General features: G+C 36.1%; 2 protein-coding genes across 3 annotated transcripts in view; both read left to right on the top strand.

Moving 5' to 3' along the window:
* Nucleotides 1-8,185: 8,185 nt before the first annotated feature.
* On the top strand, nt 8,186-43,080 carry LOC144970611 (GMP synthase [glutamine-hydrolyzing]-like). 2 transcript variants are annotated; one of them, XM_078910416.1, is made up of 18 exons: nt 8,186-8,289; nt 11,738-11,846; nt 12,863-12,954; nt 18,207-18,321; nt 18,960-19,057; nt 20,722-20,825; nt 21,843-22,036; nt 23,113-23,278; nt 24,156-24,307; nt 25,324-25,384; nt 32,467-32,579; nt 34,698-34,803; nt 35,894-36,009; nt 37,223-37,348; nt 38,317-38,432; nt 39,853-40,006; nt 41,348-41,497; nt 42,838-43,080. In XM_078910416.1, the coding sequence occupies exons 2-18, from the start codon at nt 11,748-11,750 to the stop codon at nt 42,937-42,939; spliced, it is 2,064 nt and encodes a 687-aa protein (XP_078766542.1). In that variant the 5' UTR covers nt 8,186-8,289; nt 11,738-11,747; the 3' UTR covers nt 42,940-43,080. The 2 variants fall into 2 exon arrangements, with proteins under 2 accessions (XP_078766542.1, XP_078766541.1); XM_078910415.1 differs by lacking the exon at nt 8,186-8,289 and adding an exon at nt 9,932-10,022.
* Nucleotides 43,081-55,109: 12,029 nt separating this feature from the next.
* The window catches only part of LOC144972015 (uncharacterized), a 5,028-nt gene continuing 2,637 nt past the window's right edge, over nt 55,110-57,500 (top strand). Inside the window, exons 1-2 of the mRNA XM_078913098.1 lie at nt 55,110-55,693; nt 57,457-57,500. The exon at nt 57,457-57,500 is cut by the window's right edge and continues 523 nt beyond it. Coding sequence (XP_078769224.1) covers nt 55,627-55,693; nt 57,457-57,500 — 111 coding nt within the window. The 5' untranslated portion in view covers nt 55,110-55,626. The remainder of the gene's footprint in view (nt 55,694-57,456) is intronic.

Below are 57,500 nucleotides of genomic sequence, written 5' to 3'. Positions count from 1 at the left end.
CTTGATTATGTTTTGAATTTGTAAACAGATAATGAGCAAAGAAATTATGTTTTGAAAGATATGCAGCCTTGCACTTAATGATAATAGTAACTAATAATTTTTTGACCTCGCCAATTAAAAAAATAAAATCAAACTCTTGAAAATGAATTATCAGGAGAAAAATTGTCACTTCTGTAAAAACCAAATGTTGGTTAATGCTGAAGGCAATCTAAGGTGGAATACTGGAATCTATGATTTCAGTTTGTAAAACTCTGTTTGTGGATTCCAAACAATGGATCAGAAAATGGTGAGATCGGAGTCTAAAAAAACAGTCATAAATTAGATTTGTTCATTCTACAATTCCCGTATGCATCAAATTGTCGGCTGGGATTTTTTTCAAAGTTTGATATATTGTGCATTTACACTATTTCTATAATTAAAATGGTGCTGATTGAAGCTCGAAGAAGAAAAAAACGGTAAGTATTGAATTGTAAGACAGTATCTGTCTTTGTCTAATAAATTGAAGCTTACAATTGAATACTTATCGTTATTTCACTATTTCTATAAGCACATGAAAGCTTTCCTTGTATTTTGAGGTGCTTCATTGTAAAAATCACCTGCAAAGAATCTCAGTTCTTAAAATACAAAGGGGCATAACTCAGTTAATTATTTTGACCTCCAATATTGACTCATATTACACCACACAGTTTAAAATATTTGACTTATGAGGCTGTTAAAAGCTATTGAATTCAATGCTTTCAAATTCAATTTACTTTTGATAAAACCGTTAACAGTCTAATTAATGTGGATTATACTCATTCAGATGAATTCAGTTCAGATTGGTATGAATGTCGATTTTTATGTCTAGTCTAGTGCAAGATTTTTTTATTATCTAAAAAAAAATTCAATACACCGTGAAAAAGAGCGCTATGTAAACACACGAAAAGGCTTTATGTGACGGCGTTATAGTATAGTTATGTGACACACTGTAGTGAAGCGTATGGATAATGGAATTGTGTATGGGCATGTACAGATAATTTGGGGTGACCAATTTGGTTCAATATTACGGACCCTGAAATTGAAATCCATCCATTTTATTTTATTTGGATTCGGAATGAATTTACTACAACGAATAAAGCTTTGACTGTAAGCGAAGACATCTATTATCTGTGGTGGAAGAAATTAGACTTAGAATTCTATATATCTAGGCACTTGCAAGAAGTAGCCCTCGCGAGTTGAAAAGAGGCGAGGATTTCTGTTTCCGTTTTTGAGGGGAAAATTTTTAGGAGTGTTTTAAAAATATTCATTTTTCTTTCTCAGTGAAAGGAAATGGCAAGTATTATATATCATTGGAAAGGGCATAAAATTCTACATACAGCCATGCTAATATTATTATCTTCCTATATCGTGATTTTGAGAAATCTTTGTGTAAAGAGATTGTGTGTTTAAACGTTTATAACTTTTTAACCAGAGATGGTCCTTTTTTCTAAAAAATGTCCTTCTGAGATATATATTTAAGTAGCTTCTCTAAAAATTTCAGAGCAAAATATGGTTGCACTCAAAAGTTATAGCTCCCCCAAAAAATAGAACTTGTCCTCGATTGTTTGCAGAAGATTTTCTTATAATATTGATTCACTTCCTGTCGTCTGCTGCGCTTTTTTTTTTACTTGAGAGATAACTTCGTCAATCCACATCAAAACTTTACAACTGTTTTTCTTACAATATATGCAGGGACGGCTGGTAATAATGGGCAGGGTGGGCAAATACCAGCCTGTTTTTTCAAGTTATATGCTGTATTACCAGGTCCGAAATAATCAAATCTAAATTAGATAATTTCAAAAGTTACTACTTAAAATTGATACTTTGTACTGAAATCAATTTGTGTGTATTTTTGATAGATTGCGAATCACCATGCATCCCGTAATACATAAACCAGGATACGCTCCTGTTCTTTTTATCACCCCCCCCCCCCCCCAACCACTCCACTCCACTCCGCCCACATCGTCATCTCATCGTCACGTCGCCTGACGGTGATTTTGCTGTCTGGCCTCTCTAGTACTAGGTCGGGCTAATTCAAATGAGCCCACCTTATTAACCAGTGTACACTAAATAGAGATTTTGGCAAACGAACTTTTTCTTATTTATTGCCTTACTTGTGCTGGGAAGGTTCCAGTATTGAATTAAATTTATTAATTTACTAATATTATATCAATTTAGTATTAGTTTGTGTTGTTTTAATATATTTGTTTATCCATTTAAATTATTTCTTTTTTTTCCCCTCGTTTTCTTTAGTGTTTCTCAAAACTCATTTATTTAAATTGTTTTCTTATTTGTTTGTTGTTGTTGTTGTTGTTTTTTGTTTTGTTTTTTAACAAATTTTAACAAAGTAATTACCGCTGTATTTTTATTGCCAGACTAAATATTTTTGCAAAACAATGTAATTTTCTATTGTATTCCGTCTAATAAAACAAAACACTTTTATTCAAAAGTCACGACTAAATAAATATATAAAATACAACCACCATTTTGGTTTTCTCAACAATTGAATTAGTATACGAGAAATACTCTTCTGAGTAAGGAGATAGTTGAATTCTAAGTTATAGAGGAAATACGGAAGGGTGGGCAGATTCCGTACTTGCCCGTCCTGAAGCTAATACATACATAAGATGGTTCGCGATGAAGAGGCGGGAAGCAAGGGATTGGTTGGGTAAGGAGCAAAGATAACACGGTAATTATTGTGACGATAGTCAAACGAATACATGAGGAGAGATTGGTAACATTATTTTGTCTTAATTATATTGTATGAAGTATTGGCGAAAGCCTAATATTAAATAAACGTTGTTTTTGTTTGTCTTATTTTGACTATGGAACTGATACTGATACTTGTCATAGCAGACCTGCCTACTTTAGATAGGAAAATAAAAATCGTAGTTTTCAGGGCTAATAAAATCGTAGATATTTTAACTACCCTTTAAAAAAATCACCGGAATTTTCGTCTGTTTTGATAGATATCAAATTTTAAAAAACGAGAAAAAATAATTGGAAACGTAATAATGATGGTGGTATAGTGGTAGCGGTGGTGGTAGTAGTAATGATGATGGTAATATTATTATTATTATTATTATTATTATTATTATTATTATTATTATTATTATTATTATTATTATTATTATTATTATTATTATTATCATTGTTATTATTATTGTACGTATTGGTGGTATTACTATTGTTGTATTTTTTTTTGGTGGTTATTAATGGTATCAGTTTATTGTTTGGTCCCATTTGCCATTATTTTCCACTTTCATGTATGTGGTCATCAAATTGTATGATTAATTGGCGAAAGCCTAAGATTGAATAAATTTTGTAATATCGTATGGTAACCATCATTGTCGACGACATCGTCGTTGTCATCATAATCATCATCATCATCATCATCATCATCATCATTAACAACAACAACAACAACAACAATATTAACAACAAGTACAACAATAGCAATAAAAACAATATCAACATCATCATACAATTTCCGTCATCGTCTCCACAACTATCATTCTAACCAACAGCACCACCAAAACCACTACCATAATTACCCCTCACCGCCTCGTCTTCCTCCTCCTCCTCCACCACCACCACCACCGCTACCACTATTCCAACCACTACCACCACCGGCACAATCATTCTGACCACCAAGACAGCAGTAAAAATTATGCAATTTGAGCTCTGAATGAAACTCGAGTCATATCGCTGTTGTTGCTTCTCCATGAAAACTTTAAGGTTACTACGTACTACTGAAAACCAGAAATATGTAAAAGCAATATTAATATCGCCGTTGAGGGATTAAAGCATCTCTTTAATTTTTTGAGTGAAGGAAATGGACTTGTATTGTCAAGGTGTTGTCGCATTATGTCTCGTCGCTTTATTTTTTAGTTGTATTCTCTTTCGTGATTCATTTTTGATTACGTTTGGAAGAATTAAAATCTACTGGTATTGTCATTTCATTGTGAATGTGATTATTGGTGGTTGAAATATTTTTTGTTTAAAGGCGAAAAAAAAAATCAAAAAAAAATTTTATTAAAAAAAAAACAAAAAAAAAAAAATATATATCATATATATATATATATATATATATATATATATATATATATATATATATATATATATATATATATATATATATATATATATATATGACCGAATCCTCTTTGCCCCACCACTGTAAATAGGCTAGAACCGCCACTGGATCAGATGTAGATTCCAAGAGCATACCACCAATGTACTTAGTTTGAGATCACCTATAAGTCTCATCTGGACACAAGCACAAAATCCAACAAAGAGGAATACACTCAAATGCTTACATTATACATTGAAAATACCAATTATAATAATACATAACAGAGAGATGATTTACAAGGAAAAAAAACATCATCTCCCAAAACATTAACTATGCATTTGACTGTTTCCCTCCGAGCTAGGACTCCGGCCAGGGCCAGGATAAAACCAAGTAATCTCATTCCAAGACAAAGACAGAAAGCATGTTGGAAAACAGTTATAAGGGGATAGAAGACACAGTATGTACCCCCCTGCCCACTATGGGAGGTCAGGAACCCCACCCAGTATTTGATAACGTATGTATATAAATATCAGGGGTGAGAATGACTGGTCACAAAAAAGGAGGAAATTTTTCATCGTGAAGAAAATGACCCATCCATGCGACCATAACCTATACATTTGAATTTCACTAAAATTCACTGAGATGCGATCCAAAATTTGTCTCGCAGCAATTTCTAACACGACTCGGTGGAATTTCAAAAGTTGAAAAGTGTAACATAACATAACATGTGGTATAGGGCAAAATAGGATAAGATCCTTTGAATGCCCTTAATATTAATTAGTAATGCCATAAATCTATTGATTAAATATTACAATAACGATACACGTGGTAAAGATAGTATTTCAACTTAAATGTACTCATGTGGTGTACAAACATATATCTTTAACCTTGACATGCAAAGCGCACACACAACCACACACACACACACACACACACACACACATACACACGCGTATAGAAGATAACCATAATAATATAATAATGCATAATATATACATACAAGATTGAAAGCCATGTCAACAGCAGAGCAAACAAGTATTATTCGTCATATATAAATCTCCCATCATATAATTCCCTGTCTACTAACACCTTGAAATAATCCATAGATTTTGCATTCTTTGTTTCAAATTTCAAACATTTGTAATTACAACATTTGGTGGTTGTAGTAAGGATGATGATGTAGTGGTGGTTGTAGTAGTAGTAGTGATCGTATGGATGAATGTGTGGTGGTGGTTGTAGTAGCTGTGGTAAGAATGATGATGTGGTGGTAGTTGTAGTGGTAGTGGTGGTAGGGATGATGTGGTGTTATTTGTAGCAGTAGTGGTGCTAGGGATGGTGTGGTCGTGGTGGGGGGGGGGGGGGGGGACTTCTCTACCAGAATAATTTATGTATTGACCTTATGAATTCTATATTTTAAAATAGAAGAAAAGATAAATAAAATGAAAGACAAAGGGAGGGAGGGAGGGAGAGAGAGAGGGAGGGAGGGGGGGGGGAGAGAGAGGGAGGGAGGGGAGAGAGAGAGAGAGAGAGAGAGAGAGAGAGAGAGAGAGAGAGAGAGAGAAAGAGAGAGAGAGAGAGAGAGAGAGAGAGAGAGAGAGAGAGAGAGAGAGAGAGAGAGAGAGAGGCAACAGGTACCGACAACAGAGAAAAATAATCCAAACCCATTTGTCTCTCCCCTTCTCCTTCAACCATCAACCAGCTAATAAAAGAACATGACTTGTCGTCTGTGTCAACTGTGACATCTGGTGCCATTCTGTCTGGCCCGACGTCATATAAACGGGACCGTCACCAAATTTCACGAGACTGAACACAGGTGTCAAAATATGACATAAGACATAATGGTGATTTTGTGGTTTTGAGGAAAAGGTTTGGCACGGCATATTTCTTAAAAATTCTCAAAATCACTGTTTATTTATCCAATACAAATTTGAAAAAGGAGGAAATGTGATGGGGATGGGCGGAGGCAAACTACCATTTAGGCGGAAACCCGCCTTTAGGCGGAAGATTCTCAGTCCTGAAATATAATTTAAGAAGTGTCACACTTTTTGACACAGCAGTAACGTGTCTAAAACCGGTCGCACATCTATTCGGTAACTTGTGGGATCAATTATCTCTATCGTTATTTATTTCGGTAATTCTCAATGAAAAATTTAGTCCTTAAGCAAGAACAGTAACACACCACTTGCTTGAATGTCAAGCCTGACCCCCTCTCTATCATGATAAAATATAATTTATTTTTTATTATGACTTTCATATCTGATATTAAGTCAAGGTTTCACCAGACATCCAACGAACATCTTACTCAGTAATCTTAAATGATAGTTTAAAGATAAAGGTCAAGCTAGATAAAGTCAGTATTAATTATTTATTTATCACAACAATGACATGTTTTTCCATAATTCTATTGTCAGTGGCGGATATGCAGCATCGAATTTACATAAATCTATGTTCATTTGCCTTCATTGATGACAATAATATATAACAAAGTGTTATAACCTCCCGCTTTCTCTCAACACACCCCTCCTCCCCCCCCCCTCTCTCTCTCTCTCTCTCTCTCTCCCTCCTCTCTCTCTCTCTCTCTCTCTCTCTCTCTCTCTCTCTCTCTCTCAATCAATGTTTTTAGATAATTCTATTGTCCGTGGCGGATATGCAACATAAAGTTTACACTGACTTTCATTGATTATAATAATATACATATAACAAAGCATTATTACCCCTCTCTCTCTCTCTCTCTCTCTCTCTCTCTCTCTCTCTCTCTCTCTCTCTCTCTCTCTCTTATCTCCGTCCCTTCTATAGATAGAATGCGCTTGGCCAAGGAGTTCACAACATTGCCATCCGGAAGTATAACGGACCAACACACAAACTCTGTGTAACCATGGACTTTTATAGGCTGGTTAATACAGTTTAGTGAGAACAACTCACAAACGCGGATGGCAAAAACAATAACAAATGCCTGAGTGACGTCATCTGCATACTATCTATATATTTCAACCAATGCGATCATTTATTCCCTGAGCACTACTAACGACAACTCACTTTTCACTTTTTAAAGACCATCGTCGCCTTGTATTGTGACTTTTTTTTTATATAGTGAAGTGTAAGTTCAACGAAAGCAATGATATAACTCACCTAAAATACGAGACGCCACTGTATGTATAATTTCGCCCCTAATATATACTGTACGAGGTGAACAGACGAGGAACTTCTTGATACTGTACCATTGTGGCGCCTTCACACAAATACTCACATCGCTACCCACACCCTACATAGAGCCACACACATGCATTGACAAAACTTATAAACAATACGAAACGAAACAAACAAACACAAAAGAAGATACAAACAAACAAACGAAAAACAACAAACAAGCAAGAAAAAAAACCAAACAAAGACAAAAACAAAACCCCCCCCCCCCCCCCAAAAAAAAAAACCCCAAAAAAACAAAAGAAAACAAAAACACTTATCTACATTCATGCACAGCCACAAACACTCATTCTTCAATTGTTTTTAACTCGACGTTTTAACACAACTGACACCATGACTTAATTTATTTCAAATAGGTAATACGATATAAAAATAATATGAATTTTCCTACTTAAAAAAAAATACATCTAGTTATTCCTGCAGCCGAAACTGTTTTCATACCAAGAGAGCAGTAAGAGAGATTGGGCTCGGGTTTGACTAAAACATGTCAGTTTGTGATAAACTCGAAGCCGCCTTAAATCAGAATACTGCCGTACTCTGGAAAAAAAAACAAACTTGTATTTAAAAATTTTGCCAGAAAACTCGTCCTTCAAATATTATCGATCGATTTAAATGACCCTCATCTTGACAAAAGGCTCTCAAACCTGGGACTTAGCGAGTTTTCTAGCCAAAATCTAAAATATTATATATGAGTTTTTTTCCAGAGTACGGCAGTTAACTAGATAGTCAAAGGGTCGCACTCATGGCGTACTAAAAGAGTACTATAGTAGGGCTATGGTCGCATTGCGATTTGAAAAGTACTTATTGATTATATCAGTTGATAAAAGATAACAAAAACACACATTTAAAAATCTCTGATATGAGCATAGGTTAGATAGCTTCCCTTTCATAATATTATTTGGTACTCAAGCAGACGAGCAGACGCACTAGTAAGCACAGTGTCGACCTTAATATTCTTTAGTTTGCTTGGAAAAACGTTGGTAAGATTTCAGGTAGGCCTACATTACTTTTTTTTCTGTTCTAAGTCAAGTTTTATTCCTATCTGAAAACGTATATTTCTTTATTTAATATATTTATCTATATTTTAAATCTATTATATGTAATATGATTTATTTATTTATTCATTCATTTCTTTCTTTCTTTCTTTCTTTCTTTATTTATTTATTTATTGCAATCAAGATCTGACACATATAATATGTAGAAGCTGTGTATTTTGAACGGTTATTTTTATTTTCTCGTTAATGATACAGACCTTGAGCACAATGTTTTAAATTAGGATGATGATAATGATGATGATGATGATGATGATGATGATGATGATGATGATGATGATGATGGTGGTGGTGATGATGATGATGATGATGATGATGATGATGATGATGATGATGATGATGGGAAGTGCTGATACAACTACTTTAATTGCAATTTTATATAGCTAGTCCAAGGAGGACTTTAAAGAATAGCTGTCCTTGAACTAGTCTAATAAACAGTGAAGGCTGCTGGTAACTATGATAATGATTTATAATCATTGGAATAATCACTAAGTTATGTTTGTATATTCAAATCAATTTTATGACAGATGAGTAAATTAGTGAATGACGAGATAAACATATGAATGATTATTTTTTAAAAAACACACGAGATAAAATAGTAAAGGGAATAGATAGGGTAGAGGCAGGATTCCTTAAATCAAACAAGAACATTCAGACACGAGGAAACAGCAAGAAACTGAAAAAAGAACGTTTTAAAACAAATGAAAGAAGGAACTTTTTTTTCATCTAGAATTGTAAATAACTGGAATAAACTGCAAGAAACCACAGTATCAGCACAAAATTTGAATAAATTCAAAGCAGAGTTGGGGATAAGCAACACCCTAGGAAACAAGTTCAATTATAAAAATTGGTCCAATCATTAATAGATGAGGAGGAGCGAAGGAGACTACACCAAGTCTAAAAGCTCTATACAGAGGTATCCAGGTAGGTATAAATGAATGAGAGGATATCGGTGAACAAATAAATGAAAAAGGAGACAGGCAGGAAACAAAATAAATAATGGGCGAATTATTACTTGTGAATCGAAACTATTCATATTGTGTATTGATATGCTTCTCCTTGGATACTTGTTGAAAGTTCCATGTGGTGTGTTTGATTCCAGTTTGTTGTTTTCACTTCAGGGTTGCCAGTTTGGCATTTTAAATGCCAGATTCCAAAAATCTGGCATTTTTGAAAACCGTTTGGCATTAGAAAAATCATTTGGCATTTGGCATTTTCATTTGGCATTTTCTTTTCTTGTATATTATACTTCAAATGACACCTTTTCTTAATTATTTCTAAACGCGTAAAAACAAATCTCTTCACATCGGAAAACTTTGCTATTAAAACTCACACCCTGAACTAGCCCTGCCTCCCTCAGATATTCACTCAAATTCAGCCCTCGACAAGTATCCTCGTAAGTTTTAAAAAAGAAAAGAAAACACGCAAGCCACCAGGATATGATAGTAAATTGTCTATCAAAAGTGAGTAGTTTTCTTAGTGGGGGTGGGAGTCAACAGACTTTGGCATTTTTTGAGTGTTTTGGCATTTTTTGAGTCTTTCCCTGGCATTTTGTTGAAAAATAATCTGGCAACCCTGTTTCACTTCACATGTCCTTCCTTTCCGCGAAAGTTTGTCTTGTGTGAAGTCTCATCCTAGCATTCTCTTTCGTTCGTCTCGTCACACACTGAAAGGTACTCCAAATGTTGGTTATAAGAATTTAAAAAGCTTGAATTCGAGCAATTGGTCGAATGTGTATTATACTGAAGTTACCACCGAGGATTTAGTGAGTGCGCTTCCAGCCAGGGCCAGATTGAAGAATGTTGAAATAGGCACTTCTTAAATGAAGGGCTAAATCTGTGTCACAGTTCTCCCATTCACCTGTGTGAGTGTGACCGCTAGTTATCGTTTGTGAGCTGCAGGCTAAAACCATGGCTTGGTTAAATTGAGATATCTCTGGTATTTATTTACAGAATTGGATAAATTAAATACCAAAATAAAGGGCATTGAACGCCCTATCATTTGGTACAATTACCGTTTCCCTCCTTAAATTCATTTAGAAGATATTGTAATGGAAAGATAGCTTAATTTTAGTGGGCAAGAAAATCAAGCCGTTTATCATCATTCATGAAAAAATTCCCTTAAAACATAAATAATCATAAAATTCAATCATTTTCCTTTCCAATGATACCATTTTCAACTTTCAAAACTGCTTCCAGGATACCCTTTGAGCATTCCATAAAATCACACTCATTTCAAAATCTACCAAAGTAACGCCATTTCAGCTTGGACTGCCGTGGTCAGCGTCGGTCATTGGCTCCTAGCCTTGTGACGTCACAGTGTTTCAGGGGAATCCCCTTTCGTTTTTTTCAGTCAGCTGGTGCCCAATTTTAGGCTGATTCCTATAGTAATTTTTGGGTGTTTTTAAGGCATAAAAAATTGAATAACTCTGCTTCTATATAACCTAGAGACAAAATTCGAACGGTTTTATCATCGGGATGGTATACTGCATCATAGTAAACCAAATTTTATACTGTCATTTGAAAATTGAATTTTCATTTAAGTGCCTAGTTGAAATTGATGATGAAAATGAATCTGAATTGAATTGACAGTGGCACTCATTGACTCTCTCTCTCTCTCTCTCTCTCTCTCTCTCTCTCTCTCTCTCTCTCTCTCTCTCTCTCTCTCTCTCTCTCCCTCTCTCTCTCTCTCCCCCCCCCTCTCTCTCTCTATCTATCTATTTATCTATCTCTCTCCCTCTCACACACACCCACACACTTACATCAAAATCGATCTCTGACTCTGACAACCGCCGCCGCTGTCACCGATTCAGTGATATGAGAGCAACCCACTCGCCTGTCCTCCGAGTCCTCCAACCTGTACTTGTACTCTGTGACTGTGACTGTGAACTCTGTGTGTCTGTTCTGTTAATATATGTAAACGTACCAGTACCAGGAGTAGAGGTAGACCTAGAATTAATAATTAATAAATCCAAATCTCAGTCACGACATTCATCTCGTCATACTTGTGACAGAATGATTCAAATGTCAAATCCAAATCTCAGTCATTACATTCATCTCATCTATCCTATCACTATCATGCATAGTATCTATCTAGATAGTTAATTGTGATAGAGTGATTCATTATCGTAAAATTAAAAGAGAATTTTTGCCTCTATACTCGACTCTACTCTCTCTCATCATGCCTTGAGTTCAAGAAAGTAAAGCAAAAAAAAAGAAAATAAAACCCCCAAAAAACACCAAAAAACACAACCAAAGTATTATTAATTAATGGAGCGTTAATTAATACGATCCTAACTAATAAGAAAATATAAAGCATGAAAATGCATTGAAATGCATTTGCAATTCCTAATGCAAACACAAAATTTGTTTTGTTTTGTAATCGACAGAAGACCAGCCATGAATGGCAACGGTGTGAAAGAGGCGCACATGAATGGAGATGGGGTCGGAAATCATGAGAGAATTGTCATATTGGATGCTGGGGCACAGTATGGCAAGGTATGTACTAGATAGATCTAAAAAATATACAAAACAGAGTTTTAGCCTTTGATTATAGCACGATTTTCATATATTTTGTACTTCTGTTACTATAATGTAGAAGCCATCTTTAATCATTTAATTATATTTTTATCTTAATTGGGTCTTAAGGGAAGTCGTAAATTCAACGTATGCCTCCATGATTTTTATTTATCCCACACCAAGCAGATATATTTGTGTTATAGCGGCCAACCCTCCAGGTAAACTCTGGTCTGTCCTGGTGTAATCGGTACTGTCCCAATTTGGCAATCCAGAGGAGAAGGAAAAAAATAATTTTTAAAGTTAAACATCTGCGTGGGATATTTAAGACTTGAAATACATAACAGGTTTGCCGGCATGTTGTATGGTTTTGTTTTTTGTTTAGCAAAGTTCCAGTTCATGGCAATAACAAAAGACATTATTTTTTTTCTTTATTTCAATAAACTTTTGAGGACTCTTTACAAACTCTTATAGAAATGATAATTAGCACTAAAAGTGTCAATCCCATTGACCAAAATTTTTATCATGATGTAATATTTTTGAATACCTAAGAAATTTCAAACAAAGCAAATGAGAAAAATAAAAGTTTCAAGGGATTGAAATTAAAAATCACAGCTTTCTATTCTATTCATTACAGTTGATAACGCTTGTGGCTATTCCAGTTGGCTATATGTCACCTTTTGAAAAGTAAATGGAGCTGGCTGTTGAAAGTTAAATTTAAAGAGTGACAGAAAGAGAGAGAGAGAGAGAGAGGGGGGTGGGGGTAGGGAAGGAAAGATAGATTTAAATTGCTACGAGTCAGGACCTAGTTTATGCATATGAGAGACCTCATTTTGGTCTGTGCTATCCGCTACCATAAACAGTGGTATCGAAAATTTTAAAAGAGACAACAGCTGCTGCAAGCATTGTTGACTGTATTTTCAAAATTAACCTTTAGATAAGCAGCACATGAGTTAATTCCCATGACTTTTACCTCGAAGGGTTTATTGTCTTTTCAGGTCATTGACAGGAAAGTGAGAGAGTTGAATGTAGACTCTGAGATTCTCCCTTTGGACAGTCCAGCTTTTATGTTGAAGGAGAAAGGATTCAAGTAAGAGTTTTGATTTTAGATTTATTGCTTGTTGGTAAGTTTTTCTTTCTTGTCATCATTTTCGTTCTTTACTTAAACTCCCTCATACTCAAGGATAGTCTTTCTTCAGTACTGCATTGGAGCTTGCTCGTAACTGTGACCTTTTCTCTGAATAGGGTGCTTGTCTACTGCAAAATGCTGTCTGTTAGATATAACATCCAATTCAATCCAATCCATACTTTTGCAGATTCAACATTGAAGATCAATGCACCATTTGTATGGTGTTTGTAATGATGTCAGGTTACGGCAGTGTACAGACTTGACAACCAGTATTGTTTCTCATATTAAAAAAAAATTAAAATTGAGCTTATATATAGTGCAATATCCACTAAATGTGCTCAAAACGCTTTACAAGGGGTCCCTGGTCAACAGCAACACTTAACATGTAGGACGTGACATGATGCCTGTTAGGCGAAATTACAATTTTTTCAGACAGAGACGATGCTGTTAACTCATTTTACACCTGAATACGGTGAGAGAATGTTAGTAAAGAGTCTTTTCCAAGGACTCAACCTTGCGCCAAGGGAAGCCCGAACCCAGGACCCTCTGATCCGAAAGTGAGTGTCATACCACAAGATGACATACGCTTTGAGGTTCAAAATATGATTATATGGGAATGTTGACTAAAATATGCTTATTGCTAAAAGTCATTATTTGTAACATGAAGGGGAAAAGTGATTAAAGTGGAATAGTTGAAGGTCATTAGATATTGTCTTCAACTAGATGAGAATCTGATTAGTCAGACAGATGATTGTCACAGGAATTTCATGATTTTCCTACCCTCTACTAGTTTGATAAGTTTCCATAAATTCAGTAAATGATAAATTTGAAATTTTGAATGGTTGTATGTGATGAAAATATTATATTTTTTGAAAAATATGAGAACATTAGCATAAATATTAGGGAAAATGTGATAATCTTTTCAAATTGTTGAGGTTGGTTGGTAAGTCTGCACTATATCACAGTCATTATTGCCTCCATAATTCTGTGACAGAAATGATTTCTAATTTGCAAATAAATTTTTTCATAACTGTCAGAATTTCTCAAGTTGTTGGGGAGTTAATTCCATAACCTTATTATGCTGTGAAAAATAGTGAAGATGGTGCATTCTTTCTACTCCATATATCTTAAATACTCACCTATTGACTATTGGGACAGAAACAATTCCGATGTAAAGCATATCAAACCAGATCTGTTTGTGTTAAAATTGATTACTTTCCCTATTGAGTTACAGAATCCCCATGAGGTTTCCTTTTTGTTACAACACAGTTAATCCTATTACAATGAGACGGAATTTCTATTATTATTTCTTGATTCTTTGTAGGTCCTTTTCAAGTGTTAATTCAAGACTCCATGTAGTGTTGTTTTTATTTTTTTGAACACTTTATGTAGTCTAAAAGATCTTGTTCTCACTTCAACAACTTGAATATGTATCAACTGAGATGCAGTCATAGTTAGTGATTCAAATACAATGCGTTTGTTTTCTATCCTCGCAGCATGTTAAAATACAATTACAGTCGAAGCCGGTTTATTGGGATGGCTTGGTTCCCAATAAATTGTCCCAATTAAGCAGTCGCCGTGAAATTGAGCAATTTCTCAGATTTACCATAGTCCACTCTGCATTTATCCGCCGTAATCACTTTGCATTTAGTTATTGCAATAACATTTATTAGATGGTGACATTTCACGCCTTAATGAAAAACAAATGACCCCTTAATCGACCTCTAACAAATCTAACTGCACAAAAACAATTAACGAATATGCCAATCATAACGGTAGCATAAGTCAGCAACGGATTAAGAATGCAATGTCTACCCATTCGACTCATTGAACAAACAAATCATTTGGTGGTGACAGCCTTGAACAAACAAAACCATCACTCATTACCCATCTCATCATCAGTCAGTTTTCTTGTGAAGAACCTAGCATCATGGCCATTGACCCATGACCATGAACGTGATGATGGCAGACGATGACACTGACAAGGGATAATAATAATAATAATAATAATGCTGAAAACTTATATAGCGCTATAACTCCGAGACACCAGACTCTAAGCGCTTAAATTACAAATTACTTTGGCTGAAACATACTCATTCACACACACAAGCACACACACACACATACACACACACACAACACAACACACAACACAAACCAAACCTATCTTGCTTCTCATACCATCTACTAAAATCGAAACAAATATGTTTTAAGCGAACGTTTAAAAATAGACAAAGATTCTTTTTCACGAATGCTCTGCGGTAAGGCGTTCCAAATAGAGGGTCCGAAATGAGAAAAGGATCTCATTCCAGCATTTTTCCGAATTCGAGGGACAACTAGTTTTGTGGAATCACTGGCCGAACGTAAGGGGCGGGGTTTTGAATATCTTTCAATTAGTTCTGAAAGGTAGGAAGGGGCAGTACCTTCAAGACAACGATACACTAAAACACAAGCTTTGAATTTAATTCTTTTCTCAACAGGCAGCCAATGCAGGTCATGAAGTAGAGGTCCGGCAGAGTCGCACCTACGCTTCATAAATACTAGTCTGGCAGCGCTGTTTTGGACAATCTGAAGACGTTTCAGATTGTATTGCGAAACGCCAAACAACAGAGCATTACAATAATCCAATTTCGATAGTACGAGGGATACAACCAGGTGCTTGGTCACATCCTCAGATATGAACTGTCTAATGGAAGCAATCTTTTTTAGTTGGAAAAAGAGAGATCTAACCAAATTATTAACCTGATGCTCCATCGACAGTCCAGAGTCTAAGAATGTGCCAAGGTTTTTCACTTTGTCAACAATTTGAATAGAGGCATCCCCCAACTTCAAATCTGTTTCACTTTTCCACTTCCTGTTCCCCACATACAGCACCTCCGTCTTATCATCATTCAGTTTCAGTCTGTTCTCATTCATCCATTTCTTAACACTTTGGATACAATTTTTACTATTGGCTGATACTTCTTGTAAATTTCTCATATTGGAAACGCAGTACAATTGCGTATCATCAGCGTATTGATGGTAAGACAGACCAAAACTTCTGATGATTTTAGACAGAGGGCCAACGTACAAAACAAAAAGAACGGGTCCAAGTACTGAACCCTGGGGAACCCCACAATCAAGAAAGATTTCCTCCGATCTATATTCATCCACCGTAATAATCTGTTTACGATTAAACAAATATGACCTAAACCAATCAAGCGCTGCACCAGACACGCCATAAGTAATTTCAAGACGTTTGAGAAGAAGATTGTGATCAATAGTATCAAAAGCAGACGATAGGTCAAGCAAATTCAGCAAAGAACATGAACCATTGTCTATAACAGAGAGGAGATCATTAACAACCCTAACAAGTGCGGTTTCCGTCGAATGATGTTGCCTATAAGCAGACTGAAATTTTTCTTCAAGACAATTATTTTTAAGATGAGACAGTAATTGTTTCAAAACAAGCTTTTCTAAGATCTTAGAGAGAAAAGGAAGATTAGAGACAGGGCGATAGTTTTTTAAGTTCTCTTTATCGAGATCAGGTTTTTTCAATAGGGGTTTGACATGAGCAACTTTGTAAATGTCTGGTACAGCACCTGACTGCAACGAATTATTAACAATACATGTAAATGGTGTTAAAATTACATCAATGCATTTTTTAAAATGGCAGTATTTAAGGGGTCTAAATCACAACTTTTAGTTGGAGACGACATAATGCAATCACGTAAGTCAGCTTCAGTAATCTTTGAAAAATGTGTTAACGAATCACCATGAAACTTGTCAAATGTTGTAGGGATCGATTCAGACGAGAGTTCCTTCCTGATGGTATCCGTTTTTTCTATAAAATATTGACCAAAGCGAGTTGGTAGATATGCACGATCGATTAAAGATGGGAGAGCTGGTTGCGTCTGTTGTCCCAGCAGTTCCTTGGTCAAGGCAAAGAATTGTCTCGAACGTCCCACGTTTTTGAGGCTTTCTTCATAGAATTTCTTTTTGGCCCTGAAATTGACGGCTTTTGCATCATTTCTAGCCGCGATGTATCGCTTCTTATCGACAGCATCTCTGGACTTGAGCCATTTTCTTTCTGCCCGCCTCCTGGCTAATCCATTCAATTTTATTTCGGTATTATACCAGGGTGCTTGACGTCTCACTTTTACTGCTCTAGTTGTTAAGGGAGCATGCTTGTCCACCGTACCAACAATTGACTCGTGGAGACCATTCGCATCATGTTTATTTTTAACGTTATGGTCAAGGTCTTGTTTAAAAATGTTCATGTTTATATTCTTCAAATTACGAGATGTTATCATCTTTTTTACTTCGTGCTTCATTGGAAATAAAACGCAAAACACAATTAAATGATGGTCAGAGATTAATTTATCAATATTTGAGACAGGTGAAGAGAGAGAATGCTCAATGTCTGTAATGACATGATCTATTGTGTGGCCATGGTTGTTTGTAGGACCGCTTACAAGTTGAATATAGTTGTTTGTGTCAATAATCTCCCGAAATACTTTCGATTCATTTTTGTTTCCGAAATAATCAATGTTAAAATCACCCATAAAAATATTATGCTTTTTGTTAATGGATTGCATAGACATAAATTCTCCGAACTCAGATAAAAAATCAATTGTTGATATTTTGTTTTGTTGGCTTGGTGGTGGGCGGTAGACACAGTGAAACGACTTTTTAAAATTATTTTCATGAATGGCAAATCCAGCGTATTCAAAACTTCTAAGATTATCATGGTGAAATGATATCTTGTCAAAGAGGATACAGGTAAATTCTATTGTTCACATCTCTGTGATGACTATGACAAATGGTTCGAAGACACACCCCATTGGCCGTTGCCAATAGGTAAAATCTATTGTTCACACCAGGGGGGGACAGCCCATGTCAAATTTTGTCCTAATTAAGCGGCTGGGAATTGGAAAGGGTATGACTTTATACAGAAAAAATTCTGTTCCCAATTTAGCGGCTGTCCCAATTAAATGGTGTCCCCAATACTGACTTTACTTTTAAAGGATGTTTACACTAACAGTTACATAGAATGTTCCTACATTTATAACAGATTATAATTCAGACCAAAACAATCAAACGAGCATTCAATGCAGAGCGTTGATATTGGTGAAGTGATAAGACATGAAGTCAAATCAAAGCCAATTATTTTCACTTTTCATCAATATAGCTTTAAGAAGACAACTTGTCAGTGATGTCTTTTTTTATTTCAGAGCCATCATCATATCTGGAGGTCCTAGTTCTGTCAATGCCGAAGATGCTCCACGCTATGACCCTGCAATATTCAAGTGTGGGGTGCCAGTCCTTGGGATTTGTTATGGAATGCAGGTCAGAGGTCACATAAGTGGAATGTTTAAACTCAGATTTATTTTTATTTATTTATTTATTTTTTGGATAAATAAAATTATGTCCATATCCAACACCTCTTTCTCCCTCTCCCACTCTCTTTCTCTATCTGTCTATCTATCTATCTATCTATCTATCTATCTATCTATCTATCTATCTATCTATCGCGGGTGGTTGGATGGGAGCATCACCTTTGAATCATATACCTATGATGTTCGCATGGGTGTACGATCCGATAGTGATGTCGTTTCTTCTTCTCTTTACTAGCCTATCCTGCTTCTTTGGTTTGTGATTGTATTTTTGACAGGGGATATTTTTTTTCTGTAAATCTTCTGCCTGTTTGTTCTTGGTTATTTATAATTTAGCTTATGATATCTTTAGGTTATGATTTTGATTTACATTTGTACTATTTTTGTTAGATTTCTTGTTTTTTTTTTGTTTCAGCGGTCTCTCATATAACCTCAATTGTGTTGGAAGAGACCTAAAGCAACAAACAAACAAATATCTATCTATCTATCTATCTATCAGGACTCTATAATCTTTAAATTTGAATCTTACCTTATTTTCATCATCAACATGATCTTACTTATCTCACATACATAATTTTTTTTTACCACCAGATGTTGAACAAAGAAAATGGAGGGGAAGTAGCGACCACAGACACACGAGAAGACGGCCAATTTGAGATTAATGTTGACACAACATGTCCGTTGTTCAGGTCAGTGACTGATTACCATCGCAGCCATCATTAAAATATGTGTGGTGGTTTGAGAAAAGGTTCTGGGTGTCACACAGACTGTTTTTAATGAAAACTGCAAAAATATATGAAACAGTATACTCCTTAATTTTTAGATTTAATGCTCTTTGCTCTCTTTGATCTTCAGCTGCTTTCCATGAAAAAAAATAGCTTGAAATATTTTTAATTTGATCATTTTCTATTCTACAGTCCACCACCTGTTGTAAACATGAACTTAGATTACTTTAAAAGTGATTTTTTGTTTTTCGAAAATGGTGAACATACCTACTGTTTCAAACTTAATGTCCCTCATCAAATTTTCTATTACTTGGTTATTTACAAACCAATTTGCACCAAATTTGAAAGGAGGTAAATATGACCACTCGGAGGCATACATCATCAAATTTGTTTTGTTATTATAAAAATACTGACACAATAGTCATGTCTTAGACATCATCAGAAAAAGCATTTTGTTTTGAAAGATACCTGCATCTGAAGTCACCAAGTAAAGTTTAACTTAGATTTTGCAGGGAGTACTGAATTGATTCCAGGTTGAAATTGCTTGTACAGTCTGTCAAGACAGCAGAAGGTGGTGTGGAAGTTTTAGTCAAAGTGGTGGTATCTCGGGAAGCCATTCAAAGAAGGGGTTAGTATCTTAAAAAGAACACGCACTGGCGAAATTGTGGCAAAAGTTTGAAATTCTGTCGAGGAGACACCAAGAAATTCTCTCACAGCCCCAGCTTTAACCCTTTGGATTTTTTTCTTTGGGTTATTTAAAAGACCAAATATCAGGCGCAAGATTTCAGTCTTCATGAACTGAAACATCGAGTGGAACAACTAGCAAAGGTTATTGACTCACAGCATTGTGAGAGAGCCACACATCATTTCATCATGAGAGTATGCAAATATGTGTGGAACGCAAAAGAGGTCATTTCGAGCATCTCCTTTAATAGATTCACCATACACTAGTAGATGTGCTCTTTCTGTTAAAACATATGTAACTGTTTTTCCAATGGTTCCAAAATATTATTTGCTAAATAATTGTATTTATGTTCAACGAATTTTGTGATGTTTGATTTCTCCACAAGGACATTAAGTTTGAAACACCCGGTAAGTGTTTGTAACTTAGGCCCAAATTAAGATATTACAATTACAATAATTTTAATTGTATTTTTCTCAGGAATATTGATTTTATCCATCTATATATAAGTAGCTGAAAGCAAAAGAAATTCATTATATGGCACCTTTTCTAAGGCCACCATATGTTCGCATCATATTGTATTGTATTGTTCAAGAGCCTTAAAATGCTTTAAATATCTGAACAAGTGTGTTCTTTTATTTTTCTTTCTTGCTTTGTCTGGCACTTTTCATACACACTTGTTCAGATCTTTATCTTATACCGATGCCTGCTCCTTAATTTCTGAAATGCTCTTTGTAGCTTTCAAACTTAGAACTGAAAATCTCATTGTATTTGAAAAGGACCTGAGGCATTTGTATGGTGAATGCTGTCATCCACTCATGACATTCATTGTTTTATGTAACCCCCTCCCCCCTCCCCCTTTTTTTTTTGTTTAAATTGGATTTTGTACATTTTATCATATACAAAATTAGATAATTGTAATTGTATAAATTTTTATTCCATCCAGGAAAATGAATGAAACACAAAAAGTCTTGCTGACCCATGGGGACAGCATCACCAAAGTGGCAAAGGGGTTAAAGGCAATAGCACATTCTGGAAGCTTTGTAGCTGGTAAGTTTAATATCAGTGTAGGGAGAAAGGGGAGGGCGTGCTTAGAGTAATTTTCTCTGGCAGTGTGCTCATTTTGTCATTTTTGTGTTGAGTAAGTAGCCTGTATCACACTTTGTATGGTACATTCCCCACAAAACTGATGTTTCCCTATAGCACATTCTTGAAGCTTTGTAGCCAGTAAGTTTGATATCATATCACACTTGTTTGGCAAAATTAATCTTTCGCTTAGGGTTGATGGTATGTTGGCCCTGTTACGGATGATTCTTCACTAGCGTTGCACTGCTGTTGATGCCTGGTTTATTCCAGTCTTCCCTTGGAATAGACCCTAAAGACAAATTTCCTCATGGGGATGAATAAAGGGAATTTCTCTTCTTTTTCTATCCCTCTAAATATTTGGTCCTTTCCTAGCAGCTTTATGTCCTTGTTCTGGAAAGGGACCATTTTGTTTTACCTGGACTCTGTCAAGAATCTTATATGCTTGAAAGGAAACGGTCAGTACATATTTTGTCATTGCAAGGTGTTTTAAAAAATTGATCAATTTTATTATTATTTTTTGGGGGGGGGTTATGCAATGTTTAGTATTTTATTTTACTATTTGCGTGTGTCCCTTTTGGCAGTGATGCTACGACAGTGAGACTTTAAGGTGGTTTTAGACTAGCTACAATGAGTCATTGCTTTTGGATCTACATGTGATCTGTATTGGTCTTGTCCTTTTTATTTTGTTTGTTTTTATTTCTTTAGTGCTAGTCAATATTAGCTTGATCTAAATTTTTTAATAGACTTTATATCTTTGTTTTTATTCAAATGATACTTAAATGACTTAATAACATTGCAAGCGCTGCAACACCACTAAAAAGAAAACAGGTAACAAACAACAAATTGATGTGCATGTTTAGCTTATGATTGTGGTTTCAAGATTCTATTTATTTGTGATGAAAACAAAAATAAGTGTGAAGTATATGAAGATAGAGACTAATTTGAAATTCTCTTCCATGTTGTTTGCTTTTTTTATCCTAGGAATCTGCAATGAGAGCAGTAAGTTATATGGAGTGCAATTTCACCCTGAGGTAGATTTATCAGAAAATGGCAAACAAGTGCTGAAGAACTTTCTATTTGAGATTGCGGGCTGTAAGGGTGACTACACAATGTCTAGTAGAGAAGAGGGCTGTATTAATTACATCAAGGAGGCGGTCAAGGATCATAAAGTGCTGGTCAGTGTTTTAGAATGATCTCTCCAGTTTGCCTTCTTATACTTTTTCTTAATAAATAATATAAATAAATAATGAAATTATACAGTGCCTAAACATCCACGTTAATCGTGCTCTGTGGCGCTTTCTTCTCTTTCTTCTTCTTGGCTGCTGCGGCCATAATGCTGACAACAAATTTTGCACAATTGTATAAATCGATAATTGTTTTCTGTCAGTATGTTGTCAATTGCAAATCTGCCTCTCATACATATAACAGTAAAAATCAATATATAAAGATTTTTTGTACGGCTTAAAATGGTCAAGGGGGCCTTGATAGCTCAGTTGGTAGAGCACTCGCTTCACAAGCAAAGGACGAAGCTTGATCCCGGGTGCATCGAGATTTTTTTTCTGACCCCTCCACCCCCTGTCCACCCAGCAGTGATTGGGTAGCTGGGTCTGATAGATCTGGCGGAAAGTACTTTGCGATAGACTAGTGTCCTATCCAAAGAGTTGCAAGTAATTGCGATTGTCCGTTTCACGCTAAGAAACCGGGATAAACTCCGGCTCCATGGGCCTATGGAAGGACTACTATTTTTTTTCTTCTTTAAATGGTCAAAATTCTGATTCTTTAATCAAAGTTTGAGATAGCTAGTGAAAGATTTAGCATTTCACTCATTAATGGATGATAAATATGATAATGATTAACTGTACTAAGCATGGTATGCATTTTGAGCTGGTGAGATATAAATCAAGTTTAGAGGGGGGGGGGGGGGGGGGGAGAGGTATTTGTGGCCAGTCTCACTTATAATCTAATGAAATGAGACTCTTCAGATTCATTTTTTACCAGATACCTATTCGGATGTCTCTATGCAAGAAGTTTATTTTATTTTATGGAATTATTGATTGAATATTTCGATGACTATGTTTCTTTTTCTTTTGGTAAACTTGTTATTTTAATGATATCGTTGAAAAGACCACATCTTAGTCCAATTGGTTCAGACTCAAAACTGTTCTAAAGCTAAAAGTTTCAAATACTGTTTATTTTCAGGTTTGTGTTTTTATTTGTTTTCTATATTCCCTGTCCCATATTTTGTCACTAGATGCTTTTGAGTGGCGGTGTGGATTCCACAGTTTGTGCTGCCCTGTTCCACAAAGCCTTGAAAGACGACCAGGTGATTGCTGTCCACATTGACAACGGATTCATGAGGAAGAAGGAAAGTGATCAAGTGGAAGAATCTCTCAACAAATTGGGTCTTAAAGTCAGAGGTAGGGTGTGGTCTACTGGTACGATACCTGCCTTTGGACCAATAGGTTTGAGTCCCACTGTTGTCAACACTAACTTGAGTACTTCAAAAGGCTCTTTTTTATTCACATTCTATCATTGCATTTGGGTGTAAAATGAGTACCTGGCCAGTTACAACAGTCTATTTCAGAAAAGAATTGTGATAGTGCCTGACATGTGTCATGCCTTATCCTTATGTGATATTTTGAAATTGGCTTGTGACACCTTGTAGCGCTAAGAGTATATTTAGTAGATATTTCAATTTATTAAAGCTCTTAATCTGATTTTTAAAAATAATCCCCCCCCCCCCCCCTTTTTGTCAAAAAAATTAAATGGTCAAAGATCAGTATGAAATACACTCAGATAAGATACAAACCAATCAAGATATCAAACCTTTATTATTTTTATTTTCATTATTAGATAGTCACCTATATTTGCCCTTTTCTAATGCTTTTTTTATGGAATGAGGGTGGGTGAGGTGGCCTGGTGTTTAAGGCATTGTGTGACCCCAAAGATCCTGGGTTCAATACCCATGACGTCAGGCACTTTTGTTTTTATTTCCTTTGGCAAAGTTATTAACCCCCAATTCACTAGCTTTTGACAACATTGGTGATTCCTTGACATCAAATGTTAGTTTGATGGATTATCTCTATTCCATCATAGAATGCCTCGACAACGGCATCTAACAATGCTGTGTGAAATCTCATATATTTTAAAAATATTTTTTATTTAATGTAATATTCTACCTGCAGGTATAACGTTTTTGAAAAATATTAAGGTTGTGAATGATGGTCTACAATTTTCACTGACAGAAAAGCATCAAAATTAATGTCTGTCATTCCTCATCTTTCTTCATTCCAGTGGTCAGGGCTTCCTACACATTCTACAACTCCGTCACATCCGTCCCGACAAATGCCTCCGACCCAAACTCTCACAAACGGAAAACAAACACACTCAACACCACCACCAATCCGGAGGAAAAGAGGAAAATTATTGGGGATACTTTTATGAAGGTGAGTAGCACTGTGTTGTTGTGACACATTTGAAGAAAAAAAAAAAAATTAATATAAAATCTGAAAAGGTGTGTCTGATACAGTGCTAGACACATCAGAAAGATAAACACAAGAAATCTAATTCAACCTCATTGGAGTTTGTCTCAGACATGCTAACTGGATTGATCTTAATTGTGTTGCAGCACAGTTAAACCCAGTCAAAGTCGCTCGAAGTGAAACCAAGATACAGAGGAAAACAGTTGGAAACCCAAAAACTTGGGTTTTTGGTATTTCAGTTGAAATATTATCTAGGATATCTTGTGTATCAATTAAAACTAAGATAATCAAAAAGGACAAATTGTAAATGCTTAAAATAAGTAATTTAATCATACTACCATAGCATCAAATAGTTGAAATGTGAGGCTGAAATATTGAATGTATGTTTATAGTCTTTTCTCCAACTCAAATTCCATTTTTGAGCCCACGACATATACATGTGTGGTATCAATATTTAGGTCTGAACAGCAGCTACTCAATCATACGTAATGCGCATGAATTATATACACATTTCATGCCTGAGAAAATTTGTGCATCGGTTAATGTTGATTTAAAAAATCACAAAAACAGTTCTTTTTCCACCTTTTTACTTACCCAATTTTCTCAGTTTTATGTTTTCTCACCTGGGCATTTATAAACTGCAATATCTATGGTTCTAATTAAGATATCAAGATAGATTAAACTGAAAAATATTCAGCATTGCTTGAGCTTCATGCTGCAATTAATATATTATTTTCAAAGACTGGTAGGTTTAGATGAGCTTTCCTGGGCTGCCACACAATAAATTAGAGTACACGAGTAAACATAGTTCCTTTTTGTTAATCCCAAAGAGGACATTTTTCTATAGTGTGTATTCTAGGGGAGTAATTATTTCTTGTTTTTGAGTGGAATAAGCAGTACACATAAAGGTAAGTCGTGTTCCATTCAAAACATTTCCTTCTCTACCCCAATTTAATGCGTGGTTTGTTCTTTCCTTTCAGGTTGCCAATGAAGTGATAGAAGAGCTTAATCTCAAGCCAGAGGATGTTTATTTGGGACAAGGTAAGGAGGGTCCTTTTATTTTAATATGTTATCTGTATCACTTGTTTTTATCACTTTTCCTTTGGAATTAATAAAATGCTATTTGCAATGTATCCATAAATGACACATCCCCCCCCCCCCCCCCCCCCCAACTCACAGATTTTTTAAAACGATGCAACGTCTAAATATTCAAACATCTGAATTGTTGAAAATTGAATGAAATTATGTCATCATAAGATATCGTTGCCTGGGCATTCCATGAAGGATTACAGATAGTTCATCTTACTTACTTATCCGAACCAGCGACCACCTGAGCTCTAGCCCTTCGGTCTTGTGCCATGACGTAGAAGTTAGATGTCTTTTGTAGTTGTTCCAGGTGACTATAAAGTGGGTTACTGATGCTTGGATTTGGTGGGAGGAATGTGCATCTCAAATCTTCAAGAGGTTGACATTCAAGCAAGTGGTGTGTTACTGTTTCATTGGGGTGTTGACATAGGGGGCAGGAAGGGGATGTGTCTTTTGTAATTTTGCTTAAATGGTTGTTGAGCGGTATGTGTTGTGTTCTTAGTTGAAAGATGATGCTTTGCTGGTGTCTTCTGAGCTTATTTAGGCAATCAGTCTTTACAGGAGTGGTCATATGGGAAAACATACATCTACTCGTGGTGCTCATTGCCCAACTGTTCATCCATTCTTCTCTCTTATTTGTTTTGATTATTTGTTTCGCTGTGTCTAAGGATACTGGAATTGATGGTTGTAAAAGTGTTGATCCGAGTCTGGCTAGTCTGTCTGCATTGTCATTTCCTGGTATATTTGAATGTCCCAGTATCCACTGGAGAGATAAGTCTACTCTGTGTGTTGTAAGGAATTCATCTAGTTGAGATCTTAAGGGGAGGGGCGACACCTGAAACTATTTTCAAGAATAATGATTATATCCAATATCTTTTTATATTGGGACATTGCCTATGACCAATGGATTCGAACCATGTGATTTATTTCGGTGGGCGTGTCCGGTTGCCATGGTGACGGCCGCCATCTTGGATTTTTCTCTTCTCTCGGTGCTATTTTAAAAAGTTACTTTCTCAATAAGTTTCCATTGAATTTTCTTGAAATTTGGCATGGTTGTATATTTGTATATTGTTAAAAAAAATACAGAGCATTTTTTAAATATTTTAAATAGATTTTTATTTACAAATTTTTAAAAATAATATTTTTTCGGTATGATAAAAATCATGTTTTTTGACATAAAAATGTCAATTTTTCAAAAAATAATAAAGATATTTAAAATTCCTTCTGTATGATTTTAGATAATCACTATAGCTCTAGACATGCAAAATTTTAAACAAATTGATTGATAAATGACAAAATAAGATAAAAAAATAGTGTTAAAAAATGTCATTTTGAGAAAAACGAGATCAAAGATAACAATGAATGAAAATAATAAGACAAAACGGTACAACCAGCTCAAAACATATCAGCACCGTATGAGGGTCCCCCGTGTACTTTTTCTGCCTCCCTCTGGGCTTTTTCACGGGTCTGAGCTTTCATTTTGCGTCTTTTTTTTCTCTTTGTGTTGAGCAGCCCTTATGCTCTGGTCAAGTCTTTTTGACTCTGCTTGCTGACTCAACATCTGGGAGTGTTCTCTCAGTCCACCGATGCCAAAAGACACTTTCAGGGATGTTATTTCTGTTGGACCAAAATTATACTCTGCACCAAACTCAACTTTTTTTTAGGGAATGGAAGTATGTTTTATGGCATCTTGACCAAACAGAATTATGAAACCTTTCGTTTGGATTTTGTGTTGTCTTCATCTCACAACACTTCAACAAAGCATATACAGGCTTCAAGTGCTCATGAATTAAATCAAAATTCAAAAGTGTATTTACACGCTGCTTGTGTCAACAGTTTACACATGGGCAGCAATATATTTTTTATAAAAGCATCTGGAGTCCGGTTCAGGAGGACAATACCTATGTTGAGGGAAGTCATTGGTGTAATAACCGTGGTAAAGACCAGCAAGAATAGCCCATTTCATTTCTTTCCGCTGTGGCATTGCTTGGAATCGCTTTATCATAATACTACTTACTATCACACACCAAATTCCAATCAAAGATTTGTGGTCACGGGTCAACCACGAGCCATCATAACTTTCTTGCTTTCTTGGCTTTTGTAGCAAATAACTGTAGCCAACGTTTGGATTTTTTTGTCACTTTAGGTATAGTTATAATAATCCAGTAAAAATTGGAAATATTTAGAGATAATTAACGTGAATACGTGTCAAAATTTGATAAAACAACTGATCAATCGAAATGTAAACAAATCGTAGTAAAATATAATAGTAAGAGAGGCGAACTTTCACACTGACTCAACATCCAATCCCTGGCGCGGAGTCAGAGGTCGAGAACAAGGTCAGCCAATCAGATCGCACCATTCGTGATCACGTTGTATTTACCTGACAACTTGACCTCTTATCAGCTGTTTGACACAAAATCTTCGTTCACGACTCACAGTTTCTAAACCCCTCCCCTGCCCATATTCTGATATTTTTGAGACTGAAACCTTGTCAACTAGACGGGCAAAGAGTAGACTAAACTATCGATATCAAAAATTACAACATCGATATGGATTATAATGCTTTTCAGTCCTATTATTTTCAGTTGAATTCTCACAAAAAATTGAAAAGTTTGGTATTTTCATGTCGACTTCCATGGCTATGAAAGACGATTTACAAACTTTATATTATCCAAATCACCATATCAGTGCTGAAAATATGTGAAAAAAGGATTGTTCTTTGATAATAAATAAAAAACTGAAATTTTATATTTTGACCCAAAAATCGATATTTCAGGTGTCGCCCCTCCCCTTAAACTATTGAACGTTGAGGAGAGTTTATCTAAATCGAGAGCTTGGAGAACCGATTTGGAGTCTGTGAAGATGACAGTGTTTTGAAGTTTTGAAGGGTTTAGCTGGAAAACAGAAGAGAGGTGTCGCAGTGAGGCTTCTATTGCAACTGCCTCTGCCTCGTAGTTTGAGCAGGAGCTTCCGCAAGAATTGTGGATTTTATCACAGGTTTTATCTGGGTATTCTACTACAAACCCATACCCAGCATTTTTAGTTCCTTTGTGGGCAGCTCCATCTGTGTAAATATGTATCCAGTTGTCTGGGTATTCGTGTATTGTCTTCATTGCTAATGTTTGTATATCTGATTTGTTTTTATTTCTTGTTGTTTCTTCTATGAGGTTAGTCTTTATTTTTGGAAGTTTTAGTTCGGCGTATGGAGGTTTTTGACTGATTAAAATAGATTTTTCTCTGTTTTCTGGGAGTCTGTGTCTTTCATTCAAGTTGTTAGCAATGTGTAGCAGGGATTTTTGTTTTAATCTTGTTCTTGGTTTCCATTTCTCTGCCAGAATTCTGTTTGGATGGTTTTCCTCTTTTCGTTTGTATCTTTCAACCATTTCAAGCACTGCTGATTCTCTGCGAAGTCCAAGTGGTTCCACAGTATGTATTTCACATGCTGCTGTGGGTGTCGATCTCAGGGCACCGGAGATGAAGCGAAGGGCTTGGTTTTGTACTCTGTCCAAGGTTTTGTGTGTGTTTTTACTACCTACATTTTGGAGGGCTAAATTGTAGTCCATGACGGAACGCACATAGCCTAAATAGAGTTGTCGAAGCGAGTTTTTGTCTGCTCCCCAATTAGTACTGGCTAGTCGTTTTAGTAACTGGAGTCTCTTTGTGGCTTTGATTTTTACATTCTGAGTGTGTTTGTTCAGAGATAGTTGTCTGTCTAACTGTATGCCCAAATATGTGGGGTTTTCTTCTTTCGCGAGTCGATGGCCTTGGATGGAGAGTGTTATTTCTTTCTTGGAAACAGGATGACTCTTAGTAAATATAGAGTAGACTGTTTTATTGCAATTAACTTTTAATTTCCATTTATCACAGAAGGTGTTTAAGCTTTCTAAATCTTCATTTATTCTATTGGAGGCTATTGGTAGGTGCTTCGTAGTATACCACATAACTAAATCGTCAGCATATAGGGCCTTTTCTGTCTGCAATACTTCTGGTAGATCATTTATAAAAATAAGAAAGAGAGTACAGCTGAGGCAGGATCCTTGTGGGAGACCTTCCTCTAATACTTCTCTGTTTGACAGTCCGTTATTAATTTTTGTTTGGATTGTTCTGTTACTGAGAAATTGTTTAATCCAGAAGTAGAGATTTCCATCAATTCCGTAGTCCATCATTTTTGATAACAACCCTTTCCTCCATACTTTGTCATAGGCTTGTTGGAGATCAACAAAAACCGCGACTGTATGTTTTCCATCTTGAAAGCCATCAATTATTTTTTGACTTAATCTAAACAATTGATCTTCTGTTCTTTGCCCTATACTAAAGCCTGCCTGATATTTATTTAGTAGGCCACATGTCTCCAGCCACCAGTATAATCGGTTATTTACCATTCTCTCAGCGATCTTTCCAACACATGAGGTGAGAGATATTGGTCGGTAACTTTTCGTTTCGTCGGGTGGTTTATCTTTTTTTAAGATTGGAATTATAATAGCATTTTTCCATCCCCTTGGTACTATTCCTGTCTCCCATGTTAGATTTATAAGTTTGAGAAGCATCTGTTTACCTCTCACGCTAAGATGCAAGAGCATTTCATTGTGTATCTTATCTGGTCCAGGGGATTTCCTTGACTTGAGTTTTTTCATAGCTCTGTGAAATTCTGACATGGTAAAGCCCTCTTTGAACAGGTATGAGATAGCTTTTGGGGCCTTTTCTTGATGTTTAAGGTCTTTAATCAATTTTTTGTCCTTTTCACTTCTTTTTGATGCCTTGTTTACTGAAGCAAAATGTTTGTTGAAGATCATGGCTTTTTTTTGGTCATCTACGATTGTTCCTTCTGTAGTTTTCATGGGCTTTGGGTTGGTTTTCAGGGTTTCATTGTTAAGATTATTAAGTAAGGCCCATGCTTTTTTCCCATTTTGATTGAGGTCACTATTAGCGCATGTGTCTGCCCATTTCTTTCTTTTAGCGTTGTTAATAGTTCTTTTGACAATTGCCGATGCTTTATTGTACTCAATCTTGTTTTTAATGGTTTTGTTTTCCTCTAAGTTTTTCCTTGTTTCCTTTCTTGCATTTACTGCTTTTTCAATTTCTTTGCTCCAGAAGGGTTTGTAATTCTGTCGACTACCTCTTGGAATTCCTGCTTTTGCAGCTGCAAGAATGGCTTTGGTGAGGGCTCCGTTTAAATGTTCTACACTTGATGTATCTGTAATTTTTGGAAGCAGGTCATCTAATGTTGCTGTGAAAACATCCCAGTTTGCTTTCTTGAAATTCCATTTGGATTTCTGCTCAAATGTTTTCTTCTGTGTTTGAACTGTTATTTGTGTTAAAATTGGTTTATGGTCACTGCCTATTTCATCCAGGACTTTAATGTGACAAGAATTCAGAAGGTCAGAGGAGATGATGGTTAGATCGGGATGACTCAGGGACATATGAGCTCTGTGAAGAAGGGTGGGACATTTGTAAAATGGTGAGGTTGGTTGTATTGCAAAGCTTTTCTAGTTCTTTTCCTGTGTTGTTTAAATTTTTGTATCCCCATAGTGGAGAGTGGCCATTGAAGTCACCAGCAATTATTGTGTTGTTGTATTGGGAACTGTTTAGATCTGTTAGGTTTATAGTACACCGTGGAGGGTTGTAAATGTTGTAAATGGTAAATTTCTTATTTAGGTGCCATAAGGTGACTTTCTGTACATCGGTTGAGTTCTGTGATGGTTTAGAAGTAACATCTCCCGTGATGTCATTTCTTATATAAGTAATAACACCACAGCAGTCGTCACATTTGCAGGTATAGTATGTATAACCAGCAATATATGGATCGCTATTTTTATACAGGATTTCCTGAAGTAAAGCAATGTGAACTTCCTTTTCATTTAATAATTTCTTTAGCTCTGTCTTTTTATTCCTGATTCCACAAATGTTAATTTGTAAAATATTCAAATGTTTGTGGAATTTATAGATAGTTCATCAAACAAGATGTCTGATGTCAACAGGAATCATCCATGTTGTCCAAAGTGAGCAAATTGGGGGTTAATAATCTTGCCCGAGGAAGAAAAAAAAAAGAAAGTGCCTGAAGCGGGGCTCGAACCCAGGACCTTCCGGGTCACGGTGCAATGCCTTGACCACCCGGCCACTGTATTGTTGGTTAAAGTAATAGCACACTGCTTCAAGCTGTAGAAATGGATGAGATTTCTCTGTAATAGTCATCAGGATATCCTACTCAGATACAAAAAAAGAACAAAACAATTTCAGAGAAGAGCAAAATACTTAACAAGGATGTTCTATAATCTCACACCCTTTCTGTTACGCATTATTGTATCTGATTAGTCATCTTTTATTTTTTTATCCTAATGATGAGAATCATGAGTTTTCTGCAGTTTCAGAAATCACTTTAATTTTCCATGACTCATTGCCCTGGTAGTAGTGACTCAGTCCTTGATGGGCTTTTTTGACCAAGTGCAATATTTTACAAATTATTTATGATAAATGTCACTTATATATCTATTCTCCTTCAAAACTTGATCGCAATTATCATTTTGTGTCGACTCTTTCAAATAGTGTAGTTCACAATTGTAAATAACAACTACAGAACCTGCTGTTTATGAAGAAGTAAATGAATCCAACTCAAATTTTATTTCTGGAAATTAAATTGCGGCTATGTGGTCTAGTGGTTTAAGACTCGTTTTCGGATCTGAAGGTCCTGGGTTCGAGCCTTGCTCTGCACATAGTTGAGTCCTTGGAAAAGGCTCTTTACTCACATTCTCTCACCATACTCATGTAAAATGAGTACCTGGTCGTTAACAGCATTGTCTCTGTCCAAAAAAGATTGTAATATCGCCTAACAGACGTCATGTCTTGTCCGACATGTTATGTGTTTGTTGGCCAGGGACCCCTTGTAATGCTCTTTGAGCACTTTTAGTGGATATTGCGCTGTATAAAAATCTCAATTAAAAAATTTTTTTTTTTAGTTTTCATAATCTGGTTAACACAAACATAAATAGTACCAGATTGTTTCATGACCCAAATCTTGACCTCTGCTTCCTTCACAGGAACACTCAGACCTGATCTAATTGAAAGTGCTTCAGCATTAGCCAGCGGGAAAGCAGACGCCATCAAGACACATCACAATGACACAGAACTTGTCAGGGAATTGAGGAAACAGGTCTGTAATAATAGCCAATTGTCAAATCTTCACATAATGTTTCTTCTTCAAGTAAAGACCTGTCCATGATGCCTATGATAGCTGTAATAAAACCTGCCTACTTGAAATGTTAAAAATTCGTAGTTTTCAGAGGGAAGAAATAGAACTGGGTGGGGTTCCTGGCCTCCCATAGTGGGCAGGGAGGTACATACTGTGCCTTCTATCCCCTTATATCTGTTTTCCAACATGCTTTCTATCTTTGTCTTGGAATGAAATTACTTGGTTTTTTCCTGGCCCTGGTCGGAGTCCTGGCTGGAAGGGAAACAGTCAAATGCATAGTTATTGTTTTGGGGTATGATATTTTTTTCCTTGTAAATCATCTCTCTGTTATGTATTATTGTATGTGTTATTTTAAATATATAATGTAAGTATTTGAGTGTGTTCCTCTTTGTTGGATTTTGTGCCCTATTTGTTCCCAGTCCCCCTTTGTCTTACTTTCTATTGAGTGCTTTAATTGTAATTCTAGAACTTTTTACTATCCCATTTTCTTCCTTTTTACTGGCGCTGATATAACCTAAATGTGTTGCAAGCGACGTAAAACCCTTAAAAACAAAAACAAACGAAGAAATCGAAGTTACTCCAATTAACTTTATAAATTAATATTTTACCCTTAGCATTATTGAATGTGCCTTCAAAACCCTGAATAGGTGCTTTGTGGCACCAAAGTTTTCTTTTTAACACATTGTATTGAATCAAAAAATGTCTATTTATTTCTGTTGTTGAAGCCAAAAATTCATATTTTCACGACTGGGTGGGGATCCTGACCTCCCATAGTGGGCAGGGGGGTACATACTGTGTCTTCTATCCCCTTATATCTGTTTTCCAACATGCTTTCTGTCTTTGTCTTGGAATGGGATTACTTGGTTTTGTCCTGGCCCTGGCCGGAGTCCTAGCTGGGAGGGAAACAGTCAGATGCATAATTTTTGTTTTGGGAGATGATATTTTTTTCCTTGTAAATCATCTCTCTGTTATGTGTTATTATATTTGTTATTTTTAATGTATAATGCAAGCATTTGAGTGTATTCTTCTTTGTTGGATTTTGTGCTTGTGTCTGGATGAGACTTATAGGTGATCTCAAACTAAGTACATTGGTGGTATGCTCTTGGAATCTACATCTGATCCCTATTTGTTCCCAGTTCCCCTATGTCTTACTTTCTCTTGGGAGCTATAATTGTAATTCTAGAACTTTTTACTATCCCATTTTCGTCCTTTTTACTGGCGCTGATATAACCTAAATGTGTTGCAAGCGCCGTAAAACCCTTAAAAACATTTTTTTAAAAACATATTTTTATGAATTTTTCGTTGTAGTAGGCAGATCTGCTGTAATAGATATTTTTAAGAAGGCTCCAAGAATTTGACTTTTTAAAACCAAAAACTGAGGGGAAAATTGGTAAAAAATAGTTTCTTTTGTTCACTCATGAATCTGACACTGCACGTGTGCATATCATTAAAAATAATAATTAGAAATAGCTTTGAATTTGACACATTGGGTTAATACGGATTTTTTAAAAATAATGTTCGTAAATAAATATTCAGATTGTTGAAAGAATTGGTAAGGCATGCAGATAGCAAAAGAGGATTGGGGGAGATTATTTTGGTAGTTTGTGCCTCCGGGTGATAAAGACTAGAAAAATAAGAAATCCAGACTGTGGGTTTATTACCTTTGTTTTGCCTGCATTTTAAAATATATTATCAATTTTGGCCTGTCAAAAGTAATGTATGACAAAAGAATATAATAGCTTCAGAAATGAACAAAATACCAAACACTGAATGTTTCAGGCTCAAAAAACTTTTTGCCACTAACAAAACCCAGTAAAAAATCAATACGTCACTTTGAATCCAGTCAGATGGAAGAAAAGTTCTTGGCACATCTAGTCAGCAACAAATTTGATGCTAAAATGACATTTCGGCTGCATATTTGTTGCCGACTTCCCAATAACTTTTCTGCTTTTTTCTGGATTTAAAGTGCTAGCCAGTTATTTGGTTTGTAAGATGAGAGAAATAGTTGATCAATTAGCAAGGGTTGTGATTAACGGAGATTTTTCAGCAATTGCCGATTTCACATTGTTCTCATTACAGGGTCGAGTGGTTGAACCCCTCAAGGATTTCCACAAAGATGAGGTTAGAAAGATAGGCAAAGATTTAGGACTTCCTGTAGAATTGGTGCAGAGGCATCCATTCCCAGGTGAGGCCAGGGACAGTTTCTTGTTTGTGTCTCTGTGAAGGTGTGCTACATTAACCCCCCACCCAAAACAACTTAACCTTATTTAGTATAGCACAATTTCAACTTAATATGGTCAAAGCGCTTTACAAGGTGTCGCAGTTCAATAGGAACACATAACATGCAAGATTAGACATGCTTGTATGACACTAAGTTTTTTTTTTGAGACAAAGTCAATTCTGTAACTGAGTAGGTACTCATTTTACTCCTGATTAAGATGGGAGAATACAAATAAAGAGCCTTTTCCAAGGACTCAACTTTACATCCCTCATAGCGGGACTCGATTTTGGGACCTACGGATCTGAAGATGAATGCCCTACCACAAGACCATAAAGCTGCACAAATATGCACAAATGCTCATTTTTATGTATTTATTTATATTTTTCAAATGTGTCGAAGGGCAATGAGAGATTTTTCTTGGTATCTCATCATGGTGTGTGTGGGTGATATAAAAAATATTGCTTGGTTTGCTTGTATTTCCTGTCTTCTTCACTTTAAATCTTTATTTTATGAACTTGATTGAGCATTCTTGAGTCTGAATTGGTTATTGTTGTGTTAGATTTTTAGTAGATTTAATCTCATCATGAGTGCCAGTTCTACAATTTATGCTGGAATTCTGGTTTTGCTATAGTATAGGTAACTCGATTATATATCCGGTCAAAAAATTTCTTCGCACCAACCCAGAAAAATAGTTCTATTCATTGTTTTTTTGTTTCCTGTTAAATGTGGCAAAGATGACCCTGCCACCTTTTTTTGTATATGGAAGCAGATTTGCAATGCTGAAAATCTCATTGGTTCAGAGAGAGGAAGTGAAATTTGGAGTTGTAATCAAGTCAATTAAAAAGTTTGCACTTCCTGTTTTCTGGTTTTGCAAAATGTTGATATTTGCCTTTCAGGTTTCAGTCCTTCTAACTGCTGGAAGACATGAACCTCATCCAGATATTTTTCTCATTTAAGTGAAAGCCGAGCTTGATTGTTGATTTTTTTTTTTAATGTCTTCTTGATATTAAGACCTCACCACAAAATAGCATCATTTCATTCTATATCTCTTCAGGTCCTGGTTTGGCCATCCGTATTATTTGTGCTGAAGAGCCGTACATGTGTAAAGATTTCCAAGAAAATTCTACCCTGCTGAGAATAATGGCTACTTATGCCACATCATCCAAAACTGTAAGTCTGTGTGTGAGATTGTGGTTGCGTGTCTGTGTGTGCGTGCGAGTGTGTCCACTCTGTGGTTTGAATTATCAGTAACCCCTGTTCTCAATACTTCTGTGAAAAGAGGATGAAATTATTGTCAACATCATTATTATCATTATCTTTATCTTCTCCATTGTTGCAGTCATTGTAATATGATGAGAGTTTGCACAAAATATGGTGTTAAATTCAGCAGAAATTCCTTGGCGAACAAAAACTAATTTTCATGATGAAAAGATGGCTACTTATATTTTAATTTATGCCAGAGAAGGGGATATTACTCTTATTGTTAAAGAAATTGTAGAATTAGAAGATTCATTCCTGAACTATCCTCTCATTCATTCATACATTCATTCATTCATTCATTCATTATCATCGCCCGTAATACATAATAAGAATCATCCAGGTCCTCGTGATTAATTTTCATAAAAGGTTGTTGAGTGAATGTGTTGGCTTTACCATATGTTATATAATATTTTCCATGACCTAAAACAGAGTTATAATCACAATGTTTAAGGTAGACCTGCCATTTATACAGATTTTTTTTTGGAGCCAAAATATTCCGATTTTATTTTTTATTTCAAATTCGGATTTGGGAAAATATTGTTGTTTCAATTAGAAATTGATAAATGACCAAGACGAACAGTTCTATAACAATCTAATGCATTTTAAAACTTTTAGAAATATGGGGAGAAATCATATATTTTAGGTTTGCAAATCTGCCTACTTGAAAACGTAAAAATTCGTAGTTTTTAGGGGATTGAAATAATAGTTGCTATAATTAACTTTACAAAATTATCTATTTACCCTCACATGATAAAATAACACTTCAAAATCCTTAAAATTATGCACCCTGGCATCAGCCTTCCTTTTCAATAAGTTTTAATGTCTTACAGATGCTCATGTAGTTCTGAAATTGGAGCCAATATTTCATAATTCTACAATTGTTTCGCAGTAGTAGGCAGGTCTGGGTTTCTACAGACCTAAAATGTTTACAGAATTTTAAAAAGTTGTATGTGGCAGGTCTTTTAAAGCTGAATGTCTGCAAGATTGAGTGAGATGCATGATATCTAACATGCATAGAAAATAGTTGGACTGTGAAGTTGCCCCCTTGTATATTATCATAAGATAGTCACATTGCTTGCCCTTGATATGCAGTTGACCTACTTTCATCCCCCTCCTTCCCCAGCCCCATTCCTTTTTGAATAAGATTAAAAACGGTGCTTCCCAAGATGAGTTGGATGAGCTGATGAGGATATCGTCTGCTGTTACTTACACTTCCACCCTCCTCCCCATCAAGACAGTCGGTGTACAGGTAGGCACATTGTGTCTTGTTCTATAAAAACTAGCTTGCTCTAGTTAATGAAGGGCATTCTTCAAGGAAAAAGAATTAATTTTAACTGAATATGTTTTTGAAACCATAAAAGAGGTAACAATTTAGGAAACAAAGAGAAATGGAATGAGATGATCTCTTTTCAATTTCTTGCCCACACAGCCAAAGGTTTTCAAAAAAGAGAAAGAAAATCCAAGTTATGAAAAATGCTCGATACTTTTGAATGAAATTTACAATAATGCAATTGGTCAAGTCTGATCCACACATAGGTTTACAGTGGTGCCAACCCTATTTGCTCTTTGTGTACAATTTGCTCAGGGGTGTAGGCATTATTCATTTTTTCATTATAAAGCATTTTTAACAATCATACACTCTTTAAGTGTTCTTAAACGTTTTAATCAGTCTGCTGTCATGGGCGTTCCTATAGGGAGTTCAATATGGTGTTATCTGGGTGGGTTATATCAGATTTAAAAGTGGATTCTATTTATTTACATTGTCTATAAAGAGTAAATTTATTCATTAATGTAAATAATCTATTATAACATCACTAGTATGGTCTAATTGCCTATCATCAAATTTAGTGTTAATTATCGTTTTTTGCAGGATAATGCACATTTTTTCAAAATCTTACTCATTTTGGATCTCCATTGTAACATTTTCATGGGCCAGGGTTGGCAGCACTTGGTTTTTTTTACATTACTATCTCAGAGAAAGCAATTTTAAAAAAAACATATTTTAAAGTATGCAATAGCAAGAAAGAAATTTTGGCCTTGTACCACATCTCTACATACGAAACAGTACTGTTCCTTCACCTACTATACATTCAAACATGAAGACAATATGATGGGGAATGAAGGAGAAGAAGGTTGACCCCACTTATCTTTCTTCATTATTTATGATTAATTACTAATGCCAAATAATAATGCCTCCATTATCTTGCTTTAATCCAGGGAGACTGTCGTAGTTACAGCTACGTCGCCGCCTTGTCGTGTGAAGGTGATCCAGACTGGGAGGCCCTCATGTCCCTGGCCAAAATTATCCCCAGGATTTGTAAAAGCATCAACAGGTATGTTACCCCTTTACGAGTGTGGCTCTATTTTAGCTCTCAATTGTCGTCATACCTAACAGTTTTCACAAGAAGTTCAGTACCCCAGCTGCCTTTCAAGGTTTGACCAATTGAAGGAACAGCCTGATCTCGAACTGTAGATCAGAATTTGCAGCTAGTTTTAAACAAAAGATATTAATGATTTAGTCTTAATGCTCTTATTTCTAAGATATTTTGTAATACATCAGGGGTCCCAATAGTTCAGTAGTAGAACAAAAACCTCATAAACAAGGAAACTAATTTCAGAATTCTGGTACAAGTTATATTTTTATCTCACCTAGGCCTCCCCTCCCTGTGGCCACATAGCAGTGTTTAGGAAGTAACACACTTTTATAGTAAATTGGGTCGCTGGCTGAGAAAACCTGGAAAGATGCGCAATTGCGGGTGGTTGGATGGGAGCATCACCCTTGAATCATATACCTATGATGTTCGCATGGGTGTACGATCCGATAGTGATGTCGTTTCTTCTTCTCTTTACTAGCCTATCCTGCTTCTTTGGTTTGTGATTGTATTTTTGACAGGGGATATTTTTTTTCTGTAAATCTTCTGCCTGTTTGTTCTTGGTTATTTATAATTTAGCTTATGATATCTTTAGGTTATGATTTTGATTTACATTTGTACTATTTTTGTTAGATTGCTTGTTTTTTTGTTTCAGCGGTCTCTCATATAACCTCAATTGTGTTGGAAGAGACCTAAAGCAACAAACAAACAAAAAAAAAAGATGCGCAAATTTCATGTATAGATATACGCGCTAGGCAAAGAAGCTCATAACATTGCCATCCGGAAGTATAACGGACCAACACACAAAACTGTTTGTATCCATGAACGTTTATAGTCAGGTTAATACAGTTCAGTGAGCATTACTCATAAACGCGGATGGCAAAAGACAATAACAAATACCTGAGTGACGTCATCTTCGAACTATCTATTGGAGTTATGTATGCAGTGGTGGTGACCACATCTTTCTGATCATTTACCACTTTTAAATTTTTTTTTATGTCTATTAGAACCTAAGTTATGAATTTTTGCTATGGGAAACACTTCGATTTTGGCTCATATCTCGAACCGAAGCTTGCCGCATCTTCTCGGGTTTTCTCAGCCAGCCTCACAATTGTTGTGGTGCTGCATCACATAAGCTTGTAATCTTTGCTTTTTACCAGATGGTACCAAGTTCCATTTCCCCACCAGGCTGTGTAATGTTGAGCCCTAACTCGCTTAGCAGTGCTGCATAGTGGATTAGATCTTATAGAAAAATTTCTCCTTGGGGATGAAAAAAGAGAATTTAATTAATTTGATTTATTTATTTGTATAAAAGTCGAGAGCTGTGAATCTAAGAAAATGGAAAACTCAATTTTGTCTCGTTGCTTTCCCTCTCACCCAGAGTTGTCTATGCATTTGGTGGCCCAGTCCAACATGCTGTAGAGGATATCACTCCCACCTTTCTGACCACTGGGGTTCTGTCCACTCTGAGACAAGTGGACTACAATGCTACTCAGACACTGGTGGAGGAAAGCTGTATGTCTTGTATCTCACAGGTAAGCGGGAAATGGTGCGGCAATGTGGTCTAGTGGTTTGACACTCGCTTTCGGATCGTATGGTCCTGGGTTCGAGCCTTGCTTGGGGCATAGTTGAGTACTTGGAAAAGGCTCTTTACTCACATTCTCTCACCGTTACTCAGGTGTAAAATGAGTACCTGGCAGTTAACAGCGTTGTCTCTGTCCGAAGGAATTGTAATATCGCCTGACAGGCGTCATGTCCCGTCCTACATGTTAAGTGTTGCTGTTGGCCAGGGACCCCTTCTAAAGCGCTTTAAGCACTTTCAGTGGATATTGCGCTATATAAAAGCTCAATTAAAAAAAAAAAAATTTTTTTTAATGGTTAGAAAGTCTTTCATTGACTTTGATTGATAAATAAATTTATAATTTATGCATTGTGTATCGACATGTCTACCTTGCTCAGTGAGCTTCATTTTTCTCCCAACAGGCCATATGGGATCAAATTTCTATTTCATATGGTACAGGTTTAAGGTGACCTTTTTATACTTGCCTTTTTACAACACCCGTCACTGCCAACAACCAGGTTCTCATTCATACCTGAGGCAAGTGGGGTAATGTGCGTAACTTAAAAAAAAACCTGCCTTTACTTTAAACAGTGTAAAACTAAAACTCCAAACAACAAAGTCGGGCATTAATTTGTCTTGTCTATAATTAACTTTGTTCTCTTGTGTGGCTATGTGGTCTGGTGGATAGACACTCGCTTTAGGATCAAAAGGACCTGGGTTCGAGCCTCACTCTGTGCATAGTTGAGTCCTTGGAAAAGACTCTTTACTCACATTCTCTCGCCCTACTCAGGTATAAAATGAGTACCTGGCCGTTAATAGCGTTGTCTGTCGGAAAAAAAAAGAAGTTATATCTCCTAACAGGCGTCATATCTCATTCTATGTTTCGTGTTGCTGTTGGTCAGGGACCCTTTGTAAAGCGCTTTGAGCATGTTTAGTGGATATTGCACTCCATAAAAGCTCATTTTGATAACCTCTATTGTTTAATTGTTACTTTTTATTTTCACTGTCAGATTGCTTAAATGTACAGATTTTTTTTTCATCTTTGTTACATTTAAAGATAAAATATTGTAAACATCTTTTGTTTGTATATTAAACATTTTTTTCTTTCTATTTCATTTTTTTAGTTATTTTGAATTGATTGGTTTTCAATATATTCTCGTAAAATTAGCAGAAAAAAATTATTTATATTTATAAATTATTCATAAACTATTTAAAAATGGCATTGTTTATGGTCTTTATTGTGTGTAGAGAACAATTATTCTTTATAACCAGTTGCATAATCCATTATATTCCTAATTCGTGTCGCACACCCCAGATGCCAGTTGTCTTGATCCCCATCCACTTTGACCGTCCATCCAGTACACATCTCCCATCGTGTCAAAGGTCAGTGGTGATTCGAACCTTCATCACCAATGACTTTATGACTGGGGTGCCCGCCATGCCTGGAGACCAGATGCCTATCAAGGTAAAAGTCGTTACTTTGGATTTTTTTTTCCTCTACTTATTTGATCATTTGTAATGTAGTTGTGCGGCTATGTGGTCTTGTGGTATGACACTCCCTTTCGGAATTCAGAATCATTTTTTGATCCACGGTTGTCATATTTTGTGATAGTGATGGACAGAACTGCTCTTAATTTCACTCGTAAAGAGGTGATTAAAAAATTTATTTCTTTTTGCACTCTCCACGAAATGTTCCTTTGAAATTGGCCTTGTGGAGTCTCATCCCTGAGTTAAAAACTGATTTAACTAATATATTATGAGCATTATACTGAAAAATGAACCTTTATAAATTTATCAGTATTAGTATTAGAGACAATCCAAGTGCCATCCTTCCAGCTGGAATCATGTGCTGGCATGTGTTGGGTACTTTAGGTTACCTGAGGCTGTTGTTGCTGGGTCTTTCCTTGAAGCTCTTTCCCTGTGTCCTTAGACACCTCAACTTAAGTGTGGTTCATGTACTCATGAACTGTAAATAAATGAATAATAAAATGAAATAAAATTCCCTCTACGTTTCTTCAAAATTTGTCTTCAGAAAAGATCAAGTTAGTCCAGGCATCAGCCTCTGTGTAGGGCTGCAAATGAGCAATGGGGTTTATTTCTTGTTCAAGGGGGAAAAAGAAGAATAGCCAAAGCAGGGCTCAAACCCGAGTCTCCTAGATGAAGGAGCAATGTCTTATCCTATCAGCCATCTCACCTTCTGTCTTACTTGCCTTGTGTATTGTGAGATTTTTCTTTTTCTGGTGCACCCTAAAATAATACCAGATAGGATTGCATCACAAATTTTGTGGATTGATTACCCTTTGAGCGGCTATGTGGTCTGTGTGGCTATGTGGTCTAGTGGTATGGCATTCGTTTTCGGATTGGAAAGTCCTGGGTTCGAGCCTCGCTCAGGGCATAGTTCAGTCCTTGGAAAAGGCTCTTTACTCACATTCTCTCACTGTACTTGGGTGTAAAATGAGTACCTGGCCGTTAACAGCATTGTCTCTGTCCAAAAAATTGTAATATCGCCTGATAGGCGTCATCACCTGTCCTACATGTTAAGTGTTGCTGTTGGCCAGGAACCTCTTTTAAAGAGCTTTGGGCACATTAAGTGGATATTGCGCTATATTTTCACTACCATTATCTATTGCTACTAGTTTCCTTTTTTTTCTTTTAGTTTTAACACTCTCGAGTTCAACACAATTGAAATTCAAACAAATTTGTTTGATTTTCCATTCACATGAGCTCTAGGGGGTTAAGAAAATCGAGAAATGAAATTATTATTTTTTGAAAATGTCTTGACTATCCTAATTTCGTTCCAAACAGGCGTTGAACAAGATGGTGGAAAGCATCCTGCAAGTGCCAGGGATTTCTAGAGTTTTGTACGACTTGACAGCAAAGCCACCTGGCACGACAGAATGGGAGTGAAGACAGAAGATAGCTTGACGATGATGTTGATATTGATAAAAGATGGTTGATTTTTATTATATTGCTGTTATTGTTTGTTTTTTTTTGTCCTGTAATGATATCCGGAATATCTAGAGTAAAATCCCAACTCAATTCCCAAGATCTCTGGCTCGACTTAATCTTTAACCTAATAGCATCAAGACTGATTACGTTCAGAGTTAAACATGAAAGAATCCTCCAAATCCAGACTCTCCCTCTCTTTTTCCTCTCTCTCTCTCTCTTTCTCTTCTCCCCTCTCATCTCTCCTCATCACCTTCTCTCTCTCTTCCTCTCCTTTCTTTTCTCTCTCTCTCTCTCTCTCTCCTCCTTCCTCTCTCGCTCACCTTCCTCCGTCCTTCTCTCATTCTACTTTTTACCTTAGATTTACATTTCCTCAAATACAGTGAAGCAAGCATCTCGACTTAATGAAGCCAGTCATATCCTTTACTGTAATCTCGTGAAACTTAGATGTCAGTTAGAGTAAATGTTGCCTACAAATTAATCTGTCTATCTCATGATGATCACAATGGGTAAACTTTCACTTAATTAATTTAATACAAAGATGTAACTGAATGTATTGTAAAGACAAATTTGACATTCAGATTTGTCTTTTTATTAGATATATACATAATACTAGATAATTTGGATGACAAACTTTTCTGTACTCTAAAAACATTCAAAAATTGCCAGAAACATCCTTCAAATATGACTCTCAACTTGTCAAAAACTCTCAAACCTGGGACTTCAGGGAAGCAAAACAAGAATTGAGACAGTGAGAGGGTTGATAATGCCAGCAGGTGTAGAATTGTTATTTGTTATTTTGAAAGAAATCCCTTGTTATGTAAGGCGTGCTGGCATTTGGAGATGTTAATTTTTATAATGATAAACAATTTTGATGTCATTCCAAAGTTTGAATTTTTAAAAAAATAATTTTTTAAAATAAGAATGCAATGAAAACAAAACGTAATTTATCGTACATGTCCTCCTATCCTTATAATTTTCTTCCTCCTCGTTATCCTCATGTCCGTCCTATTACTATCCATTCCTTTCCTAATTCTTCCTATTATCTCTGTGTGATTTTTTGTTAATGGTTATTCAACACGGCGCCTGTCTCAAATTGATTTGACGGTTGATGTTAACTTAACCTTTCCATAACCAGACTGAGACATTAACCCTTTCATGGCTAGACTGTTTCTCATCTCGCATTTCTGCAGTACAGGGGCAAAACATGTTATTTTCATTTTGGCCGTAATGCTTTTATCATGCCTCATATATTGATAGATAATGATGACTCCCAATTGTCTAAACTTCTTAAACCTATGTCTTCCAAATGTTTTATTTGAAATAAGTTACAGGTTTAAGATTTTATATCTAGTTAGGGGTCATCTTAATCTATCGATATGCGGTTGTTGGAATGTGAGCATTACCCTTGAATCATAAACCAGAGTACGCATGTTACATCCGATAGTGAGTCGTTTCATATCTTCTCTTACAGCGCTCATGCTCTTTGGTTTGTGTTGTATTACAGGCAATTTATTATTTTCCTAATCCTGCATGTTTGTCTGGTATTATAATTCAGCCTATATTTTTAGATTTTTTAATGATTTTGATTGACATGACTACTTGTAGATTCATGTTTTTTGTTCAGCGGTCTCTCATATAACCTCAATTGTGTTGGAAGAGACCTAAAGCAACAAACAAACAAACAAAAATCTATCGATATCTTTTTTGTTGAAATGTAATTAATCTCATTAAAGCCAGAGACCTTCACATTTTCACTAAGAAAGCAGCAATAGATAGAGTTTCTCAGCGGTATGGTCTTTGCTTCGTCCCTGAAAGGTACCGAATTCGACTACCTACCGCATTGTCTAGCCTTGAGCAAGTCACCCAACCTTTTTTAATTTATTTATTTATTTATTTTTAAGATGCAACACGAATCAGATTTTCTCAGAGTCCCATCCCTTCTCTGCTTTCTCTATGAAACTGTTTAGATTTGATATTGCGTTCTTATGTAAAACTCAAACCCTGTCTGGAAGGAGTTAATCTACGAGGTATTGTCAGACATTGCCAACGCTTGCATGTCATGACAGGAATGTAGTTTGGTCTGTTATGTCACCCTATCAGTATTTTGTGATCAGATGAAATTCTATGATTGAAGTTGAAAGAAGAAACAGATGATTATATATAATTAAAAATTACTTTTTGTGTTTTTTGAAAAATGTTTTAATCAATTTTTAGATAAACAAATAGATCACTGGATAACATTAACTTAGTGAATTTTTTTCGGCTTCACCATACAAATGCTCTTCACAATTCTATATTAAGTAATGCTTTTTTTTCTTCTAGATCTTTAATAATTTTGTGTGTTCTTCCAATTTCGTGAAAACAGATCCAGAACGTCTTCTGACCTCCCATGGTGGGCAGAGAGATCACTTGCTGTGTCTTCTATTCCCCATATCTGTTTTCCCTTTCTATATATAGTTTTAGCCCTCTGTCTTTGGATTGAGATTGCTCATTTGTTTTGTTTTTTTTCTGGTCCTCTTGAGGATCTTTGGTTGGGAGAGAGATAGTAAAATGTATGGTACCCTTTTTTTTTTGAGAGATGATATTATTCCCTACTAAATCACCTCTCTGATTTTGTACTTTATTATTTATTAGTTTTGAATATGTAAAAAATTGAGTTTATACTTTATAGCTGGATCCTTTGCTCGTGCCGATATGGGACTTTTAAGTAATGTCAAAATAGGCACATCGGTGGATTGCTCATGGAATCTTCTGATCTCTATTTGACAAGTCCCCTATGTCTTGCCATTTCTTTGGTGCTTTAACTTCACACCTTTAACTTTTCATCTATTATCTTCCTTTTTTATGGGCGTTCAAATGACCTAATAGTGTTGCAAGAACCGTAAATAACAAAACAAGCAAATGATAAGCAAGACTTGGTCCAATAAGGAGATCACAATTGTACCGATATCTCGAATAACATCAATCCTCACCGGATTTGGAAGAAATTGTTGCCGGACTCGAAAATCGGGCTTCCATTTCCAATCTCAATTTTCTCACTTACCCCAGATATGGAATCATTTATTGTTTAATTATGAATCTAGTTGAATAGAGATCCCTTTTTTTGTTTTTAGGTATGTTCTCTCCCTTTTTCTTGTGTCTTGTTTTTTTGTTTTTTTCGTTATGAAAATTGTTTTACTCTCATGCCGATAACTTACCGGGTATTCAAATATGTGAATTGGCAATAATTTATTTTTTCCCAACAAAAATACTTAGCTCTATTTCTTTTTTATTATTTTTTTTTTTCATATTTTTTATTTAATTTTATACAATATACGTATCATGACGCTGTTGATAGTTTCTGGTTAATTTGTATTTCTATATATTGCATTATTTATGTGGTATTCTTTTATGTTGTGTTTTTTTTGTTTTTTTTTCTCACTGTCCCTGTGTTGGGATGTTGGCCTGTGCTTACATTCTAGACACTGCTGATCTCCATATCAATAGACATGGCATTGTATTTGTTACAATGACTTTGTCACTTGTTATCAGGTTGTTATTAGTACAAAATGAAAATATTATTTGAGCTGCTGATGTTTTTTTGTTAAACTGCTGTGGATATATCCTTTTTTTTTTTTTTTTGGGTATATTATACAATAGGACATGTGAAAACAGACCTATAGATGGAATGAAGATGACGTCATCTGGTCTTTGTTATTGTTTTTTTGCCATCCATGTTTATGAGTAATTCTCACTAAAATGTATTAACCAAAACATTCAAGATTACACATAATTTTGTGTGTTGGTCCGTTTTATTTCCGGATGACAATGTTGCGAGTTTCTTAGCCAAGTGCATACTATCTAAAAAACAAAATCAAATTAGAAGAAAAGAATATCAGATATGCCAAAGGTAGCTGAATTCCCATTTGCTGCCTCTATTAAGATGCACCCTTACCGTAATTAGGGGGGGGGGGGGGGGGTTCAATTGTAGCCAAATTCAGATTTTTATTGGACAATTCAGTTTATTATATCTTCTTTTAAAAATAGATTGGATTATATTTCAAAAAAAAAATTTCAGATTTTGTGATTGTTTCGTTTGTCAGTTGTGTGTTTTCTGATGTGTGTGTCAGTTGTGTGTTTTGTGGCGTGTGTGATGTGTGCGTAAGATGGAATCGAGTATTTAGTTCTTGAAGCCCTTCTAAAATGGATGAATATCTTTGTTGTAAGTTAGTCGTGAGAATGTGTGTGTGTGTGTGTTTTTTAATGGATCAGGAAAATAGCTTTAAAGTAAATGCGACGTTGTTTGATCTTTGTGTGCTTAATAATGAATAATATCTTCTTGTTTTTCATCCTGCTAAAATGTAACTTTCAACTTCTGTATATAAAAAATTTTTTCCTAGGGTATTTAAAAGCTTTTGAACTAGGCAATTCTTATTATGATATGCCATGTTGTGTTATGTTATACCCGTAATGTTGTCGCTTTTAGTGTTGTACCTGTACTCTCTAGGATGCATAAAACTATTTTACAGTGCTGATTGTTTTCCTCGGATCCGCGGAAATCCGCTATTTTTGAGTCAAGAGCAGGAATTTCCTCCTTTTAAAAATTACATTTTCTCGAAACAATGTGCTAGCAATGAGAGAGTTGATGTGTAGTGGAATACACAGGTGCAGTTTCCCACTCTCCAGAAGTTAGCTAGAGTATCAATGATAGTCTATCATCTCAATTGCTCTAAAAGTGGGGTTTAGTGCAGTAAAAATGGGGGCTTAAAGGCAATCGTTCAACATTTTCCCACTTTTTCACTTTTTGGTCACCATCAGCACTGATTTTAAGTCTGCTCCCGAAGAAAGAGCTGATAATTAGACATCTGGGCGTTATTTCTTTTAGGAAAAGACGATCTGAACACAGTTTGCTGTGTCCACCCATCAGTGATTGCACCACACAGGTTTGGAATTTACTCTCATTTCACAGTTTGAATATCCAAACCAATAGATTCTTTGTCCTATTTTTTTTTTTTAATTTGAACTGGACCAATGATGTGGGATTTGGGGATTTACCTCATTTTTTATTGGTTGGCAACATAGGTGTCCGTGCCAGCCTGGAGCCTGGAATTCCGGATTGACAAAATTTCACAGCATCACTTTTCAGGTTATATCTCATCTTAAATGTAAAAAAAATAAAATAAAAAAGTGGACTAAGGATGGTATCCACTGCTGGACCTTGGCATGTATCGTGAAAGGCGACTAAATGGGTCAGTGAGCAGCAATTTAGGAATTTTTCTTTTTTTTTCTTTTTAATTTAATGGTTGGAAAAATTTAGGACCTGGGTTTTCAGGGCCATGGTTGGTAAAAATTAAAGTAGGACTAAGCACTTCACTAGACGTTGGCCACTAATGGAAGAAATCTTTTGATGTCTTTTATCCATTCAACTGTATTGTTATCAGCTCTATTCACTATTAATGGCTGGGGGGGTTCCTACCTCCCATAGTGGGCAGGGAGGTACTTGCTGTGTCTTCTATCCCCTCTTATCTGTTTTTCAATTGCTTTATGTCTTGTCTTGGAATAGATTGCTTGGTTTTTGTCCTGACTTTGGTCGGAGTCCTTGGCTGGGAGGGAAACAGTCAAATGTATAGTTATAGTTTTGGGAGATGATATTTTTTCCCTTGTAAATCATCTCTCTGTTATGCATTGTATTATGTTTAGTTTACATATTATATTATATGATTTGTAAACATTTGAGTGTATTCCTCTTGGACCTGTGCTTGTGTCTGGATGAGACTTTTAGGTGATCTCAAACTAAGTAACTTTGCTAGAGTGCTTTTGGAATCTACACCTGTTTATTGATCCAATTCCCCTTTGTCTTCCCTTTTCTTGGATGCTTTATTGTAATTCTAGAACTTTTTACTATCCCATTTTCTTCCTTTTTACTGGCGCTGATATGACCTTAATGTGTTGCAAGCGCCGTAAAACCCTTAAAAACAACAAACACTATTAATGGGGGGAAGGGGGGGGGGGAATCAAGCAATGACGTGTGACATTTGCATCAATTCTCTTCTCCCACCCTGCAATACCTACCTTGCTTGCTTTGAGGTAATTCCCAGATCACGTTTCATTTCCAATTTGTCATCAATTCTTTTTTCTTTATGCGTCCTGGTGGGATCCTGACCTCCCATAGCGGCAGGGAGGTACATACTGTGTCTTTTCCCCTTATATGTTTTCCAACATGCTTTCTGTCTTTGCTCGGAATGAGATTACTTGGTTTTGTCCTGGCACTGGCCGAATCCTGGCTGGGAGGGAAACAGTCAAATGCATAGTTATTGTTTTGGAGATGATATTTTTTTCCTTGTAAATCATCTCTCTGTTATGTATTATTATTTTATTTTGAATGTATAATGTAAGCATTTGAGTGTGTTCCTCTTGTTGGATTTGTGCTTGTGTCTGGATGAGACTTGTAGGTGATTTCAAACTAAGTACATTGGTGGTGTGCTCTTGGAATCTACATCTGACCCTATTTGTTCTCAGTTCTCCTTGTCTTACTTTTTCTTGGGTGCTTGAATTGTAATTCTAGAACTTTTTACTATCCCATTTCTTCCTTTTTACTGGCGCTGATATAACCAAATGTGTTGCAAGCGCCGTAAAACCCTTAAAAACAAACAAAAACAAATCTTTATGCGTCATACACCAGACAAGCAGAGTTTAATTTGTTGCTTTGTTTGGTTTGTTTTTTTTTTTTAAAATCATGCACGACTGAGTTTAATGGTGTAGATTATATGCACAGTGACACAGTGGTGCACGAAATACGTATGTCACATTTTGGGTTTATTTTGATACACGGGTTGTCACCTTGCACAATACTGACAGTCGTAGCATGATTGGACATTATTGGGGTAAAAATAGAGCAGTTTACTTCGAGGGTTTAGTCCCACTTAAGACTTTAGATATCTAATCAGAATGGTGGTTTGAAAGTACTAGTACTATATTTTGTGAGTGTAGAAATGTGTCTCTTAAACTATTCAGGTATATTCGGTGCATGGCTGTAAAAATAATAAATTTGGTTTGTTGTGTCTCAGAATCTGTGTGTCTGTATGTGTGTGTGTGTTATATGCATACGTGTTAAAAGGTCACTAATATTTTGTTGTTGCTGCTGATAACTCAAATCTTCTAGAATGAAAAAAGATTTTGAGTTGTAAAACAAACAAACAAACAAGCAAACAATAGTTCATCATGTAGTTTGCTGAGCCATGAGTTTGATTACAATAGTGTTGTTATATTCAAGTGGAAATAGCGAGGGGTGGAAGAGGGGGTGGGGGTGGTGACTACGGATGTCCATCCACATTGATCTGGTTCGAATAGGTATCGATTATTGCCCCACTCTTCTCTAGTACTAGTACCTAGAAATTGATGGGTTACTGAGTATACGTTAGATCTATCCAGTATCTTATCCAAAGGGTAGTAAAAAATTATTATCGCCTTTTACAATTCCTTATTTTTTTTGTCTCTAAGATTATTGAGTTATTTCCCTTGATTCCCCCCCACCCCGCCCCTCTCTTCTCCCTCCCCCCTCCCCATTTTTCAAATCTCATCATAAATGCTGATGGCCATATTGTTTATTATTTATCTATGGCAACTGATGTCCCTGCATTGTTTTATTTGTATATAATGATCTTATGGCATGGCGTAAGTGTTTCAGGTACTGATGTAATGTATGTCTATAATTAATAATATACAATTACAATGTTATTGTTATAGGCACTTTATTTAGATTTTGTCATTATCCTTGGTTTGATGTCCGTTATCATTACTTTACTATTACTCCTCGACTTCTTACTTTACAACACATATGCACACACACATATACATGCATGCATACATACATATTATATTAATACATACATACATACATACATACATGCATACATACATACATACATACATACATACATACATACATACATACATACATAGTTACACATTAATAATATAATTGATATATGACTGGTTCGATCCTCTGACTCTGTGAGTGTGTTGTGTGTATGTGAGTGACTGGGTGGGGATCCTGACCTCTTATAGCGGGCAGGGAGGTACATACTGTGTCTTCTATCCCCTTATATCTGTTTTCCAACATGCTTTCTGTCTTTGTCTTGGAACGAGATTACTTGGTTTTGTCCTGGCTCTGGCCGGAGTCCTAGCTGGGAGGGAAACAGTCAAATGCATAGTTATTGTTTTGGGAGATGATATTTTTTCCTCGTAAATCATCTCTCTGTTATGTATTATTATTTTTATTTTGAATGTATAATGTAAGCATTTGAGTGTATTCCTCTTTGTTGGATTTTGTGCTTGTGTCTGGATGAGACTTGTAGGTGATTTCAAACTAAGTACATTGGTGGTATGCTCTTGGAATCTACATCTGATCCCTATTTGTTCTCAGTTCCCCTTTGTCTTACTTTTTCTTGGGTGCTTTAATTGTAATTCTAGAACTTTTTACTATCCCATTTTCTTCCTTTTTACTGGCGCTGATATAACCTAAATGTGTTGCAAGCGCCGTAAAACCCTTAAAAACAAAAACAAAAACAGTATGTGAGTGAGTGAATGTATGTTACATTGATAAATACAAATATAATACAATGTGATATATAAAGCATTGGTTGACTTGAGTGATACACAATCGTTGTCTATTTTTAATTATTTACGTTTGTGGTGGGTGAAATTCCTCTATGGGTATGTCGTGGGAACTCTGGCCTTCCCTGGGTGTTGGGTAGGGTTCCTGACCTCCCATGGTGGGCAGGGAGGTACTTACTGCGTCTTCTATCCTCTAAATCAGTTCTCCAACATGCTCTCTTTCTTTGTCTTGGAATGAGATTACATGGTTTTGTCCTGGCCGGATGCCATGGCTTAGAGTAGAGGGAAACAATTAAATGTGCAGTTATAATTTTGGGAGATGATATTATTTTCCTTGTAAATAATCTCTCTGTTATGTACTGTATTATACTTCGTTTACGTATTATGATTTGTAAACATTTGAATGTATTCCTCTCAATGGGGACCTGTGCTTGTGTCTGGGTGAGACTCTTAAGTGATCTCAAACTAAGTTCTGTTTAGTGTGCCTTGGATTCCACATCTGTTTCCTATTTGAACCAATTCTCCTTTGTCTTACCTTTTCTTGTGTGCTTTAATTGTAATTCTAGAACTTTTTACTATCCCATTTTCGTATTTTTACTGTCGCTGAAATGACCTAAATGTGTTGCAAGCGCCGTAAAACCCTTAAAAACAAGACAAACTTCCCTGGCCGGATAGGTTCTTCATCTGTCCGTATAGGTATGTATATCCTTACATCTATTTATCCTTTCAAAACATTTAGATACGTGAGATGTGTGAAGATGACGATGATGATAGAGACTACATCAACAATATGGATAATTATGACAACAAATTGTTTTGATGATGATGATGAAGACGATACATCTAATAAAGAAAAACACAACAACAACAAAAAAATAATGTTAAGAATGACAAGCGCATATCGCCATTATCCAATAAACCACAATGCCATTAACAGCTGGATTGGATTGGTGATAGATCATCATATTCTGTCAAACATGTGATGGTCTCGTTTGTCAAAGTATAAAACACCCAACTTACTCACAATGCATACTAATACTAATAAAAAGAGTAAGATATCACTGGCGTATGTATGGGCCTGGTATAAAGCCAACTTGAATACATGCCGACGAACAGTAATTGTGGGCCCTCAAGATTCTAATCACTTCTTCTCACAATTGGATTCAATAGTCTGATGTCACGTCCGCCTGGCAACGAGCAGCTTTGGTTCTAAACAAAGAAAATCGGTACTTTTTATTCCTCATACTGGCTAGAACATTTTCACATGTCATGTGATCAGAATGTATAAAAGTCAAAACATGATCAGATTTATGTTTTTCTCCTCTGGATACACTTTTATGCTCGTTGGAGAAGTATCATAAGGGCGTCCGCCAAAGTTCCGATAGTTAAGAACCAGTTACTAGGTTACCATGCGTCATTACAAGAGTAGTGACGTCACGACTGTCGAAGCCTATTGTTTGATCCACTCCCTACTCCCTGTCTCACTCACTCACTCACTCGTTCCAGATCTGTCCTCAGCTTTCCTCAAAAGTTGGACTGTCCATCATTGTCCATTCCTTTATACTGTCCATCTAGCACTTTGCCGTTTCTCTCCTTTTGCCTTTTTGACGCAAGCTAGTAAAAAAAAGCAAAACAGAACAAACAAACCCAATACACATGTCTTTGAACGGTATTACATTGCAATAAGGAACAAAAGAGTAATGTAAAAAAAAAACTGGTTATAATCTCATTGGAAGTGTAAAACCGCTCTTCCGGAGGACTGGGTACATACCTTGTGTAATTAATCTTCTGGTTTCGGAATGATAGCATCGTATTTTCTAGTCTAAATATATGCGAATCTTCAATAAAGATCAGCCATCCTCGCTCTTTGATGTTGGTAAAAATCCTAAGAGTCTGCCAATGCATCTTGCTACTAAATTAATAGTTATGCCACCTCATGGTTTAATATTAACCTATTCAATATCAGTGCTCCGAAGGACTGGTTACATAACACTTCCAATGAGTTTGGAACTGGAAGAGTAGACGATGTGACGTCACGAATTCTCTGTCCTATTCCACGCATGACTTTGTCAAAATGTGTGAGCAGTACTCACAAACTGAGAGGCCATCCGATCGTCGCCATCGTGAACTTAATAGATAGTATGCAGATGACGTCACTCAGGCCTTTGTTATTGTTTTTGCCATCCGCGTTTGTGAGTTGTTCTCACTAAACTGTATTAACCTGACTATAAACGTTCATGGTTACACAGTGTTTGTGTGTTGGTCCTTTATACTTCCGGATGGCAATGTTGTGAACTCCTTGGCCAAGTGCATTCTATCTATAGCGTCCATGACCGTAGCGTGGCCTTCGTAAAGTTAAGGCCTGACACTGACCAAAAAATGACGTCAAAATGCCAGTCTTTTGCCACAAAAGAAAACAAATCGTGAGTTGAATTCAATAGTTCAACCAATAAAATAACTTGTTTCCTTGAGCTCTTCTAACGACAACTCACTAAGCGGTGCAAAAAACAAATAATGACGTGAAACTGCCAGTCCTTTTGGATTTCAGTGTCAGGCTATAACATAACGATGGCTACGCTGAAATTGACCAAAATATGACCTCAAAAGACAAGTCTTTGGCCGCAAACAAATCGTGAGTTGTATTCAATAATTCAACCAATGTAATCACTTGTTTCCTTGAATTTTACTAACAACTCACAAACCTTAAAGAATGACGCCAAACTGCAAATCCTAGACAGCCTTGTACTCCGCTATTTTGAATACAGGCAGGCTAAAAAAAATTTTCAATAAAAAAAAACAATTGAGCTTTTATCGAGTCATATCCACTAAATGTGCTCAAAGTGCTTTATAAGAGGCTCCTGGCCAACAGCAACACTTAACATTTAGGACGGGACATGACGCCTGTTAGGCGATATTACAATCTTTTTCGGACAGGGACAACGCTGTTAACGGCCAGGTACTCATTTTACACCTGAGTACGGTGAGGGATGTGAGGAAAAAGCCTTTTCCAAGGACTCAACTATGCGCCGAACAAGGCTCGAACCCAGGACCTTCCGATCCGAAAGCGAGTGTCAGACCACAAGACCACATTGTAGTTCCTTTGTTATTGTTTTCAGAATACATTTTTGATGATTAGTTCTCACTAAATAAATGTATGAATAGTAATATTATAGACGTTTTTAGGTACGGGTAGTTTTGTGTGCTGGTATTTTCATGTTTGTTGTGAGTAAATAACAGAAATGTATAATGTCTATGACACACTGGTTATTCACGAACTTGAACCGAACGGAGACTAAAATGAATCCACTAAGTTTACAGCCTTACTCAATCACTGACCAAGATCTGCAGCAGATAAGAAAAGGCATGCACTCAAAATGTGTCAAGAATTGATCACATCTGGCTTGCTTGACAAGCCCCCCCCCCCCCCCCCCCCCCCCCCCCCCGTTTTCTAAAAAAAATATTAATAATAATAGTAAAACAACAAAACTCGATATTCTTGGAGCTTTCAAAACCCCATCTGGCTTTCGTGACCTCATGTTATGAACAGCAACAATTGCTTACTACCCTTTGGACAGAATGCAAGGTATTTTCGCCAGTGATTGAATCACTTTTGTGTGGATTAAGAAGTCAGAGAAGCTTTGAACACGAAGCAGATGTCGTGTTCCCTGATCTCCTAAACAATTAGCCTTTTAAAAAACAAAACAATAATAACAACAAACTTAAAACAAAAGCAAAAAAAAAAAAAATGTTTAAACGAAAAAAAAAAAGAAAATCACGTACGTTTTGTCATCGGAGTAACCATTTATTTAGTAACTCACCACCTCCCCATCACCCCAACCTCGGCTATTCCCAGAGCTCCAGCAGAACACGTCGCTCCTTTGCCATCTAGCTTTTATATGAAGCCCATTCATTGTCTCCGATGACACATAATTTATAATATTTTATGCAACTGCTGTGTTCAATTTTAACACAGTGTGTCATAGCGGCCGCACAGGAAATAAGTCTTCACACTTCACAATAACAAAATCAGTGATTGGAAAATTTCGTACCATGGAGAGTGTCGGTGTTGTCTTTGTGTCGATTTTTATCACAATTTCTTACACTTGCCCTTCAGTTGGTAAGTACTCAATTGTGTCAATGAATTAAAATAAATTGATGATTTGCTCGTTACCGAGCTTTAACCAATCAGAATATTTCCTATCTTTTACCCCATTCCATCCCTTTGACGAAAATCTCCAGTCAACGAAAAAACCTGAACGATCCTCAACACACGCCAAACACACAAATAGGTCAGGCCCAGTTAGTATTTCTCACAATATTATTTTGACACACTGATGAAGGAATTGGATTCAATAGTCTGATGTCACGTCGCCCAGCAACGGCGGCCATCGTGGTTCTAAACAAAGAAAATCGGTACTTTTTATTCTTCACGCTGGCTAGAACTTTTCACATGTCTTGTGATCAGAATGTGTAAGCATGATCAGATTTATAATGTTCCCCCCCGCCCCCCCCCCCCCTCTGAATACGCTTTTATGCTCGTCGGAGAAATATTTCATAAGGGCGTCCGCCATTGTTCCGATAGTTTAGAGCCAGTTACTAAGTTACCATGCGTCATTACGAGGGAAGTGGCGTTACGACTGTTGAAGCGTATTGCATCGCAACACCTGACGACACGTATCGGTTATAGGCAAGTATTTAAGGTGGCTATGAGTCCTCGGTTCACGGTCATCGGATGATTTCAGGGGATATAATATATATACTTCATTAAAAACTTTCGAGTAAAAAATAAGACAACTTAATTGTTTATTCGGCTAGTTTTAAACACAACTGACGTAATTTTCAGCATTGTCATTTGATTCAATAACTCGAGATTCATTCTACATGTATAATAAGATAATAGTAAACAAAGCAGCCATGTCAATAGATAGAATGCTCTTGGTAAAGAAGCTCACAACATTGCCATCAGGAAGCATAACGGACCAACACACAAAACTGTGTGTAACCATGAACGTTTATAGTTAGGTTAATACGGTTTAGTGAGAATTACTCATAAACGCGGATGGCAAAAAACAATAATAAAGACCTGAGTGACGTCAACTTCGAACTATCGATAGCTTGACAGGCATAGCAATAAGAGGCCACGAAGGAACCATCAATTACACCATTTTATGGACAGCATTTCCTGGTCCACAATTTATCTAGACTTAAACGTATGAAACAAAAATTAATTTAAGATCTTATTTTAAAAAAAAAAGAAAAAGAAAAAAGAAATGAATAAATATCAAATTAGGAATATTTTGAGCCTCCATAGCTAAGACGGACAGTCAACATTGCTTGCTATTTTTTGTTTCTAACAAAATGTTTTGTGCTTGATGCAACCCAATCGGCATCCTAATCATTGCGCTATGGACAGGCATATATCATCATATTTATGCTATGTGTGTATGAAAATACTCATACCACCCACCAATTGAATATACTGTACCAATACACAAAATTACGTGTAACCTTATTCGCGTATAGTCTGATTGACAGAATTAAGTGAGAACTAATAACAAACATGGCTGCCTAAAATCAATAACAAAGAGACGAGTTACGTCAATTTCGTTCCATCTATAATGAAACTAGATGTAATGTACCTATATAAGTATGAAATTAATTATTATTTCCGTTCGTGAGTGTCCAACGATTTTGTCACCGTTGTGGAAAATTTCCTCAGGAAGAATGAGTAACCAAATCTATAACATGGAATAAATCTACAAATTCATGAACCAATTTGGAGCAGTGGAATGCGCTATATAAATATACATATTTATTCATAATTTAAAATGTATCTATAAAATTTATTTATTTATTTGTCTCATCTATTCCTGTGTTCAGACGGTGTGTTGTGTTTCAACTGCGTGTCAACTGAATCACCAGGA

The sequence above is a fragment of the Berghia stephanieae genome, chromosome 4 (genome assembly GCF_034508935.2).
Source record: "Berghia stephanieae isolate SIO BIC M18660-M18661 chromosome 4, UCSD_Bste_1.3, whole genome shotgun sequence".
In the NCBI taxonomy this organism is placed as follows: domain Eukaryota; kingdom Metazoa; phylum Mollusca; class Gastropoda; order Nudibranchia; family Aeolidiidae; genus Berghia; species Berghia stephanieae.
Note: the sequence above shows the minus strand (reverse complement) of the source record. Positions and strands in the feature narration are given on the sequence as shown.

What these genes read in the sequence shown, in the direction of transcription:
- LOC144970611 (XM_078910416.1), top strand. Translation starts at nt 11,748, where the DNA reads ATGAATGGCAACGGTGTGAAAGAGGCGCACATGAATGGAGATGGGGTC. An exon ending in GGATTTGTTATGGAATGCAG is followed by an intron (nt 18,322 to 18,959) that starts GTCAGAGGTCAC and finishes TTTTACCACCAG; the next exon opens with ATGTTGAACAAAGAAAATGG. An exon ending in TCAAGACAGTCGGTGTACAG is followed by an intron (nt 37,349 to 38,316) that starts GTAGGCACATTG and finishes GCTTTAATCCAG; the next exon opens with GGAGACTGTCGTAGTTACAG.